At 40.7% G+C, this 72,089-nt stretch overlaps 1 protein-coding gene and 2 long non-coding RNA genes across 7 annotated transcripts; 2 read left to right on the plus strand and 1 right to left on the minus strand.

The window, feature by feature from the left end:
* Positions 1 to 15,360: 15,360 nt before the first annotated feature.
* LOC111863608 (E3 ubiquitin-protein ligase TRIM71) lies at positions 15,361 to 36,079 on the plus strand. The gene is made up of 2 exons (XM_023850079.2): positions 15,361 to 15,531; positions 27,091 to 36,079. The coding sequence occupies exon 2, from the start codon at positions 27,144 to 27,146 to the stop codon at positions 29,361 to 29,363; it is 2,220 nt and encodes a 739-aa protein (XP_023705847.1). The 5' UTR covers positions 15,361 to 15,531; positions 27,091 to 27,143; the 3' UTR covers positions 29,364 to 36,079.
* A 7,220-nt stretch (positions 36,080 to 43,299) lies between these two features.
* LOC111863601 lies at positions 43,300 to 47,849 on the plus strand. 2 transcript variants are annotated; one of them, XR_002842632.2, is made up of 3 exons: positions 43,300 to 43,356; positions 44,835 to 45,049; positions 47,607 to 47,849. It is a non-coding gene; the product is annotated as an uncharacterized LOC111863601 (long non-coding RNA). The 2 variants fall into 2 exon arrangements; XR_004512920.1 differs by lacking the exon at positions 43,300 to 43,356 and adding an exon at positions 43,372 to 43,587.
* Positions 47,850 to 62,494: 14,645 nt separating this feature from the next.
* Positions 62,495 to 69,025, minus strand: LOC111863607. 4 transcript variants are annotated; one of them, XR_002842635.2, is made up of 5 exons: positions 68,725 to 69,025; positions 67,258 to 68,384; positions 66,430 to 66,573; positions 65,251 to 65,332; positions 62,495 to 63,169 (listed from the first exon to the last, which is right to left on the minus strand). It is a non-coding gene; the product is annotated as an uncharacterized LOC111863607 (long non-coding RNA). The 4 variants fall into 4 exon arrangements; XR_004512921.1 differs by having other exon boundaries at positions 68,539 to 69,025; XR_002842634.2 differs by having other exon boundaries at positions 67,258 to 67,336; positions 68,251 to 69,008.
* Positions 69,026 to 72,089: the final 3,064 nt, after the last annotated feature.

Here is a 72,089-nt window from a genome sequence, read left to right on the forward strand (position 1 = left end):
CATTAAAGTCTGGATTCTAAATTTATTTTATAGTGATCTGCTTCCATCTTCAGAATGAAACTACAAACAAGGCTTCCACCTGAAACAGCATGGAAAGTGCAAGGCAATGGAAATTTATTTATTTTTAACCAGGGTGTAGTCTTAACAGCAAGAGTCCTAGGACTGTCTGGCATACAATTTTGGTTTAAATAAATCGGCATGAATATGAGGCTTCCCCCCCACCCACCCAAGGGCATCTTTATGTTTTTAAATGCAGAGTTGAATGTTAAGCAGCTCATGAAATGCTCACACTTCAGCTTTAGAGAGGTCAGGAATCATATAAGCTACAGTTGATTTATGTTTTACAATATTTTTTAAGTACCAAGGTGATGTTCTCTTGCTGGAAAGGCACTGGGGTACTGCTCTGGCTTGGTTACAGCCCTGCCTGCAGCCAAATTAGAAATCATTTTTGTTTTTCAAAGAAGAGATTGACTGAACATTTATACATATATATAACAGAAAAGAACAGATAAAGTGAGTAAAAACACCATTGCAAGAACATGCACAAAATATGTGGATATGATGTTCTCATGGTAGTAACTATGAATATTAACTCTTGTCTGGGATGTGATGCCTTTAATAAAAACCTGTCAATATGTAGACTGTATACTGTCAAATGGTAGAATTGTTGATGAATAGAAAATGATTGGGAAAGAAACAGTCATAGCCTAATTAAAGTGCTATCCCAGCATTAGCCTTGGAGGGACTGAGATAAACAGATAAACTTCACAGTAGCCAGTGTCAAAGTCAAGATTCTAACCAAAAACTCTGCAAATACTAGTCTACAGCATCATATGTAGCTATACCATACAGATTTGTGTGATGCTGCATAGTCTGACAGGTTGTTATGAAGTACTTAAAGGAAGCTACTGCCTCCATCTTCAAGGTAATAAGAGATTTAGGCAGCAGCGTCCTCCAGAACATTTTTAACAACCCACCAGACTATGAGATTAGATCTGTGCTCTGTCATTTGTCTTCACTGACTTCAGCAACATGTGTAATGTTGAATTAACAAATCACTCTGTGTTCAGAAGTCACACCTTCGGTTGATGGAGACAGATCACTGCCACAGCTTATCATATCACTCTACAATGAGCAGTGTTATCAATTATGAAGTCTTACAAAATGAAACAAAAAATTCAGAATGCAATGTAGTGCCAAAAAATCAATTGGAAGAAGAACATTTTGATATGTAAATGGAAAGGAGATGAGCTTAAGAGCTGTAAATGTTTTCATTGTTATTATTATTGTTTTGTACCTGATGCAGATGATTATGTAACATACCAACCTGTAATAATTGCAATATGTACATTTTTTGTATACTAATAATTTTACACAGTTTGATGCGAACATTAGACTCACTATGTCCTTTGTATATTGAGTGATAGAAAACAACACTGGCACCATCATAAATTATGGAGGGGAAGCGATTTTTTGACGCTATCATTTAACTGGTTAAAAAAGTGCAAATTTTTATCATGTGTTGATATTAGAAGATAAAATTTCCCTTACCCTTCAGTAAATATACAGGGAATTAATATGTTGTTATTCTGTGAAGGATTTAGGCTTGGAGGGAATCTCTGGGGTTAAGTTGGCAATAAACATGGGTATGTATGATGACATGCAAAGAAATTAAGAAAAGTTAACTAATGAAGTTCATCACTAAAACATTTTGAGACAATAACCGTTAAATGCCCTGAGACTGACTCGACTGAAAATATAAAACAATGTTCCAAGTGAAGAGAGAAAGAGTTGATATTCTATTTGTGCAGTGAGTAATATTATAAACAAGGTAATGTTTTCACTTAGCAACCATTAGTTTTATATACATATTACATACATTGGCTGCAAGTGGTTTCTCCATTCAAGGATACTTGAATGGTTGTTCATAGAACTGTTATTGCAGGTTGTTCTTATATAAAGGTATAATGAAATTTATTGAATTTTACTTGAAAGTTCTGAGAAGTAAAGCAGGAACAATACATAATGTACATTTGTTCGTAAGAAGTAGAATTTCAGTTCCTGTACAGTATATACCTCACAAATAGGTATGTCAAACAAAATGGGCGCAGAAATAATAATATTAATAGATACTTTGTGTTTTTGCTTTAATTTGAATGTTAAAATTCTGGATGCCTGTTCCATATGAAATGAATGTTTTAAAACAAGAAAATTGTTCAGTCATAAAATTTTTACACCACAATCGTGTTTTTTGTTTCATTAGTGTGAAAACTAAATGTAAATATTGATATATATATAATATATGTGTGAATGTGTTTATAATCAACTATTATCTTGGCTTCCGGGTAAAGTGTACCTCAGAAATATGCATTACCAAAGAATTATTTGTAGAAAATTCTTTGAAGGGGACATTGTAATACTCTTCTGCTTGCAGCACATGAATTAATTTCAGATTACAGAAAAGGCAACTACAAACCGTTTTTAAGAGTTTCATTGAAGGCTTCATGGAACTCCAGGCCTATGTTATAAGGTTTCCACTGTTCTGTGGCAGCTCATGTGGTGCTTCAGTGTGTTTTGTTGAGTGTGATCTGCTACGAATTTGTTCAGAAATTCTAAAAATGTGGTGAGGATAGTGCAAAGATTGCCAAGCATAGAATATGATCAGAAGGAAAGCAACTCAAAAACTTGTTAAATGTACTTATTTTCAACTTGATGAACAATCAATGGTGTGTGTGTTTTTCTTTTTCCAGAACATTTCACCTTTCTGATATGCAGTGTGATTATACGACATACGTAAAGAAGCAGACGATTGCATTAGTGGAAATTATAATTTATGTTGGCAACAAAATATGTATGGTGTTAATGTGGATTTGTCTAAAACCTGAAGAAACAAAAAATGGTAAGAAATTTATTGAGCAGAATGTTTAATGCCTTAAATTGAAGAATGTTTGGGTCAAATTCAAAGTCTGTTTGAATGTTTGCCACAGTCTGCAAACATTATATGTCTTCCATTTAAGAATAATTACCAAGGATATGAACTAGACTAAACATGTAGTTGCCAGCCATAGACAGAGGAGTTAACAAGAACAAAATATCTAGGCATTATGGATGGCACAGTTATGATTAAATAATATTTATTTTTTGGTATTATTATACTACGATATTAATAACAAAGCTTTGTTAATGCCAACTTTGTCTTTACCAAGTTCTCAAAGTTGACATTACTGTAGTACTAGACAAAAAAAAAGGACAACCTTTTTTTTTAAACTTATTCGAGTGTATCTAATTAAAAAGGAATTTATTGCAGTCTTTTGCATCACATGTTAGAAGCTGTTAGACTTGTATGTAATGTTACATAGAGTATCCAGTACTTATACTAGCATTATTGTTAATTGGGACCCACAAACCACCATTCCAGTCCTGAAACAAAACAAACGTTTTGTGTAAAACAATAAAGGAAATAAAAAATAAAGCTTCAACAATCCATCGCTCTCTTGATCTAAAGCAGACCCTGTTCTCTCTGTCTTGTAACCCTCAAATTCTATGTCTCTTGATGAGTTGTTGACATTCCTGTTTCAGGAGATCCTGTTTTTTAATCTCTACTCAGTCTGGCTAATTTGGCTGGAATTTATCATGATTTGTCTCAGTCCTATACAAATGGTAGGCCACTACTGGGAAGTTCCTGAACACTCTAATGTCACCGTGAATTTTGGAACAGAAAAAAACTAATACCACCAAAAGCGTTCATTTCATAATCCCTACATCAGTAAACATGTCTCTACTCATATAGTATGTTGTTTTTGTTGGGGCATGCCATAGCATAGTTTGTTTAGGTACTATCCTACAAGTCAGAATGTCGTGGGTTGGATTCCCGATGAGGTCACTGAATTTTTCAGTTAACCTAATCCTTCCAGCCGCACTGTGGCCCTGGGGTCGACTCAGCCTCTAACAGAAATGAGTAACAGGAATTTTCCTGGGGGTAAAGGGCGGCCAGCGCATGAGGTTGATCACCTCATCGCCATTAGTCAGCCGATTGTCTAGAAAATGTGGGAACCTCGACGTCTCAGAACCCTATGGCCTCCACGACCTCTTACAGGGACAATTTATTATTATTATTGTTATTATTTAAGATGCATGGTTTGGTAGAAGCTATTGCTATCAGATTTCCACAACCCCCCCCCCCAATTATCTCGGCGCCTATGCCTCTCATGTGATTTTCCAAAATGGGGATTGTTAAGTTTGTACCAGTTCTACTGCGTATTTGAAAATTAATGGAAAAACGTTGCTGTCTAATGACGCAAAGATTAAAATGTTCAGAGCTATAATTTTGACTGTTGATTTGAATCGGTTTTAAACTTGGTCTGCCACACTAAGGGAGGAACTTAGACTGAAGGTGTTTGGGAAGGGGGTGCTGAAGAGGATATTTGGACCTGGGAATGAAATAATAAGACTTTGAAGAAGAATGCATAAAGGGGAGCTTGGTAGTTTCCACAAATCCCAAGTCTTATGATAACTATCAAATAAAGGAGGATGAGGTGGGCTGTGCATGTAGCATTGAGACCTAGACAGATTGAAGGGTAATACAGAAATTAATTTTAAAGATACAGGATTGGAGGGTGCGGACTGGAGCCATCTGGCTCAGGATGGGAATCAGTCGCGAACTTTTGTGAATAATGTAATGAGTCTTTGAATTCTATAAAATGCTGGAAATTTCTTGAATAGCTGGACAACTATAGCTTCTCAAGAAATATTCTGCTTTGTGGAGTTAGATACTTAACGGTTAAGCTCTCCTGTGCTTATTTAAGCCGCACGTCATGAAGGCGTATGGGGGAACAGAGTCATAGGGCCTCGCATTCTTAACCTCGAAACTACAAGTGGTGAATAGTCAGCGACACGTTCCGGCCGCTATTTCTTCCAGGGAAATAAGCCCCGTTACCCGCTGCATGGGTGAATAATTGGGCCCCAGAACCGGTCTGGAGAAGAGAATATTTCTTTTAAAAGTCCTTTCATCTGGGATGTCAAGCTGTGTAGTCCGTTGAAAATCAACGGACTTTTCGGAAGAACATACCACTTCCATCTTCAGGAATGAAGAATCATCCGAACAAGTAGCAAGCAAGCTCTGATTGCTGCCTACTTCATGTAATTCTCTTGTCTTACTCTTCGACCCTGAAGATGTACACAATAATTTCCACCGGAAAGTCAGTGCACTTCTACCAGACTAGACGGCATGACATTCTATAAAATTGTTCGTTCCACAGTCACCGCTGTGAGGACTCCAAATCCCAGATTATAATAAAATTTAGATTGCATAAAAAGATGGTAATTTGTAGACAACATGAGCACTATTGGCTTTAGGAAACAGTTCTTGCTCCTTGGAGTTAGTTGTTACAAATTGCTCCCCCATCTGGAATGAGACAATGTAATCCCGTCAAAAATTCACAAGCCAAGAGAGGAGATTTCCTATCCTGAAGATGGAAGCAGTATTTTCTTCCTAAAAGCAGTGAAATTTTACCAGAATACAGGGCGTCACATCCAAGAAGAATCCCACTCAAGCACGCACCCTAAACACAACATCACATACACACAAAAGCGAACACGACAAATACGTACATGTGACATAAATCCAGCGGGCGACAAGAGAACACACGTACCGCAGAGGAACCGGGTTCTGGCCTGCTCATCAAGGAAAACCGTCATTACACTGGGCTACACGTCAAAATAAAATAATAAAAATTATGATAATAACAAGCCGAGCGGTCTAAGGCATGTACTGTCTCCGCTCGCTTGGAAACCGGGATCGTGGGTTCGAATCCCACTCAAGGCATGGATGTTTAGTTTGTGTGTGTGTGCGTGTGTTTTTCTGTGTTTGTGTACAGGTAGAGGCCTTGCGACGAGCTGATCACCCGCCCAAGGAGTCCTACCGAATGTGTAAGATCTAGAAAAACCGAAGTGAACGGAGTTCATGGAGGTAGGCCTAGGCCCACTGGGGCTGTAGTGCCAAGGAAAAAATAATAATAATAATAACAAGGATAATAATTAATCCACACTGGTCCAATTCTAACTAATTCAAGTTATCCTATTCTATTATCTATTTTAACTTAATTAAACCCAAGGCAGCTACAAACAATTTCAAGACGGATGCAAAATAAAAAGACGTTTGTATTGCGAATGGCGCATGCGCTTCGAACACTAGGGCAAAGGTTTATATAATTTGCTTAAGTCTGTAACTAGAAACCTGCACTGTAAACAACAACATGGCCTTCCCGAATTGTAAACAACAGCCAATGGAAGGGGCAATAGCAGAGAGAGTTGACACTGACGGTATAAATACCACCTGATGATGGCCAGAAATAGTGGCCGAAACATGTCGAAACGTAGAAACTGTATAATTATCAGAGAATTATGCATATCTTGTGAGACTGAAACTGAACAAAATATCACAGAAAGTATCATGGCGACTGTCCACGGTAATTAAACATGCATTTCCATAAATCGATGGGAATTTCTTGACTATCTTCTCAAAAATTTTTATTCTCTGTGGAAAGTTAATTTCAGGATAATGAATGTGTCAGCAGATATCGGAACATTAACCAGAAACCACCCACCCGAAGTCTTCAAGGGGCGGTGTTTAATTAGTTATGCACAGAGATAACTTTGCTTTTGAACACAATTCTTCAACTTCACAAGAATGGCTTAAGCCACTTTCACGTGCCGCAATTTAAAATTTGACCGTTATGTGTTTATTACTTTGTTTTTCCAGGAAAAACAGGTGGACAACCTTTCCAGCTAGCTCCATCATTTGTACTCCCGTGCCCAACGGATTTACAGCCACAAATGCCAATATAACGCGGTCCTATTGTGTTCAGAACAGGTCGAAAGGGGCCAAGGGGAGAGCAGCAGAAAATATTCTACTGGGAGCCCGACAGTCCCGATCACACGGAAACCATAAGAAATTCTTCGTCACTTAAATACACGACATTTTCTGTCATCTTCATCAACACATTCCACCTAGAGACCAGGCCACAAATGGTGGAGCTATACCTCCAGCCCCCCATACGTCTTCATGGCGTGGTGCTTAATTAACAAGAGACACAACTTTACCTTTTTTTTCCCCTTTGTCAACACAACACTGTTTACATTTGTTTTCTAAGAAGACATGTCTTGGCATATGTGTGCCAACTTCCGGTCGTGTTTATAAGTACAGTTAATGTACCATGCAAGTAAAATTCTCCGGGATAGCTCAGTGGGTATAGGAACTAGATTATGGGCCGGATTACCGAGGAATCAGGGTTCGATTCCCGGTAACGATAATATATTAATCTTTTTTCCATATAGTTTACTGCTTATCCAACCTCGGGGTTAAAGCGGCCGGGACGTGAAGCTGACCATTCACCTTGATCTAGTGCCGAGGGTAAAAACGGTGTAGATATATCTCCACTGCGGCTTCCGTAGTCTAGAGGTAACGTTCCCACCTCATGACTCGTAGTACGCGGGTTCAAATACCCGGCGGAGGTCGTCGAATTTTTAAGGGCGGAAAAATTCAGGGAACAAGTCCTCCGGGAGGGACTTTAAGCCGTGGGTCCCGTGTCGTAGCTTTACGGCACGTAAAAGAACCTCTTACCTCCAAAGGAGGTCACTGAGCAAAATTGCGGACGTTTGCCGCCCAGCAGCAGTCTCTAATACCTCCGGTAGATGGGGGGAAGCATTATAGATACCTCTCAGCTAGTAGAGCCGGTCTCGCTGGCTGGGCGGGACTGATGGTAAGCACCAGTACCGGTAGGATATAGAGACTGGTAGAAAACATAGAGGAAAGCACAATGGACCAATACAGGTCTAAGTGCACGGGGAAACCCACCCTCTCCAATAGCTAACTAACTAACTAACTAACTATATCTCCACTCCTTCTCAAGTCTCTATGACGTGATGCTTAAATAATTAAGCCCGGGGATTGCTTTATCTCTACTTTTACACTTGGCGTAAATGTAAATGTAAGCCGAGTGGATCCACTGGCGTGTTATATAAAATATATATTATAATTCTTCCTATGATTTTGGATTGGTGTGAAACTTGCTCTCTGACATTAGGGGAGGAAGACAGAGAACAGGGTGCTGAGGAGAATATATGGACCGAAGAGGGATGAAATTATTTTCAGGCTGGAGAAAATTTCCTAATAAGGAGCTTCCTAACATATACTCTTCGCCAGATATAATTAGAATGATTAAGTCAAGGAGGAAGACATGGACCGGGCATGTAGCACGGATGCAAGCTGCATATAGGATTTTGGTGGGAAAGCCAGAACGAAAGAGACCTCTAGGAAGATCTAGACATAGGTGGGAAATATTAAAATGGCTGTTAGAGAGATAGGTTGAGATGGTATGGACTGGATTGATCTGGCTCGGGAAAGGGACCAGTGGAAGGCTTTTGTGAGTAAGGTAATGAAACTTTGGGTTCCATAAAATGCTGGGGAAGTCTTGAGTAGCTGAGCGACTGATGGCATCTCAGAAGCGGTCAGCTCCACTGAGTTTTTGCAATTTCCCATTATGAACCTGTCAAACACCTGACCAGCCAGGTTAAAGATATTTAAAGGCACCTGTTAGAAACATCGGAGGACGCAGTAAAACTTCAGAATTTTACATTCACAATAGATACAACCTTCTTGTACCCCTCCAACTATCACTGGAATAGACATTTCTAACCTTCCGTTAAGCTGAGTGTGTACTTGTCCTATGCCCACACAACTACCAGGGCAAACAGCGCTATCTGCGGCGAATAACAAAAGAAAGGACCACGTGAAAGAATACCCCGAGGACAAGAACCATTTTATGGCCGCCATAAAGTGTCCTGGGCCACAAGATGTTCCTTAGCAAGACATGAGACATGTCACACACTTGTGAGTTATGTGGTTCTGGAATGTAACGCCGTGAAGTTTGGTAGGTAGCAGTTTCGTAGGATCTTGCTCTTTCTATCTTTACTCTTGTACCTTCAGGATCGCGGCAACATCTTTCTATAAAAATTTCGCACCAGACTTCATGGTGTCACATTTCAGAAAACAGTAATACTACCGAGCAACTTTGTAGAGGGTTCTCGAAGTTTTCCTCAGTTCCTCTAGGCAATTGCTGGTATAGTACTTCCATTAGGGGACTATAGTTTCCTTACCTATCCATCATTCTTTTCGACGCTACTTGGTCTGGATACTGGCGCGTCGAAAGTTCCCCATCCCAAGATTTCTGTCTTCTGCGATATAACCCAGTGTAGTCCGTTGAAAGTCAACAGAGGTTTCGGGGGAACATTTCGCCTACATCTTCAGGGCGAAGTGTAAACCAAACAAGAGGCCAGCGTGAAATCACGTGTCGCCCTCAGGTTCTTGTCCAACTTGCAAAGTTTTTGAATGTATCCAAAGAAATTAAGATTAGTTTCAATTTGTGGACTACTGACCCCCACTCATTTCAGAAGCTCGCGCCTTCTCTCTTGGCGTCTGAAAGCGTCAAGACTGGCTTTGCAAAGGTGTGGGACTTCATCTTGCACTGGCCAGAATTTCTATTAAATACTTGTTCTATTGCTATACCAGTGCGTCAAAACCCTCAGCGTAGAAGTGTTTCGACTGTTGTCTCAGCAACTACCGCACCTCCGTTCCAATTTCTACGTCATCAGAGATATTTCAGAAGAATTTGTAATCTGAAGAAAGGAGCACTGCATTCCTTCGAAATTTTAACCCTGTAGCATGTAGACCCGTTGTTAAGTAAAGACTCCATATAATATGTCCGCTGCTAGGCATCGGATTACTGACAAGCAACAGTTAAACTACAACAATGAGAAGCTGTGCTTTCTAAGCGGGCCATAAATTGTGGGATATTCACCAGCCAGTAAGGACGTTAACAGAGGACATTGTTCAGACCTGTTACCAGGAAACGACTACTGAAAGCAGACTAAGAAATCTCTAATGATTTATAAAGTGTGGAGATTATGGTTGGTGTTATAATTACTTCTAGTTACGATTTGCAAGTGGTCAGTAAATCCATTCACTAATCAAAACCCCGTCTATAGTCACTCACAAGGGACCATATGTACCAAACTACATGGCGTCACGTTGCAACTCATGGACTGTTTTCAACGTAAGTTTACTGTAGAAACAGATTCTTCCCCTTTGGTTTCTGAACAATACCGTTATCTGTAACGGGAAATTAAAAATAGCACCGAGTTTGGCAGTAACCTCTTCTGTGTACCTTTTACAGTTCAACTCGGATTTACAGTTTGAATCTTCCTCTTCGACTAGTTACGACCTTGAATACTCCTTGGCATATGTCTGTTATCCTAGTAGCTACAGCGGTGGGCTACGGGCTGAGCGGCCGTGGTTCGATCCCCGGCAGGGGCAAGATTTTTCTCTTCTGCACGGCGTCAAGACTATTTTTGTGGCCCATTCAGCCTCCTATCCAATAGGTGTCGGGGGTAAAGCGACAAGGGTGTGAAGCTGACCACCCATCTCCACCTAATGCCGAGGTCTGAAGAGGTGGAGGTATACCTCCACTCCCCCAGATGTCCTAATGGCGTAGTGCTTAACTAATAAAGCGTAGGGACAACTTCTTTATGACGATATACATCGATTGTGTTTTTGGACATTATCCATCGACCTGTTTTAATTTAAAACGTTTCGGAGGCTGGATTCTGTCTCCGAAACACAATAGATGTACAACTACTTTTTAAAGCGACATTTGCAAGAAATAATCAATAATTATTTTCGTTGATGTTTCAGAATGAACCACCTACGTGGTTGTCTTTCTTTCTTCGGACAAGCTGCCAGTCTGTTATTCACTTCTTAACGTGTCGACACAAAAACCATTTTTGCATTTCGACGTTTGTTCTGTTGTTCGGTTGGAAGCTTTCTAACCGTCTGTACATTTTGCATTGTGTATTTGTAATTACTGGAGCCTTTGTACAGGTCAGGGGTGCAGGTCCATTAGTCTGGAATAGCGGTACTCGAGGCAAATCCATGCTCAGGTAGAAGGAGAAGAAGACATTTACAGGAAATTAACAAGAAATTATTGTTATCTGACTGTCTACGGCGCCATGAAAATTCCATTTCCTCACATTAATCATGTCCTGTCTGGAAACGTGTGGAGGTCTGAGTTGTAACTACACGGAGCCAAGCCCTTCTTGAGAAGCCGCCAGTTGCGCAGCTACTCCAACACCTTCCCAGGATTTTATGGTACCCGAAGGTTCATTTTTGTGTTCACAAGAGCCCTCCACTGGTCCCTATCCTCAGCCAGATCAATCCAGTCCATACCATCCTGTCCTATTTCTCAAAGATCCATTTTAATATTATCAATCCACCTACGTCTTGATCTTCCTAGTGATTTCTTTTCTTCTGGCTTTCCCATCTATATCCTATATGCATTCCTCTTCTTCCCCATTTGTGCTACATGCCCTGCCCACCTCATCCTCCTTGACTTGTGCGTTCTAATTATACTTGGCAGGAGTACAAGTTATGAAGCTCCTCGTTATGCAGTTTTCTTGTACCTCAGTTGAAAGGCTTTCTGTAAAGTACACTGACGTTTCGGAGGAACGTGTCGTTTCCATATTCACTGACGAAAAACAAGCGAAGAAGAATGCAGCCTCTGCTTGCAGCTTGCTAATTCTGGGTTCTTTGATTTATGCTTCCATAATGAGGAAGGACCTCATATGTCCTTTTGAAAAGGACTACACGGCGTTAGAACTGAGATGTAGTAAGAACCTCATATGCATATCCTTGTCTCGTCAGGTTCATGGGTTTTCTGCGCTGGGCTTAATGCGTCGCTTTCGGGCCCTAAAAATTTCGGCTGGTTCGGCATCCCACCCCTCTGTTCACCCAAACATGGCTTCACATCCAACATATTGCCTAATGCGAAATCTACACAAGGGCTCTATAATCCTCTCTCAAAAGTCATTATCCGTGAAGATGGCAACTGAAATTTTTGCCGAAACGTTGGAAGAACCTCAACAGCCTACGCGGTCTAGCCCCAAGACGATAAGCCCTTCACAAAGAAACTGCGGTTTGCTAGTCGCTGTAAGTTTCATTGTTCTGATAGCATCAAATATGAAATCTTCATTATATGTGACGCCGTGTAGTCTGGCATGACGTTACTAGCATTTCGTACGAAACTGCTGATCCAGTCTTCAATGTGAAACATGGAGGCGGCAGATTTCTCCAAAATTTTGTTAACGTTCTGCCAGACTACACGGCGTCACATATCAGAAGACCTTAATCTTCATTGGCAAAACTGTTGCGCATTTGCTCAAAGCAAGAACTGTGGAGCCAGAGAAACAGTCGCAGCTAACGTACGGGCCTGAAATAACATTCGTTTCTAGGCAACGGCCACGAAACTAATTACTGAACGACGTCCGTTGCTAGGCGACTTATTCTTAATGAGCAAATATAGACAGCCGCTGCTAGGGAACGGCTCAGTAAACACGGTTCCGCTGCAAGGAAAACTTTGACTGTCTATAAGCTGGACAGCCGAGGTGTAGGAGTTGGAATCCCTGTAGAAGCAAGATTTTTCTACCCTCCACCTCGTCCAGACCGACGTTGGGGCTCACCCAGTCTCCTATCCAAGGGATACCGGGGGCTCGGGAGGTAATGCGGCCGGGGAGCGAAGCTGACAATTTACCTCCGACTAGTGCCGAGTTCAAGAATAGGTGGATCTATACATCCGCTCCCCTATACTTCTTCATGGCGTAGTGCTTAATACAGCTGCACCTTAGAAGGTATCTGGCAGTCGAGACCGTCGAGGCTTTGAACAGTAGATTATATCTTATTTCGAGTAGCTCGTGCTACGCCGACAATCCAACCATTTGAAGAGACCCAAGCTTGACCGTCGCCTAGTTCAAGGCTCTTTGTGTAGGTTCAGAAATAGTCTTCCTTATATAGGGAAGATACAAGTGGGGAGGTTATGAGGCCCAAGTCGAGGGGGTTAAGAAGTGAAATACAATCGAAACGTCGGCATCCTAACCGAGCTGAGTGGTTAGCTCAGCGATAAAATACAATATATTTGCCAAACATCCTCATAAAACTCAAAGCTTTTCCCCCAAATCCCTCAGGGAAACAGGATCTCAAGTTCAACAAGGCAGGATTTCAAGTTCTCACACCGGTAGTTACGAAGATATAACGCCGCGTGATCCGTTGAACGTCAACAGACGTTTCGGTGGAATATATCGCTTCCATCTTCAGGGTCGAAGATTAATCCGTGAAAGAAACCAGCTTGAAACCAGGCGGGAAGCAGAGAATTTCTGGCTTCTTACTCAGTTTATCCTTCCTGCTTGAAAGAGGAGGTGACACCTTCATCCGAAACATCGGGCTCTCTCAGAATTACTCTTCGAATGATGAAGTTTCTCAGTGGGTATTTGTCTCCATTATCCATACGCTTCTACTCCCTTCGGTTCAAAAATTTCCCCCGCGCCCTGTTCTAGAAACCTCCATCTAATTTGTCCTTCAGTGTGAGAGATCGAATATCACAGGCATACAAAACAACAGTTAAAATTATAAAGAGTAGGGGTCGGGGTAACGGCGAGCTACGAGCTAGGTGGTTGGGTTTCAACTTCCGGGAGAGGCAATATTTTTCTGTTCTTCACGTCGTCCTCACCGGCTGTGGGGCCGACGAAGCCTCCTATCCAATGGGTACCGGGAGCTCTTTCCCCGGAAGTAAACCGGCCAGGCCGTGGAGCTCTATTTAGTGCCGAGGTCAATAATGGATTTATACCTCCACTTCCCATACGTCATCATGACATAATGCTTAATTACTTAAGCACAGGGACAAATTTACTCCCCGATCACACTGACAGTGCGGTCTAATACATGAACTACCTTCGTCCGCTTGAACACTGTGATCGTGGGTTCGAATCCCACGCGAGGCATAGATGTCTGAGAGTTTATTCTGTTTGTGTAGGTAGAGGCCCTGCGACTGGTTGATCCCCGTCCAAGAAGTCCTACTGACTGTATATATGATTATGAAACTGAAAAAACTGGCCAAGCCCAAAAAAGGGCTGCAGAGCCCTTGGTGAATGAATGTACTTTCTTTCTTGTTCTTTATGGGTTTTGACACCGCGTTATACTGTACAAGCTCACTTCTACACGGGGACGCGAGGCCCACAAATTTAATTCTAAATTTATAATTTTGTAAAAGTCCCTTATAATTAGAATGATCAAGTCAAGGAAGATGAGGTAGCAGGGCATGTAGCACGAATGGGGGAGAAAATGAATGCATATAGGATATTGGTGGGAAAGCCAGAAGGAAAGAGACCACTGGGAAGACCAAGGCGTAGGTGGGTGGACAATATTAAAACGGAGAGGTAGGATGGGATGATATGGATTGGATTGATTTGGCTCAGGATAGGGACCAGTGGAGGGCTCTTGTGAGCACGGTAATGAACCTTCGGGTTTCATAAAATGCTGGGAAATTCTTGAGTAGCTGCAGATTTGGCGGGTTCCTCAAGAAGGGCTCAGCTCCATAAGTAAGTAAGTAAGACACCCCTTGTCGAGGGTGACATCTATGAGTCAGGACTTGCGTCAAGTTGAGTGCCACGGTTGAAGACTATTTTCTATCAACAATTTTACTTTTGCCAAAGCGTTTAATGTTGAAGTTGATTTTCACTCCTATGTCTCTCTCCGTGTGGGTGTTGGCTGTTCTATTGTGGCCTATGTTAACGAAGCTTTTGGTACACAGAGTATATTATAATTGAGTGTGTTTTTTGTATTTCGTGGGGTGGAATGAGACTGGGTTCACTTCGTACCTTGGTCACTAATTGACGTACTGTACTCTCCCCCGATGCTAGGTCAGTATGGAGCATTCGATGGAATGAGAATTGGCAGGGAAAACCGAAGCAGTCGAAGAAAACCTAGCCCAGTGCCACTTTGTCCACCAAAAATCCCACATGACCTGACCTGGGATTGAACCTGGGCCGCCGCGGTGGGAAGCAGGCGACTAACCGCCTGAGCTAGTCACGGCCCACCCTTGACTGTCAGGACAAGAGATGAATCCTGATCTGAATCACGAGAGAGTGGACCTAGATTCGAACCCAGCACTTCCCAAATACCGGCACGCCAACCTGCTCTTTAGGGCAGTTCGCGACTTTACTTCGGTATAAGCTTCTCGAAGTGAGAGGGAAATATGGAAGGGACTAATAACTTCGAAACGTCGGCAGGCCTGCCCGCATTGGAACTGTACAAAACTGAAATATAGTATCAGCAATAAACTATCAGGAAAGTCCGAGATCAGCGGAAACGTTTCAAGTTGGCAATGCTGGGGGTGTGGAGGGGGTAATGGTTGTATTTGGGGTGGGTTAGGGATGTTGTCGAGAGGGGATGCAGAGGTTTTTATGTTCTACCGTGGCACGGCCTGGAGACAGTTGCCAGATGAATAGCGGTGTGTAATGTTGCAGGCAAATAGCCCTCGGAAAAGCGAACATAGTTCCAAATATTGAGGTGTGTTGTGTGGTGTACACGACCCGTGACAGCCGCCAGTACTCGAACTCCTGGACTACCCGTGCTTCGACTTAAAGCAGGTGGGTTCAGTTCTCTTCAATAAAACAGATCCACATCTGTCAGATTCAAATTCTGGTCTATACAAATAAAAAAATATTGTGATTTTGAAAAAGGAACACTAGTAACACCAGTAAATATATTTGTTATTTTAATACAATTTTTATTTTTTCTCTTTATATTTGGCCATATCTAAAATATGTATTAATTTTTCAACATGTTTTCCAATTATATTTAAAATCAGATGCTTGAGTTTTTTTTTTCAATTTTCGATTGTATTAAAATGACATTTTTTTTTAAACAAGAAAATTAGCATATTGAAATGACAATATTAATATATTGCTAATTTTATTTCAATAGAATATCGTAAATGAGCTGAAATATAAAGCAAGGAATATTGTATTTCAAATTATTTTTTAATATACTGATACTTCAATAAATTTGCCAGATATAATTTTAATTATCAGAAATTCTATAATATATTTAAAGTAATTTTAACAATTTATATATAATTTCCATATCTATAATGTTTTTATACGAAGCGTAAAGTAAGACGGTCTATATTTCAGGTCATGTACGAACCGACTATCATGTTGGATATTATCAGAAAGTAGATATGTTTTGAAAACTATATAATTTTACAAGTTGTGAATATTTCCATAGCGTAGCACTATTCATTCTTCATATATGAACGTCTTGAAGGCTCGATAAAATGAAACAAATGTAGGGATATCCCACAAAGGAGCAGATATTGAACCTTGACAGTACTCGGACTTCAGTCCTGGGTTACTGCAAGCTGTGGCCAAGCCATGCTCATGACTGTAAGCGTTACGGTGGTTCTTACTTTCATGTAACCACTTTGAAAATGTGGGAGTCAGGATAGGGTAGTCCGTATGGCCCGCTACGGGGCTGGAAGGCCCGGATTCGATTCTCGTTATGAGCAAGAGATATTTCTGTTATCCACAGCGACAAAATATCTCCTGTCAAATAGGCTGGGGCTTTCCCTGGGGGTAAAACGGCCTGAGCCTGAAGCTGACCATATCTCCGAATAATGCGGAGGTAGAGGACGGTGAAGTTATACCTCAACCCCCCCCCATACATCATGGCATGGTGCTTAATTAGGCACAGGGACAAATTTTCCCTTAGCCGTGACACTCACTTTCCCTTGGCATTATGAAAGTTCTCACTCGAACATGTGTAGAGCGGTATCGAACGTAATGCGCCAATAGAATGCGAGTTTATGGACGCTGTTAGGTAATAATGCAGTAATATGATTCTATGGAAATTAAAAGCTTTGAGGAAAGGTACCATTCAATCCAGAATTTTCGTCTTCTCGTCTGCAGTCTAAACACGTAAAAATTAGAATATACAAAACGATAATTTTGCCTATGGTACTGTGTGGGTGTGAAACTTGGTCTCTCACATGAAGGGAGGAACATAGGCTGAGAGCGCTTAGGAGAATATTTGGACCGAAGAGGGATGAAGTGAACAAGAGGCAAGAAAAACTTACATAATGAGGAGCTTCATAGCTTTTGCTCTTCGGTAAGTATAATTACAATGACCGAGTTAAGGGGGGTGAAATGGGCAGGGCATGTAGCACGAAAGGAGGAGAATATGGAAGTATATAGGATTTTGGTGGGAAAGCCAGAAGTAAAGAGACCACTCAGAAGACCAAGTTGTCGGTGGGTGGACAATATTAAAATGGATCTTAGTGAAATATGACAGGGTGGTATGGGCTGGATTGTTGTGGCTCAGGATAGGGACAGCGGAGGGCTCTTGTGAACACGGTGGTTCCAAAAAGTTTTGTGAAAGCTGCGTAACTGGCAGCTTCTCAAGGGTTTGATCCCATGTTCATTGGCCCATTTGTCTCGCGTGTTGGTCCGATTTGTACGAAAACAGAAAATAACCCAATGTGGGCACGCCACGCCAATAATGTTCATATAGTCAAATGGGACAGTTTGTAACTGATCTTCTTTACGACTTTATTACACGCTCCTTCAGTAAGAGTTTAATTTTGCTTTCAGTACAGGGTTTTAATTGCCGAATAATTGCTTGAATTTCATTTGATTTGCTGAATTTGATCATGAAATTATAGAATATAGGTACTGTGAATTTGAAGCGAATAGTAATTAGCAACTGACCTGCGACCCGGGATGGCTCAGTCGGTATAGCGACTGGCTACGGGCTGGACGACCGAGGGGTCGGAGTTCAAGTTCCAGTAGGAACAAAACTTTTCTCTAATCGTCCAGACCGGCACTGGGCTCCACCAACTTATAAAATGGATACCGGGGGCTCTTTCCCGTGGGCAAAGCGGCCGGACCGTGAAGCTGACCACTCACCTCCAACTAGTACCGAGGTCAAGAAAATATGCCTATACATCCACTCCCCAATACGTCTTCATGTTGTAGTGATAATATGTCTGGACGTTTTGGAGAAGAGAAATTTCTTGACCCAACCGGTACTCGAACTCCGACCCCTCAGTCGTCCAGCCCGTGGTCAGTCGCTATACCGACCACGCTACCCCGGCTCCTTTAATTTGTATAATGTTTCTAAAACTTTGGAATAACTCTTTGCGTTTTTAATATGGACTGAGCGAACGCCGTGTGCATTGGGCATGGTACTTTGTGCTTTAAAGCAATAATTCGCAGCCTCGCTTCTTGCGAGACATCCATATTGTAAAGATCCACATTCCAACAATAGCGAAGCTAGGTTTTCTTACACAGTAATACTCTCTAGGACGTGCCACCGCGTAGTCTGGTATAAGTTCACGTTACGCGTTATGCATCCATTTTCAGGCAATCAACCAGCGAAAAACAAGCACGTTATTGAATGCTTAGCTTATAGTTTGGCCCCTGAGGTGAGGCACCCCGTTCCTCCGAAACGTCCGTAAACTCCTACCCAGCCACACGCCATCACAGGACGGCACTCTTTCCGTAATATATCTTCATACAAATTATGTTGTTCTGAGGATAGAGGCGCCGTTTTTTGCGAAACCATCTGCAACCATCCATCACTACACTGACAACCTAATGTACCATAATCTGTATTCTTATATTTTCCACAAGTAAAAATATATCTGTTCTGATCCAATGAAGTCGGTATAGCTACAAGCTTTCGTGTAGATGGCCGGGGTTTCGATTCCCAGCAGAGGGAAGACATTTTTCACATTTCCACAGCAGCTTAGCCCATTCAACATCCTCCAGAATGCTTCTTGACGGGGGGGCAAAGCGGCCAGATTGTGAAGCTGGCAACTGATATCTCATTTAGTGAAGAGGTCAATAATAGCAGAACTGTACCTCCACTCCCCCATACGTCACGGCGGTTGCTTAAATAAGCACAGGGCAACTGTACCTTTTACCTGTAAGATCTGAAGGTTCGTGAGACCTGTGAGGTTGAACAGGTTGTCCCGTTGGTCAGGCGGGCGCCAGTGTTGTCCTCTTCTCGATGCCAATTTCAGTTTCAACAACAACGCCTTAAGGCGCCCCTCCCCCTGTCCTTCGGAGCCAAGCGAACAATACCAGGCGAAACATCTTGCGAGACAGGCAAATATCTATATATGTAGATTAATAAATGGAATTAGTTTCAAAACGCAGTTCCTAATTTTCATGAATTATCAGCAATCACTTAATATTCTCCTGCATACATTGCATAAGACGTAAACTTATTCCCCATGAAGATGCAAAGCAAGCCGTCATGAAGGCATTCTAATCTTACCCTCCTCAAAATCAGCCCTCTGGATATGTTTCAAGACTCCATGGAGCGGAGCCCTTCTTCAGAAGCCGCCGGTCGCTCAGCTACTCAAGAATTTCCCAATATTTCATGGAACCCGAAGGTTCATTACCGAGTTCACAAGAGCCCTCCAGTGATTCCATATCCTGAGCCAAATCAATCCAATCCATATCATCCCATCGTACCTCATCATTTTAATATTATCCACCCACCTACGCCTTGGTCTTCCCAGTGGTCTCTTTCCTTCTAGCTTTCCCACCAATATCCTATACACATTCCTCGTCTTCCCCATTCTTGCTACATGCCCTGCCCACCTCATCCTCCTTGACTTGATCATTCTAATTATACATGGAGAAGAGTACAAGTTATGAAGCTCCTCATTATGCAGTTTTCTCCATTATTCACTTCATCTCTCTTCGGTCCAAATATTCTCTTCAGCACCCTGTTCTAAAACATTCGCAGTCTGTATTCATAAATGTTAGAGACCAAGTTTCAGAACCATACAGAACCACAGGCAATACTATAGTTTTTTTATTCCAAGTTTTCTGTTTTTAGACTGCAGACTACACGACAAAAAGTTCTGGACAGAATTGAAAACTTTACTCGAATTCAATCTCCTTAATTTCTTTCTGAATCAAATTTTGATTTGTAGCTGTTATTGCCAGATATTTGAACTGCTGCATTTGTACCTTGCAGAATCCTCTGTTCTGAGAACAGCGTAGAGTTTACCGCTTTCAACTTAATGTCACAGCATTTATTCGGACACTGATAGTCGTCAAGTGACTCCGATAAATCCTTCTTTGATGTAACTATTTTCTTCATTTGATGGGTACCACCGTACCGGATCACTTGCTGTGTAGATCTTTAGGGTAATGCGGTATCCTAGCCTAGAAGTGGCAGTTGCTCTTAAATTCTTGTACCTGCCTGCCTAGCTACACGATGTCACGTGAGCATCGTTATTTATTAATAGTCCATTTATGCTACTATCTATCAAGAGATGAGTCGAGATTCTGTACTCCCCCCCCCCCAAAAAAAAATGTTTCATATCCCGTTGTTGTTTTTGAGTACTCAGAATGTTTTATGAAGAGGGCGTACCGATCAGGAAACCAACAGTTATCTATTCTGCAGCTAAGTACATGTGTACTTCTGCAAGCTTTCAAGTACTTGTCCGGTTTGAGGTTCTCACAGCGGTGTTCTTGAAGAATACTATCTTCTGGGATATAAAGTTGTTGAAAGTCAACTGACGTTTCGGAGGAACATATCGCCTACATTTTCAGAGCAGAAAATAAGTTGTGCATGAAACCAGAGAGAATGCAGGCGGTAAGCAGTGACTTTCATCGGACTATACGGTGCCATACCCCAGAAGTTAAGTCTTTATTTCAACCTAAGTGAAATTCTTGACATAATGAGTCATGCGTCATTTGTTCTTATCACTTACTGGCAATTCCAATCTATTTGAAAGAAAATATTTACAAATGTAGCTCGTTCACAAGTCCAACCGAAGTTTATCTAAATATGTACCTTGTACTTGAAACAAGGCGTGATGGACATGTTTGGAATCCAGTGGGCTTTACATTGGCCTGTACTTAACGGCACTGGAGAGTTGGCTACATTTAGAATTCCAGGAATTCCTGTCATTGTCACAGCGACTAACATTTTCGGACAAGTGGCAATAGTGTCAGCCCGAACAACATTCCCGAGGAGACCATTGCATTTTACAATTGACCTAATCCTTCCAGCCGCACTAAGGCTCTGGGGTCGACGCAGCCTCTAGAAATGAATACCGGGAATCTTCTTGGGGGGTAAAGGGCGCCAGGCGCGTAAGGCTGGCAACCTCGCCGCTATCTGTGTTCCGATTTTTTAGAAAATGTTGGAGCCTCGACGTCTCAAAGCAATGGGACTCCGCGGCTTGTTACAAGGATGACTTATCTTTAGTAATTTAGGGACTTTTATTCCGCAAGGTTACTTATACGGGTTTTGACGTACCATAGGTCATAGAGTAAATTGGCTGTATCAGTAGCGGCTTATTATCGTAATGTAACGGTGAACGGTGGCCGAGTGACAAGAAGGCACTGGGCATGCTGGAGGAAACTGTTTCTACTGGCATGCATCAAGTCTGAGCGCAGAAAAGAGCGCTACGCTATGTTCGCTACGTACGCTGTGTACACTGCGACGCAGCTAACATAGGGAACATAGCGTACGTAGCGTACGGAAGTCTGTGTGGCCAGTCACATTGGCAATAAAGAGATATTTTTCTGTTCGTATAGCGAACATAGCGTACGTAGCGCTCTGTGTGGCCGAACCTCAACTACTTTAATTTTAGTAGATTCATTTCAGATATTTTGCGACTAACCCTTCTAATCAATGAGACTATATTCCAGACAATATTTACATGACATTTTATGTTTCCCTCGTAGCGAAAAACTTTAAAATGTTAATTTTATGTAGCCAAAGATTTTTTCAATATCGTGACTAGCCCGCAAGACAAGAGAAACATGGTTCGATTCCCGGTAGAAGTAAAGCTGTATAAAACGCCAAAATGGGCTGTGAGCCCGCCCAGCTCCCTCTAGTTGGTAAATGCGCTATAGAAAGAAGCTGACTACATTCGAGAGAAATTCCCCCTGTGCTTAATTAAGCACTACGCCATCAGGACACGGAAGTGGAGGTATAACCGCACCTTGAGATGGTCTCAGTGCCGGAGGTTAAGAAAGAATGGAGCTATACCTACATTCCTCCATACGTATTCAGGAGGTGGTGCTTAAATCAACATAACTTTTCCTTACCTCCTTAATTTACGTAATGTAATATTAGGTTAATCGGATCATGGAAAGTAGTAAACAGTTGGTTAAACATGTGGCATGCATGAAAGGTAAACTTTTAATGCTGATAAGTATAACGCGGTTCATTCCAAGTTTGAGGCGGACATGAGTACGATATTAAAATGAATCATGATGCACACGTAACCTGAGCCTTGTCTAGGATTGTTTTTGGCATCAGTCGTGCCGAATATTTGAGTTGTGTGGCCGGAATTGCCAGGATGTGACGTCTCCGACTAAAATTTACAAAGAAAACTTGAAACACTGCGCCACAACTCGTTTCATGATGGCCAGAAAAAAAAATCCGGCCCAAAACTTAAAAACTTGTTAAGCACTTTAACACTATTTTCTATGGCTCGCCTTGCAGCATCACTACAGAACATTTTTTTTAGAAATATTCTTAGTTGTTGGCGTTAATATTCGTTTTATATCCTTAACGTATTTTTTTCCTTTTCTATACCCCCACGTCGGGGGGGGGGGAAGCAGTTGTCTACTTATTTCACTTTTACACTTTCCTCCCTTATCCCTTTTCTCTTTATCATTTTAGCATAACATTTCCACTTTCCTTTTCTCTTTTCTTCGTTGTCCCCCCACTTTTCTCCGTTTTTTTCCTTGTTCCCTGTCCCCTTTTTCTGTTTATATGCCGCTTTAAATGCCCGTGCTGCAACAATTATCTGCAATGATATATTTGTGTAATTTCCTCCAAGTTTGAACCCGGATCTCTCGCCATTTCGCTTTAATTTGGACCAAATTTATGGAGCTGAAGGGTTGACTTGTCACTGCCGCTGCAAGGAACTCTTCTAGAAATAGCTTCTGTGGTGTTGGAGAGGGAGTGGTCGGCCGTGACCTACGTCAAGTTAGTTGCTTGGGAGGAAGGGCAGGTCTTTGGGACGTCACAGGCGGCCATGATGGAGCAATCGATAAACTTTCCTTTCTCAACAACGCAGCGAGAGGAAAGGAAAAGTACTGGCGCTAACACTGAGAGCAGGGAACTCGTTGCCTTGTTTTCTGTAAGAGGGGTGTTCTGGCAATCAGGAAGGTACGCTAACAAATGTATGCTACAGTTCCCAATAATGCCTTTTCAAATTCGCTTTTTCGATTGTATATATGTATCTGGTACTCCTAAACATTTATTGCAGAATTATTCTTCACTGGCTCTACAGTGGACTGATATTTCAGTTTCATGACCTTTTTACAGATGGTAGGACTCCTTGGAGGAGTGATCAGCTAGTCACAAGGCCTCTACCTAAACACATGACAAATACATAACACATACCAAACATTCATGCTTTGTGGGATTCGAGCCCACGAACCCGGCTTCCGAGCGAGCGAAGACACTGCATGCCTTAGACCGCTCGGCTACCGTGATCGGCTTATTGCAGAATACTGGAAGGAATTACGTGATGAAATTCATGATTTACGTTGCGTGATATTAGGTAAATCAGGACAATGTGATCAAGAAGCAGTCTTCTGGGATTTGGCACCGTGTATATGTGGTGTTANGACATGCTTAAATCATAGGACAAATAAACGCCAACAAAACATTTATAGGAAAACATGTAGAGGGAACATCAGCTTGGAAGCCCCAGACTCAGATATGAAGATTATACTGAAATGGATTTCAAAGCAGAAATTGTTTGGGTGTGGCCTGGATTAGTATGGTATAGAATAGTGTCTAGTGGCGGTCTCTTGCGAACACATAATGAACTTCCGAGTTCCGTAAAACGCTGGGAGGTCTTTGACTAGATTAGTGACTAATGGCGTCTCATGAGGACTGCAGGGACATTACGTTTTCCTCGGCATGAAACGGCACACTTTCTATCTTCAGGTCCCCAGTTATCTGAAGATAGGCGTGCAGTTGATATCAAAGTTTAAGCATATGTTCAGCAAAAAGACGACCTGAAGACGGCAGATATGCGCCGAAACGTGGCACTCACTTCATAAATACTGGCGAAAAATACCCATTACACCCAACATGATGCAACGTCGTTCCATCTGTCGAAGAGTTGGCCGCAGATCTGCTTTATCATTGCTATAATAGCTCCGTATATATATCGACGAGATGGACGACCGAGGTTCGATTCCCGACGGGAGCAAGAGATTCATATCCAGTATTCACCCAGCCTCCGAACCAATGGGTACCGGTGGTAAAGTGGCCGGGTCGTGAAGTTAACGATGTCTCTAGTGCAGGTCAGTGATAGTGGAGCTACACTTCCACTTCCTCCATACGTCTTAACCAGCACGGCGATTAAATAATTAAGCACGGAGACAATTTTGCCTTTTATTGACATTAGCAGTTTCATGCCATGTTGAACAAAAGTTTACAGTTAGGATGTATAGGAGGAGTTGTGGCACTGACAGCGGCATTCGCGCTGGGCGACTGGTGAACATCTGGTCGGATGTTTATGAATTGAGATATCGCGAAGTTTGTCGACCCATCCCAATTTTGGTTAAAATCGGACTATAATTACGGGACACTTCAGAAAGAGCTACGTGTGTTTTCGGAGATCGCCTGTCGCGTTAATACAGAGCTGAGTGCTTGCTCAGATGCGCAAAATGTATGGGACACGAAGGTGCATTGGCAAAGAGTCCGTCACTGGTCCCTATCCTGAGCCAGATGAAGCCAGCCCATCCTGTCTAATTAGGATCCACTTTCATAACCTTCAAATTACGTCTAGATCTTTTATTATTTTTGTGCGAAAAGGGTATGGGTTGCACAGCTAACAGTACTGGGTTCGATTACCGAGACAGCTTTACCATTACGGATAGGAACGGTGGAGGGGATTGCGAAGATATGTTTAATATTAATGTAAATGTTACTTTCAGAAGACTAAAACCGCGATAGATTAGTCGGTAGAGTGCTGGGCTCGATTCCCAGCGAGGGCAAACTTTCTCTTCTCCAGCGCCCGACCAGTTTCCTTTCCAATGTGCACTGGGGTAAAGCGGCCGAGGCGTGAAGATGACCTCACCTCCATCTATCGCCGAGGTCAAGAATGATGGAGCTATACCACCACTCCCCCTTATACCGTGGCGTACTGCTTCATTAAGCACTTTACGCATTATACTTAAATTCAGAACACGAAGATGAGTGAGAGCCCGAAGTCGTGTGGCAGAAGTTTATGCAGACGTTTTGCAGGAACAAGCTGTCTCCCTCCTTATTCGACTTTAGGACAAGTAAATTGCTCGGTAGTCCGTTTATTCTTGGACCTTCGTAGATGGAAGATGTCTTTCTGCAAAATGTCCGCACACTACAGACTCACATCGCCTTCATATCACATTCTGTACATCCCTGGACGCTGAACAGGTTGGTTCTTGCTGCGTCCTAGAGGCCTTGCCAGCTAGCTTTCCCATGCACAAAAGCACCTCCTTTCAACAATATAACTGGCCCCGGGCTGTAGGGTTGTTATTTTGGAACTGAAGCAAGCGCTTGGGACAACGAAAACACCCTCACGTGTCATTGACCCAGTACGCACCTACCCCACTAGAAAGCAGTTTGGGGAGGGTCCCGTATCGAGGGAGTGGCCCTGTTTATGTTTCGGGGGGGGGTTGTTCTCAAGGTCACAGTGTTCAGTGGATGCTGGTGGCCTCTGCTGGGAGAGACAGCAACTTACACGGGGAAACTGACGTACTTTTTCTTCCGTAGAATTTTTGCCGCTCTGGTTTAAAAAAAAAATTAATTTAAGACAAGGACATACCATGGCCTGCTGTCCGGAATATCATGGAAATCAAATTCGTTTTGTTTGTAAAAACAGTTCATTAACAGCTGGACAATTTTAGCCAGAGGCTGGAGTCCATATCTGCAGCGTTTTGAATTAGATATTTCAGTGTAGAGATGAATGATCTATGAAGATTGGCTTATGAATTCAGCCACTTGCAGAAATATTTGTAGAATGGTTTAGTTAAAATATACTCCCAGTTATGTGGCATGTATATTGCATGCTGTTACATTAGTCTACCAGTTGCACAAGAACAACTTTAAACAAGAAAACAACAAAATCAGAACATGTTTCCATTTTATTTTTTGAAACAAAGTGTTCCTGGAAGATATATTAGATTCACTGGTGAGAGATTTAGTATATATTGTATCATTAAATTCATTTAGCCTCTCCTGTAATAACAAGAGAAACAATCATATTGACAAATACTCTTATGCCTTAAAGCATGTTTGGTCTTGGGTTTTCCCTTCATCTCTTCAACTTCCCCTCCTATTGATCTTTTTTTTTCAACAAGGGCATAAATAACTTACTTACTCATGGAGCTGAGCCCTTCTGGAGGAGCCGCCAATTCTGCAGCTACTAAAGAACTTCCCAGCATTTTATGGAACCTGAAGGTTCATTACTGTGTTCACAAGAGCCCTCCACTGGTCCCTATCCTGAGCCAAATCTATGCAATCCATACCATCCCATCCTATCTCTCTCAGATCCATTCTAATATTGTCCACCCACCTATGCATTGGTCTTCCCTGTGGTCTCTTTCCTTCTGGCTTTCCCACCAATATCCTATAACCATTTCTCGTCTCCATTCCTGCTACGTGACCTGCCCACCTCATCCTCCTTGACTTGGAGAAGAGGACAAGTTATGAAGCTCCTCATTATTCAGTTTTCTCCAACCTCGTGTCACTTCCTCTCATGGTAATGGTGGTGATAGTACAAAAACACCTTGAAGAAGGATAACAGGCAGTGCTGCTAACAGCAGCCGGGTTGGCTGCTGCATGGTGGGTGAACACTAACAGTGTCTTTGAGGTAACTGCATGAAAATTGTAAATTGTCTTGAACTTTGCTGGTTGCACGAGAATTCTGGATGCTTGGATGTCAGATAACCTGTTTACTGCAGCTGCACAATTATTTGTCAGCAATGTCTGCATCTTCTGAATTTATGAAAAAAAAAATTGTTATTGCCAATAGATATTTCATCCCTGCTTGGAACTAAAACCCAGCTGTACACTGTTTCACAGGCGTAAGGTGACGATGAGTACTCGTCATGAAAACACTTCCAATTGTATTACTCTTATTTCTTATGCAGTATTTTTTTTTTCAGAACTGCAGTACTTTGAGGGCTCCGAGTGAAGATAACAGCAGGCAACTCAAGACATGGCATCATGTAATGGTGCTCATCCATCTATCTCATCCATGAATAACTCTTCCTTCAATTTGGGCATACCTGCAGAACAAGATGAGAGATTTCGCTTACGTCCAGTCGACTCTATCTCTGTGAGACAAGACAGAGCAGGCCGAAGTGGCTTGGACAGCATTAATGAACTCTTGCACGCCATGAATCATAGCACCGAGGATGGTGCTCGTGGTCCAGTGCTAGTACCACCTGGTTGTGACAAATGTCCTGCATCGAGCATCTCTCAATGTTGGCAGTGTGGTCTCAATCTCTGTATCACCTGCACTTCTGACCACACCAGGTTGTTCCTTACTGAAAGTCACTCCATAGTGAGGTTCAGAGACACTCCAGGTCATTGTCCGCAGGCCTATATATCGCCTGATTTAACTCTCGGCAGAGTCTCCAATGGGCACAGCTCATCAAAAGTATGTGTAAAACACAGACGACAACCAGCACAGTACCAGTGCAACACTTGTCAGGTTCCTATCTGTAGACAATGCTCACTGTTTGAGCATGCTGCGCACTCTGTGGTGTTACGGTCAGAATGGGTACGGGATAAGAGGCAGTCATTACTGGATAACATGAGTGCACGAATGGAGGCTGTGCAGAGGTCACTGGATAGTATTGATAATGTACAAAGATGTCTGTTGATAAAGAAACAAGAAACGGCCAATGCTGTGGAATGTGAGATACAAAAGGTTATGAAAATGCTGGAAGAAAGAAGAGAGGAACTAATGTCTCAGGCGAATGATGTCTATACACTGAAGATCAGTTCCCTGGAGGATCAAAAGGATAAGATACTAAGCCTAAAACAGTCATTAATAAGAATGTATGACTTCCTGTTTCAATTTGATAATTCGGATCATATTTTTGATGTCATCAGTGCAATGTATAACGTGGCTGATGAGCTGAAGAACATGAAGGACGTTCCACTCGTGCCATGCGAGGATGAGATACTCAAGTTTGCTCGTCCGGACCCAGAATTCTATCGTTCTGTAGCGCAACTGGGGTCTGTGCGCAGTTCGGTAGATCTCAAGAGGACGGTAGCTGTCGGAAGATGCAAGGTTCGTGCTCGATATAGTCGTTTCAACAACCTGTGTGTAAGATTGTATGATCATCTGGGGAATCCTTGCCAAATATCCCCTGCGCGTGAGACCCTCTCGGTACAGCTGCTCTATTCAAATGACATGCGGGGTGGACCAGTCACTGTAGAGTGGTCACCTGGTATGTATATTATACGCTACAAGCCAATTAGTAAAAGTATCCACTACCTTCACATAAAGCTACGTGGACAGCATATTACAGACAGTCCTTTCATTATAAAAATCACAACTCCCAGGGAGTACCGCAACATTCACGAACCGTTGGTGGTGTTTGGAAGTGAAGGTGGAGCAAATGGACAACTGTGCCGGCCATGGGGTGTGTGCTGTGACCTTGATGGCAACATAATTGTTGCAGATCGCAGCAACAATAGGATCCAGATTTTTCAACCTGATGGCACATTCTTTCATCAGTTTGGTAAACAAGGATCAGAACCCGGCCAATTTGACCGTCCTGCTGGTGTTGCCTCTGATTTGAAACGCCGTATTGTGGTGGCAGACAAGGATAATCATCGAATCCAGGTCTTCAGGTTGAATGGCGAGTTTCTCTTTACCTTTGGTGAGAGGGGAAATAATGATGGACAATTTAACTACCCATGGGATGTAGATGTGAATACTGAGGGGCGTATAATTGTGTCAGACACGCGCAATCATCGTGTCCAACTCTTCTCTGCAACTGGGCAATTTCTCTGCAAATTTGGTTATGAGGATCTGGCTGGAGTGTTGAAACACTTTGACTCCCCCCGTGGTGTTTGCTTCAGTCATGTTGGAATGGTTCTTGTCACAGACTTCAATAACCACTGCCTTATAACACTGAGTCCACAGCTTACTGAACCACGCTACCTTGGGAAGGAAGGCTCTGGTCCAAAAGATTTCGCTCGTCCACAGGGGGTATGTGTGGATGATGATGGGCGTATAATTGTTGCAGATTCAAGAAACAACCGCATTCAGATATTTGAGCCTAATGGGTTGTGCATACACCAGTTTGGTACTATTGGCAATGCTCCTGGTCAATTTGACCGTCCAAGTGGCATCTGCCTGAGTCCTGATGGAAAGATTGTTGTTGTAGACTTCACAAACAATCGCGTCCAGGTGTTCTGAAGAAGCTGTCCTATGAATATAAAGGACCTGTTATCAAAAGCTTCAAATGGTGAGATCTCAGGTATATGGAATATATTCCCTACTTTCATATTGATTTTTTAATAGATTTGATTGACTGCACCACATTTTTAAAGATGTGCATTCAGATTTTTAGCAGAATTAAATCTGAGCATGTTTTTAATTGAGTTACAATGTTATATATATTTACATTATATGTGTACCTAACAGGAAAAAATGTATAAATAATTGCTATGGATGCTGCTGAGGTGTGTATGGAAAGGTTTAACATCTCTAAGTTGACTTGATGAGTCTGCAGTTTTTCAAGTGAATCTCTATACCAAAGGAATGAGCAGCATCCATTTGTTGTCATAAACTCAGGGATATTTAGCACAATTTACACAACTCATATCTGCCTTATTGGCTATCAAAGCAGAGTATAAAGGCATTTCTAAAATGTTTGAGAGATTTTAGATACCTGGGTTTGACAAACTTTGGAAGGAACTTTTCTTACAAGGGTGATCAGATTGGTTTTTGATACTGATTTTAAACAGTTGATTCTAATATATACCTGTTACCAGTATTCAAAGTTATGGAACATCCACACTGTTGAAGACAGTGTGGTGGATACCTCAGAATTTTAAGTAATGTAAGTAACAGCTGGAAAGCAACTGCTGATTTTATGATTACTGTCTTCTGGAATGTGACACTATGGTTTGGTAGAAACCCAGTGATTTTATTTACCTACTGCTTCCATCTTCAGGGTAAAAGAATTCTACCCTGAATATACAGGAAATGGAAAAACGCGAGTCTTAAATTGCACTTGTTAATTTTACATCCATGAATTTTGTATTTTTTTTTCTCTCCATGCATCAGAAAAGCTGATTGCTTGTATAAGTGGAGTCAAATTTCCCAGCAGAAAAGGCCATGAACAGCAATATATTAGATTTCAGTTTCAAACTGGTGCTGTCAAAATACAGTGGAAAACCACTTTAATATTTCTTAATTTAAAGCTGTTCTTTTAATATTTCAATTCCAGTGACCCCCAAGTCATTAATCTCAGTTTTGAATGTTCCACTCATTTAAAATGTTCTCATTTCCTGCTTCTCTGGCATAGAAGGGGTAGGTGTTTCAATAGTTTTTGATTACTGAAGTTGAAGTTAACAAGCATTCGTCCATTACAGCCACATTGAAATTCAATTTTCTTGATGTTTTGATAATACATGTATTTACAGATCACCTATGATGTGAACATAAAAGTGCTGGTCTCCTGAACCACATCTAGTTATCATAAGAAAAAAAATCACTTATCACCTTATAAATGTTTTGAAAATCATGCCTAGAGCAGTATGTAAAGAACTGCATTTGTGGACAAAGTTTCATATAATTCTCTTCAGTTGAAGAAGGAAAGTTTTCTTAAGAAGAAAATAATAATAGGCAATAGATTTATATATATTATACATATACATATATATATATATCCACTTTTATGTCTCGTACAGCTTTTCAAGCCTCTAATACATCGCCATGTCCTTCTGATTTGATATACACAGGTTTGAGTCTTTTTGCCTCCATGTTCATGGTAAAAAAAAGTGAACTAAGCATGGAAAATAGTGGCTGGGATATAGAAAACTGCTCTGATTGAATCAATGGAAACTTGTAACTTTAACAATATGAATAATATTTGATCCCTTAAAGCTAATTTTCCTAGGGCAAAGTAATTGGAAGAAATAATGGCTGTGAGTGAAATATATGAGTCTTTTCTCTGCCTCAGGAAAAGTGGCAAAGGAGGAGACCCCCTTGAAATAGCCTTTTCAGGGGGGGCAGAATAAATTGAAGAAAAAGCACTGATAGAAACTAATGCTCACAAGGGAGTGAATGAGGAAGGGGAACTGTAATGTATAAAATAATTATTAATAGTACATTCAAGAAGACAGTAATCACTGGAGTGTTCCTATTGTGCAGAAATTTGCTGTACAAAAGTATTTGTATTGTTATGTAGAATATTTTACAGGTATTGCTGGAAGCAATTTGGTTTTAAATGTTATAAAATTCCTTTGAATGTCTTACCATGTTTACTGAACCTGAAATATTTTGCCAAAGTGTTCACAAAAGACTTTTGAGTACAAACAAAATATCTTATGAATGTCGAGGCATTTTCTTGGTGTTCAAGCTGCTGTACATGATTTGATAGTAGATGCAGGGGAAAAAAGTGCCATTCTTTAAGCTCAAAGACATTAAATTATTTCAGTGTCATCTTCTGCCCAGTAATGTTTTTAATACATTCATTTCCTGGCAGGGTAAGAGGTGTTTTCAGCACAAAGACTATCCCTTTGCCACTTACCTTCCTATTTAATCAGCAAGGGAGGTTTAACAGACAGGGTACAGCAGCTAGGGCTTGTAGGTAACTCACCTTTTGACCCTTACACATCTAGTGGAAGGTTTAAGACTGAATTGAACAACCCACTCCATATGTCTTCATGGAGTGCACCTTTACCTTTAACTTTACACACTTCCTGCAAATTCTTTTGCAAGAAATGTTTCTCATCAGTATGTCACAGTGTCAGAAAAATTATTCTAATTGGCATGCATTACGTCAGACTGTCAAATCCTCTTAAAAGTTTAAACCAAGTTTTATCCACAGTTCATTAACAATTTTAAAATTTTAGACTGCTTATTCTGCCCTGGAGAGAAGCATGTGTCCCAGGGCACTGATGGTTGTGTTCTGGCGTTTGTACAGGTGCGTAATCTCAGTAATGTATCTAATTTGTATGCATATCTCTTGGAGTGTCCCAGTACTTGAAGCTCACTATACTGAATTAGATCCTCCTGTCCTGACGTAGAAGGTCGTCTCTGGAGGCTACAGAGTCGTTTGAAAAATAGAGTAAATGTGTTAAAGATGCAGCATTTTCAAGGCTGTTGCATGAAACTGGAAGCACACAACCCAAATGATTGGAAGGATCCTTGATAACTTTTTATCACTTATCTGTCCTAGAAGTGAGTTTTATGCATAAGCCATAAAACGTCAATTCTATTGTCTCCATGGTTATAAAGGTGTTTAATGTTGATACCCTACATAACTTGAGTTTGAATTTACACTGCATTATGGTGTTCTCATTTTCATATAGAGTAAAACCTGCTTCTGACAGTCCAAATATACTTGATTTTTAGATTTCTCAGCAGGGGCTGTTCTGTGATACAAGCCCCATGCATTTATGTCCTAGGTCTCAGTCTATCAAGTAAAATTTATCAGTTCACACAAAACTTTCTTAATTTGTCATTCATATAAAATAGACATGTTCAGCATTTGTCATAACAGCAAAATTGAATTCAAATTTGCTGTCAGGCCTTGAACAGCCCAAAATTGCTAGCATTCTTTTCATATCATCCTTATGTAAATTTCATTCACATACTAAAATTTGAAGCAGTGAGTACTGTACCCATGCAAAAGAAAATAGCTACCTAATATCTGACCCAATTTACAATTTGGGGAACAACTTCTAGCTTCTACTTTAAATGAGACTGCCTTTCTTCAAATAGGGAAACAGGACTTGTTTCCATCCTCAGGCAAGATGGTAGTGGGGTGGCCACACAGTTGGGTCTGGCCCCAACTGGTGCTCCATAATTACTAAGGATAAAAACATCCGGTTTCCTAAACGTGTTCTTTCAAAAAGTATTCTATGGACAAAATCCAGGAAGTTACTTCATTTCACAAAATTCACTCTGCATAGTGTGAATACACAATGCATCTTTAAATTAAGGTTAATGGATCCAGAGCTGATTCTACAGCATCTTCCTGTTAAGGCATGCATTTTCAGTTTTCTTTCCTTTTCTTTATTCAGTAGGCCATTAACATGATTATCTGCAAACAATGGATTTTATATCTGCAATGGCTAATAAATCTGCACATATCTTACATGACTCAAATCTCATTTGATTGGATAAATTGTAGGAAGTGCAATTGCAAACACTGCTATGTGAGAAGAAAGCAATAATCTACTTTTGCTGAATTTGTTGCAACCAATAGTTTCTGACAATTTGCTGTAACTTGGCAATTAGTTTTCCTTATATTTTAGGGATGAGGGACACATCCCAAGTTTTTAAGATATATTTTTGTTTAGTTCAGATTTGGTTCTAAAAATATTTTACTGCATTGTTATTTGAAGTGGACTTCTTGCAAGAGTTGTATCATGTTTAATCCTAAGGAGACTGTGATATATGTATATCTAATGGAAGCATTACAGGGGCTGGTACATTTTGTGCACATATCAAAATTCTTAAACATAAAATGTTTCATCATTATTTGCTTGTTTTCATAAAAAATAGAATAAAGTATAATCTTTTGTGTTTACTTGAAGTATATGTTTGTATATTTAATTCAGTTAAATATTTCATTTGCAGCAGGATGAAATATCATTGTTTATGTTCCTAGAAGTAATTTAGTTATTTAATAATAAAGATTTTCGATGTCTACAGCAGTTGCAGTTGCCTTTGGTAATGGTTAATACTTTTGGCAGTTGATTGGGCCCATTTAGTATGTACTGCAGAGAATTGCTTGAACCCATGTGGGTTGCTTGGCCTAGTTTTGATATTCTCTTGTGAGTCCCTTGAACCAAATTTGGGAGATATTGCAGGGAGTTACTTGCACCCATTTGGGAAATACTGCATGGGGATCCTTGAACCTCTCTGGAAGATACTGTAGGAGATAGTGCAGTGAGATTCTTGAACCCATTTCAAAGATATTGCAGGGAGTTGCTCCAGTATTTGGTGCACCCCTCGTTTCTTATCACCTACAACAGAATTGAAGGTTTGCCTTTGGGCACAGACTCTTCCTATTCCTACATAACCTACCTGCACCCTAGCATCTTGAAAATAGAATACAGCTGGTTCTATGCAGAAGTAAGGTGTGTTGCAACCCAGGAACACCTAAAATTTCACTGCCATGAATGCATCATATATAGTATTAATAGTCTAGAAATCTAGTTGTAACTGTAAAGTTTTGAGGTTGTCACAGGCATTTATATTTACTGCTTAAGGACCTCAAATCCTACATAGTATTTCTCTATGGGGAGACTATTCATCCATTCACTGAATATACTTTGATTTATATAGTTTCTTTTTGTCCCTTTAATTTATTTATTATATGTTTGGTTTTTGGTTTTATTTCCACTTTTATTTGTGATGGGATTTTTATTTTATAAAATTGCCTTGTGTTTTTTGCCTTTTACCACTCACCTTTTCTAAAAGCTTAACCATTTTTTATTGTAGTTAAGGGAGTCCTATTAGGTTCACTTGGCCTCCATTGGATTTCCCTTCCTGCCTGTCTACTGCAGCCCTTTTCACAGCCAAGGCAATACATTCAATATACCCACACCTATCAGTTTGACTTGAGCCCCAGACAATGCTCTCTCCCCCTTGTATCACTGTCTATTCCTTTCCACATTGCCTACTCTTGTACCCAGAACATGAATGCAGCCGCTTTCCCAAATGTTAAATACCAGACTACAAGTTGTCACAGAGGACAGCCCATTACAATCATGATGTATTTCTAGTCTTCATTCACTGAAAGTCATGTTGGTAAATATAAACAATTGTTTTTTAATCTGGGCCCTGGTAGCAAATGGTCAGCTAACCCTCCCATAGGCATTGAAATGATGGATTCAATGCAGTATGTACTAAGTGCCTAAAGTAATGGAAGCAAACGCAGGCCAAAGATAGGCTGAGTTTTACATTTTAAAAAGGAACAAAGCACTGCTTCTGCCTGCATTATCTGCTGTTACAAAGATATTAAGATCTTTTGTCTTGGTTATTACAGAACTATAGGAACTTAGCTTAGGTGCATTGTTTTTCCATTTTTCATAGTGATGTGAATTCTTGATGTATTTGTCAATGATCAGTGGTGATTTTTGAGAAGTTAATTATTACTTTGTTTACTTGCATAAATGCATATATTAAATCTCAAGAAACCACAGTATGTTGCCCCTAAATCGTATATTTTCACTAAATTCCAGTTCACAATAGTTCTGGTCACTGGCCCAGTTACTAACAAAATCACTACTGGTTATATTGCATTTAATATGACTGGAATAAGTTGTGACAATTATTGTACACAAGTGTATTTCCTCTGAACTTGTTGATATTCATCCCTATTTTATAAGGACACTTATGTGGTTTTGTCCCTTAAGTGATTTTTTCATTCATAATATATCCTACTGATAATGGAAGTTGCATGTTTTAAAAATTCCATAGCTATCTTAAAACCTCAAATATTACATAATACTGGAAACACAGTTATATTATTCCTAACAATGAAGTGAGGGATGAATTTGTAATTAATATGATTTGAAGAAATGACATTTTTTATTTAAAAAATTAAAAATTCATATTTTCATATTCACGACTACATTCAAATGAAATTCCTATGTGGAATTTGTTACTGCATGACTAGAATATTTCAATGTGAAGACCCCCACTCTTGTCAAGAACATTGTAATCTTTCCCAATCTTGACTGGGACAGCATTTATTATAATTTTTAAATCAGGAGCACACCAAGGGTCTTGGATGATATAAAGCTCCACCCCTGGTGTGATACTGGAGTGCAGGGTCTTCCCCAGGAAACTTATTCTGTTTCAACATACGTATAAATCATTATTTTTAAAGTGAAATATAGAGACCTAAAATTTTGTGACAATGTTACAGTAATATACACATTATGTTTCTGGGCACTGTCCATCATCTTGTATTTGTCTGGAACACTGTCCTGTTTTCATTTAAAATACAACATTTCAGAGATTGGATTCTGCTTCCATCCATATCATCACCCACATTCAGAATTATCACTTTGTTGTAAGCAGCCTCTTCAGGTGATAAATGCAAGTTATTTAACAACTCAGTATGTCCAATACTAATCTATTTAAACCGCATAAATCACATTTATCTAAGAATCATTTACTTTTTTAGTATTTTGTTGCCTGCATGAAGAAATACAAGAGATGCAGTGCTACACACAAAGCTGTGAGAAACAAATCTTCAACCCTATTCCATAAAGTTTTCATCAACCGGTGCTCATGACAGCCATGGTGTGCTGAGGAACACTGGTGTGCCACAAGAACACCAGAAGTGTCCACATTATTAGTGTCTTATTACTATGCCTTCTACTGCCAAATTCAACATTAATATACCTTTGGCCATCGTCTTGTGTCTGTCTAAAACACCGTCCTGTATTTATTTAAAATACAACATTTCAGAGACTGATTCTGCCTCCTTCTTCAGGTAAAACCTCAGAGCCAGTACCTATCTATAGACGCCTGTACCAACATCAGATAGGGTTACATGCCATGCACAGCACAAACCATCTGCAACAACCAAGACAAGATATTAATATTTTAATATTTTGTTTTAACTCTTGCAGATGGTTTGTGCTGTGCTTGGCTTGTATAATCTATCTTGTGTTGGTACAGGTGTCCAGAGATAGGGACTAGCACTATCAAGTGGGCCCAACTGAGGTTTTACCTGAAGATGGAGCCAAAACCCAGTCTCTGATAAACTGTTGTGTTTTAAATAAATACAGGACACAAGATGATGGACAAAGGTATATTAAGGTTGAATTCGGCAATAGAAGGCATTGTAATAAGACAATAAAAATGTGGACACTTAACTTTAGGGAATAGGGATGAAGATTTGTTTCTCACAGCTTTGTGTGCACAGAGGATCTATTTAAATTAGAACACACTCTTGAACAATGTCATAAGTCTACAGATGCATAAATGCCAACTGAAGAGCAGACATCTTCCCCAGTGAACTTCACAAATATATTATGTGGTGTCCTCATGAAATCCACAATGTTGAGTCTTAACTGTAGCAACAAGAAACAGCTGTCCTTGTTGCAATTCATGCAGGGTTCCTGTACACTTCAGGTGACGGTGGAGGCTAGGTAATGGATTATGCTTAAGTAGTCCACACATACTGGGGAAGGTTTCTGTAATGCTCATGTTCCATGGACACCTGTATTTCCTGACCTGTTCACTTTGCACCTGTACGGAGACTGATGTGCAAGCATTGAGAATCATGTAGGCTCTATCCAAAATGATCCTCCAGTTGTAATTTTATTAATCTGTTTTAGTGCATACCTGGTATATTATCTAGTGAGCACATTTTCTATATGTGTACTATCTTCATAAAGAACCAAAACTCTAAAAATTTTGTACTAATCCAGCCAGAATATGTTCAATTGTTTGCTTAATAACTGAGTTGTGGATTGTTTCTGTAAACAACCTGTAAAAAACCAAAAAATCTTTTGGGTTCAGATGTGGATAATGCTTAACAGGAACAGTAATATCCAAATTCAGATGGAAACTGACTTGAGCAAAAACTTGCTCTTGTAACATCTACTGTACCTGTACAATGAATGTCCCCCAGAAAGAATGTTCTTCAAGGTGAAGTAGGGAAGTTGACATATGCAATATATGACAAATTAATCTTGTTTGATGTACCCTCTAAAATTAAGGCATGAGCCCCCTCAAAAAAATTCTCCAGACAAAAGGTCACAGCATTCTGCTGCAATTAAAATATCCATGAACTTCACAGCTGATGTGTGCTTTTATAGAGAGCTTTCCCACAAAGATGTTTGATTTTTTAAGGAATTTGTTGAATGTGGTATACTGTATGAATGACAATATACACAACTGTGTCATACCTGACTACTTGGATGAGCTGTTCAAGTGTGCCAACTGTTTGAAGTTACTGCCATGAACCAGTTCTCAAGATGAAACTGGATTGTCTGGCTGTGAGATTACAAGGATTACTGTGATGCCATGCAATCTTAGAAAGGTACTAATATTTTGGAAAATACTATATCCATCATGGTGGGGAGTAAGCTGACTGGAAAGAAAGGGAGAAGGTTCTGAAATGTTGGTACTAATATACTAGACTACTTAGCATTACATCTTAGAAGACATAATCTTCAAATTGAGACAATTCTTTCATTAACATTTCCTGGAAAGAATTAGATTTGGCACAATGTGTCCTGGCAGGGAGTCTCCAAATATTGGGCTTATAATTCATGTGGCTTATAAGCAGTTTGTAAAGAAGAAATTAAGTATTATCTACTTCTTGTAAAGGTACACATTCTGTGACCAGAGATGGCCTTTAACTTTCATTAAAGGATAAATCGGTGAGAACTTGAAAGTTAGAAATGAATGGGGCCCAAATATAATTGCATCACACCTAATTCTGTGGTGTTAATAGAGACTCTCTGACTAAAAAAATAAAATATCATGTTTTATGTAATATAACTGCTTGTAACAACATAAAACTTTGCTTCCTGTTGAATATATGTGACTTGCACATGATAATGGAAGTTAAAATTTTCATTTCAAGACCATGAAATTCTGGAGATGTGGCTTGTATTGGGAGAAATATGTGTGTGTGTGTGTGTGTGTGTGCATATGCATGTGTACTTGTGTGATGTTTACTGACCTGAGCAAGAGCAGGTGAGACTTGCTGAATAAATCAAAGATTTTTCCACTTGTCATGTTTGAGCAGACAAGTTTTCTTGAACCCTGCCAATATAGTGGAAACTCCATTCCATGTTCCTAAAAATGTTTTTTCTTGCAGAATTTCAATGAACCACACCAATATGTGTTCAGTTTCCTCCATTTAAGATTTTTTAGTTGAGTGTTCAAATCAACTCTTAAAGAAACCTTGAATGGGTAATTTTACCAGTAACTTTATGAAGCGAATTGGTCATCATGAATGTCTCTTAGGCTTTGATATATTCAGTTGCTCAATTTGATGTAGTAATAACTGATATTTCTGTAATGTTATTCATACAACCAGTTTATAATGATATGGGAGCAATTATGTCGGCATGTTCTCAGTACAACTAAGTCTTCCTCAGGTTCCTATGAAGCCACTGTTTATGTGCAGCAGGCTTCATTATGTCTCACAAGACTGATCTTTTGGTAACACAAGTTTCAGTAAAATTATCAGTTTTGCCAATGAATTCAACCCAAAATCAGTTCAGTCCAGCCAATATTTCATCTTTTCCTCACAAATAATTCTTTAATATCTTTATACCATTTTAGATTATAAGAGTGGTGAGAATTCATACTGTACCATCTGCTTGTTTACTACATCCATGTTCCATTTCCTTCCTGCATCATTTCCTAACCTACCATACAATGGCTTGCTATTATGTGCCTATAATATTTAGATTTTCAGTTTCTCAGGTAACAAGTGTTTGTTAAGGAACAGGTCTATTAGCATCTGGGATGAGAATATGTTTGGAGAATAATTTCTGTGGGTGTGATGGATTGAGAAGAATAATTTGTGCCTTGTAAAATACTGCTGGAGCCTGAACTGATTGAGAGGCCTGGACTGTGGGCCTGTTACTGGTTACCTCTATCCTGCACTGTGTAATAAAAGGTAAAACCTCAATATGTGAAGTTTTGGTGCAGGAATAAAATTGTGTTCCTTTCTTGAAATGTTCTTGTGATAAGTTGTGCAAAGCTATAAAACAACTGAACTTGCCAAATGCAAGATAATAACTACCTCTTTTGTTATCTGCATTGAAAATGTCCTGTAAAGAAATATATATCATGTGTATGGACTTTGCAGTTTCATTACACCCTTGAACAGTGAACCATGCTTCATATCTTGGCAGTAAATTATAATTCTGAGATTTCAGTTAAGTTTAAAATTTGTTCCACTTCATTAGAGCATAACAGTATGGAAACTGTAGGATTTGTTGTCCACGAATGAATGTATGAGGGGCAGACCTCGGCCCTTGCACCATGACCTACAGTGGTCTGGAAGAATGGGTCACCATCTTCAGAGTAACAGCTGAAATCAGGTGATAAGGTGGCTCTTTGTCATCTACTTTCGCACCAGTTTCTTGGCCTATTCTTTTACCCTGAAGATGTGACATCGTTCCTCCAAAATGTTGGTTGACTTTGAAGGCACTACACCCAGAAGACAGAACTCTTCCACATGAGAGGTGTTTCACTGTACAAGAGTGTCACAGATGACCCGTTTATCCCATTTCATGTTTCCTCTGGGTTCTTTACTTTTACAGCTGCCAGTGGTCAGTGTCCATCTCTGACACATCATCACATAACAAAATAAACGGTTAAATAAAGTTTCACATAACCACATCACTAGAGAACGAAAATACAGGTTTGTGTTTTGAATACAACCAGCAGTAGAGGATAACTGCCTTGGATTAGAGCTACAGCAGTGGCTGAAGAGTTATATTTACTCTTGGATGTGATGCTCTTCATCAGAAGTTCACTGGAATTCAGATTAATGTACTGTTTCCATCTCCAGGATTGAAGAGTCAGCCAAAAATCATCTGGCAGGTAGGGCTCTGAAGATAGAAGCACATTCCTCTGAAACTGTTGAATTTCTGTGGGACTGCAGCATCAGATCCTAGGAGATGACTTCTATAGTAAAAGTGAATAAAATGTAATAACAATGTGCATTCAATGAATTAAGGCATTCAGTGTATTAAATTATATGTGGAAAGCTTTCAGTTTAATGTTTCATGCTAGTAGAAATCACATTTGGCAGGAGATGTCACTAGTGCATAATTTATCAAAGGCATTTTCTCAGGAACAGTATTCAGAATGACTCATCATATCAAATCCAGGGTATCTTTTTAACACCACCTACAACCTGGTGGATGCACTTCCATCAGCCTCCCCTTTGACAACACTAAACTTTCCACTTGCATTTTTCATTAGGTCCATAGATCCTTGCAGAGGAAATCCCTGGGGCTTTTTTTTTTTTACATTTTATATTCTCCAGAACTGCAGAAAGCAGCCAAAATTGCTTTGGATATAGACAATTGAACAGTCCGCTTTTGGATCGCTCAATGTACTCTAGGATTCACACACCAAAACTGCCAACTTAGATGGGAACTCGGCTGCATTTCATTTCAGTTTCAAAGTGTTCACGGTGGAAGGGAAAATGATGGTGAATGAGGGGAGGAGGTACTGGAGTTGGTAGGAATTAAAAGCTGGGGATTGTATTGATAAGGTGGCACTGGGGAGCTGGAGAGGATGAGATGATGGGAACATTAAGGTGTTGGTATTAAAGAGGTGGAAGTTATGGTCATAAGGGTAAGTAGGTGATCAAGAGGGATTGAGAAATGGCGAGAGTGCGCTTGGGATAAGGAAAGGGGTCAGAAGATGGTTGTAATTTCAGTGCTTGATTATGTCAACATTCGTTACTAATGCTGTTTAATAAATAAAGAACAGGAGGCTAGGGACAATTGTAAAATGAGTTTAATAATTTGGTTCCTATACCAGACATTACAATGGAAATATAAGAACTCAACGAAACTCCATTTCCAAGGAGTAAGTGTGAATTCAAGCTTTTTGTGAAGAACTATGGAGAATGTTTTCAGCATATTCGGCAATCTGGATTAGTTTTATATGCAATGTGTTTAGGTTATAGTTGCATCAATTCTAGTATTTCAAATCTTGTTGGCCCAACATAACAGGAGCAGCCACCGACTCCACCATGTGTAGGACAATACAGTTTTCTGGAGTCTAACTCCACATAGTTTAGAGAGTGAATATGGAGGCTATGTACTCCTCAGGAACATCATATGTATATGAAGCACACAGCATTTATGAGCCAGAAGACAATATTCTTTATAGTTACCTTTCTGAGAACCTCAAATTCAACATTTGCAGGCCACCTGAATGGAATGTTCCTGCACAATAAAAGAGACATTAAATGGCCAGCAGTGCAATGTGTCATATTTGTTGATATGTAAACTTTGAAATAAGTGTTTGGAATAATTGCTAAATGTATAAAAAAATGAAATTTATTTGCTTTTTCTCAGGCCACATAATTAGTGTATGCTTGTTGTACATGCATAAAATTGTCTTGGACTGCCTTCATCCTATCCACCATATTCAACCCTCTACCCTGTGCCGTACGTCCAAGGTTTTATCGGTGAATTACTGGAGAGACGAGTCCCCAGATTCACTTGTACAAAAATATTTTTAGGAAGAGCACTGAAAGCAATAGGACTTCATTATTGAAGCGTCATTTTTATACCTCAGCAACAAATCGTGCAGGAGTAACCCGGAATGAAAGAACAGCACATCATTTTTAATCTTGGCTTTAGATTGGGGGGGTGGTGAATGGTCATATCACACACCTGTTGATTTTCCATTGGGGAAGCAATCGTCGGTACCAATTGTATAGGAGTCTTTAGTAAATGTACATTTGGACGTATGTTTAAATTAAATAAGGCCGTTTAACATTTGTGTAGGTGTGAAACTTGGTCTTTGACATTAAGGGAGGAACATAGACTGAGGGTGTTTGAGAACAAGGTGTTGAGAATATTTGGACCGAAGAGAAATGAAGTGACTGGAGGTTGGAGAAAACTGCATAATGAGGAGTCAAGGAGGATGATGTGGGCAGGGCATGTAGCACGAATGGTGGAGACGAAAGCATATAGGATACTGGTGGGAAACCAGAAGAAAATAGACCACTGGGAAGACCAAGGCGTACGTGGGTGAACAATATTAAAATGGATCATCGAGAGATGGGATGGTATGGATTGGATTGATCTGGCTCAGGATATGGACCGGTGGAGGGCTCTTGTGAATACGGTAATGAACCTTCGGGTTCCATAAAATGCTGGGAAATTCTTGAGTAGCTGCAGAATTTGCAGCTCCTTCAGAAGGGTTCAGCTCCATGAGTAAGTAAGTAAGTAAGTAAGTAATTTTAACGTTTCCCCCAACGAGATAATGTATGAATAAGGGGTGGGCCTTCTTGGCCTTTGCACCGCGACAATAGTAATCTATTGTGCCTCCTGCCAAAGAGATATGTACGACAGATGGTTACTTAGTGTCACAACCATTCTGAGGAGCACTGAATCATACGGTTTGACCATTATGATCATTATGATCCCCTGGTATGCGTTAAGCAACGCGTGGTTCACGTGGCTCGGGGATGGGTAATCGGAGACATAGTAAGGTTAGTAAGCGTAGATTATTGCGTTTGGTGTGTGATCGAAGCTCCTGAAATTAAGGAATATGCTGTGCGTGTCTCATCACATCACGTTTCGAGGCAGATTTTGTTCCGTCACCTGCATACCGTAGGGTTCATTTTACTACCTTAGACTGTGTAAAGTTAATGAAGCGTAGGGCTTGGGACATACAAATTTGTAGCATACACAACTAAGTATGTTTTATGTTAAGTATCAAGGTCAGTTCAGAGACTGCCATGTGGTTTTGGTCTTGTACTATAAAAATATTTTAATCGAGATAATAACCAAAGAATGATGCCTGATTTTTCGTACATATTTTGTTTCTTTAGGGTTAAGGACAAAATTATATATGCTGGTGTGTATATATAGGTATACTGGTAACTTAATGCACATCATAAATATAGTGAATGCTTTATGAAACTTAAACATATATAAAATGTTTTATACTGATAAACTCTTTGTTACCTGTGTGCTCTAATGGGGACTGCTGGGTAGGAAACCTGTAGACCACAGAGAATTCTGGCTTGAGAGAGGTTCAAGGCATGTGGGTGTTGGGGGGGGGGTGCATGTTGAGCTTGGGTACCTTCGTTAGAAATAGAATGAAGGTAGATGGGATATGAAGAAACATAAGGCTCAGGATGGTTCTCAAACTTGAATGTTGTGGTTCCACGATCTCCTAAAATAATACAGTAATTTATGCACTCCTCTCATGATGTATGGTGACAGCAGAAACATAAATGACTACACTCGCTGTGTAACTACAGTAATCAACAAAATATTGATATACAGTGATGAACAATGTCAGAATTTTTTATCAATTGCAGCTACATTTCGCAACTTATATTGCAGTGGAGCATGTGGTAGTATAGTTGGTTGAGGCACTATGCTACAAACCGGAACGTCAGGAGTTTGATTCCCAGTCAGATCATTGGATTTTTCAGTTGACTTAATACTTCCAGCCACACTATGGCCCTGGGGTCTACTCAGCCTCTAACAGAAATGAGTACCAGGCATCTTCCTGGGGAGTAAAGCGCGGACGGCGCATAAGGCTGACAACCTCACAGCCATCTGTGAGCTGATTGTCTAGAAAATGTGGGAGCCTTGACGTCCCACAACCCTATGGGCCTCCACGGCCTGTTACAGGGATACCTTTACTTACTTTGACCTATATTAAAGGTTCTTGGCTTTCTGACTTGGCAGACCTGTTTGTCAGTACAGTTATGGATTATTTTAAATAATTCATGAGAACTCAGTAATCCCAGCTATTTATAACTCATAGTTTGAGAAACCCTGGCAGAAGGAACCCCATGTTCCTCTACTGAAAGTTTTGGGAAGCACTTTAATATATACCATATCATTGAGTGTTCCAGTTGCACTGCGTGGGGCTGTCACCATGAATAGGATAATTTATTGTTAGTGAAGCAGTTTACAATCCTCTTTTGTGGTTGATGCCCTTTGTTGACAGAAGCTTGCTAGTATCTGTAAAGATACTACTGTGCCTGATGATAAAGATTCTCAACTGTGGCCGGAGTGAGGAATGTTCCAGAAATCGTACCCTCTGCACACACACACACACACACACACACATCATGAGGAGATGTGAGGTTTTCACAGCAGCAGCTGTAAGGATTACAGCCTCCAGCTGACATTTCAGAGATCTCCCATGTGTCCATCATCAGGGTCAGTATCAATGCAAGGGGCAAGGGGCGAGTTTGGTTATGTTAGCTTGAGTGGACGTTACAAGATTTTAATTAATTACTAATATTCGGTAATATTTACATACTTTGAGGTAGTGTGATATGTTTGTAATTTAAAAGCTTAATGTGTATACTGTGATGATTTTTTTTTATATGAATTTGTTCAGTAAGCAGGAGATGAGGGTACTTGACAAATATTGCTCATCATACATCTTCGGGAATATATAAATTTGAATCATATAGACTCTTATTAGAAGTGCAGAGGCTGCAGTTCTGCAGTTGGGGTATGGTTGAATGTGTCTGTGCTTGAGCTCCAAGGTGGTTGTAAACATAAGCCTGTCACTGTGACCAAAAGAATTAACAGATTCACAGTTAGTATGCTGTGGGGCCGCGCCATAGCTCAAGCGGTTACTTGCTGGCTTTCCACTGCGGTGGCCTGGGTTCGATCCTGAGTCTGGTCAAGTGGGATTTGTGGTGGACAAAGTGGCGCTGGGGCAGCTTTTCTCCAAGTACTTTGGTTTCCCCTGCCAATCTTCATTCAACCAATTGCTCCACAATCACCCTCACCTATCATCTGAGGCTGCTAGAATAGGCCAGAAGTGGCCGCAGTGCAAGGGACTTAGTCCCACCCCAGTAGCAATAAAAAAATAGTATGCTGTGGATTGAAACAGATATATCATGTGATGACAGAGATATAGTTGTTGATTTTATGTGTAAAATAATCAGTACTCTCAATATTTCCATGATTTATTCTGACCATCTTACAGTGCATACATATGCACTGTATAACACATGCAGTCACAGGAGCAAGACACAACACAAAGCACAATACACACATGAAAGTAGGAAGAATACTCCAATAGAAGAAGATAGGTGTGACTCGCGTATTGAGATACGACATAAGGATGACAAATCCTGAACAGTTTTAATATTTTTAATATTTAAAATTTATCAATATATATGATGAATATATATTTTAGTTATTTTAGTACAAAGACAACACGNTTAAATGATTCGTTATTTGTTAGAAGAAAAGATTAATACTATTACAGGTATTTATGAAACAACACTTCACAGTATAGATTAGTTTGTATTTGGTTCATGAAATTTGGTGTTGTAGGAGAGTTTAAAGTAGGTATAAATTTTGTGTTGAACACTTCTCTGTATTGGTAAGTATGAGCTTGGTTACAGTGAACTGTAAGTAATGAAGCTTCACTGTTTGAATTCAGTGCCAAGTATTATCATGCAGGAATGTTATGTAACCATAATTTTTTGTGTCAATGCAAGCCACACAGAAGTCTTACATTTTGTTGAAATTAAAAGTGGATCAAGTTTGATTGATTGATTGATTGATTTATTTCGTCACTGTAGATCATTGTACATTATATATGACAAGTCAAGTTAATTCTGAATATTAACAATTTGATATATAAGTAGATTAAAATTACAATAGTTACAATTTTACTGCTGATTACAATTTAGAATTACTTAGATTTTCTTATTTGTGGAGAATTTGATGGAATGAACATTGGCAGGGGAAACCGAAGTACTCGGAGGAAACCTGCCCCAGCGCCATTTTGTCCATCACAAATCCCACTTGCTCAGATCACAGTGGTGGGAAGCCAGCGACTAATCGCTTAAGCTATGGCGTGGCCTTAGAATAATGATATTGATAGCTAATGTGATGTTCTCAGCAGATTGGTGCCCTTCTTGATGGCCTGGTATTCTCTATCTCTCTCTAAGCGGCCTACGTAGACGTCCCTCCATCTCATGATGTCCTTTCTATCACATCCAACATGGTGTCTTGATTCCTTTAAGCAGAAGAGAACTGCGCAGTATACATTCATAGCATGCTGGTATAAGCTCAACAAGTCACTTATTCTTGAATTATCTGGTAATATTGATGTTAACTAGGATTTATCCCCAAACAAGAAGAATTCATCTATACTATAAAAACAATGTTCAAGTAGAAATGTTTTCAAAGTCTTTTTAAATTTGTATAGTGCTGGTATGTCCTTTATATATTGCGGCAAGTGGTTTAAAAGACGAAGTCCAATATTATTGAAGTTGTTTTTACACAGACTCGTCCTACATGGAACTATGAATAAGTTGTCTTTTTTTCTTGTATTGTGTGAGTGTACTGCTGAATTAGTGATGAAAACATTCAAGTTGGATTTCATGTAAACTAATATTTCATATATATACAGACTTGGTAGAGGTAATATATGTAACAATTTAAAATATTGTTTGCAGCTGGTTGTTTTTTGTATTTGCATTATAGTTCTAATAGCTCTCTTTTGTATCATAAAGATCAATTTTGCATTCGCTGCATTGCCCCAGAATATCAATCCATATGATAGCAGGGATTGAAAATACGCATAGTATAAAGCAAGAACAGTCTCTAATCCTGATACTTTTTTGACTATTCGCAAGCCAAAACATATTTTACATAACTTACTTGCTAGTGTTTGAAACCGTACATACAGATTCACATGCAAATCAGAACCTGTTTTTTAATGCTATTCATGTAATTGTTTCAGGCCTGTGACTCACCAGCAGGAGACCTCAAGTGACTCATCTGCCATAAGAACAAGGAGCTGTTGCTGTGCAGTTGTAGCAAGCAAGTTACAGCATTTCTCTGACATCCATTTTTCTGCCCTGTCATCCATGCTTGGCTCTTTCAGATAGTCTTTTCTCTTGAGCTTATGCCACAAAAATCTGGTCATGTCAAGACTGAAGTGAAAATCTGTGCCTGTCAAGACTGAAGTGAAAATCTGGTCATGTCAAGACTGAAGTGAAAATCTGTGTATGTCAGGACTGAAGTGAAAATCTGTGCATGTCAAGACTGAAGTGAAAATCTGCATGTCAGGACTGAAGTGAAAATCTGGGCATGTCAAGACTGAAGTGAAAATCTGCACGTGTGAAGACTGAAGTGATAATCTATGCATGTCAAGACCGAAACATGACGGGAAGATAATATTACAGTATTACAGGAAGAAATGTCAGTTTGATGTGTGTGGCCATGTCAGGCTAATACTCATTTATCCAACAAACTGCCTCTCTTGCTTTACTATGTTTGCATGTAGGAGGGTAATGCATATGCATGATATCATCTGACTTTGTGGCTTGCTTTGATGCTGTCTGTGTGCAGCATCGGTTACTATTCAGTTGCTGTTGTTTGTTGCCACTACATGTTTCGACCTAACTGATGGTCATCAGGTGTACAGGCTGTTGTGAGCACAGAACCTGCTGCTCACTGTGATGCTGTTCTGTTTCTGTAAATGTAGAGGCCTCGGATTGCATCTGGTTATGTGGGTTAGTCATCTGTTTTTGGTTTAGGTGTCCTTGAGCTGCTGGTGTTTGCCATATGGTTTTGTTGGCTCTGGTTGTGTTGAATGTTCTTGCTGGGGCAGGAATTTGTTCTGTTGATGGCCAACTAGTGCACAACAGACATGGGCAGCTCAAGGACACCTAAATAAACAACAGATGGTTAACCTAGATGCAATCCAAGGCCTCCACATAACAGAAACAGAACAGCATTACAGTAAGCAGCAGGTTCCTTCATCACAACAGCCTGTACACCTGAAGATGGCTGTCAGTTAGGCTGAAACATGTAGTGATGACAAAGAGAAAACTATGAGAGAATAGTAACCGATGTTGCACACAGATGGCATCACAGCAAAACGCAAAGTCAGATCTAAGCAGTGTAACAGGATGCTGCAATACAACATTATGCTTGATATCAGTTTATGTGAAGTTCATTCATGGACTTCTGGCTTATGGCATGGTTACCAAAGGTTTCTGCTGGTCTGTTGAAGCCAGGGGCAGTATGCTCTCTGGTAACCATCTACCAGGCAACACAGTGTCATAACTTAGGAGACCAGAATAAGGCTTTCCACCATTGCAAAAGATTCAAATCTCATACTCTGTAAAATTGTTTGTATTTTCAAATCTGGTGGATACTGTAAGGAAGTAATCACTAAACCATAGCAGTTCTGTGTTTCCTTACGTGACATGAGGTTGGAGAAAACTGCATAATGAGGAGCTTCTTAACTTGTACTCTTCACCAAATATAATTAGAATGGTCAAGTCAAGGAGAATGAGGTGGACAGGGCATGTAGCACGGATGTGGTGGAAGAGGAATGCATATGGGATATTGGTGGGAAAGCCAGAAGGAAAGAGACCACTGGGAGACCAAGGTGTAGGTGGCTGAACAAAAATGGATCTTAGAGAGATAGGATAGGATGGTATGGATTGAATTGATCTGGCTCAGGGTATGGACCAGTGGATGGCTCTTGTGAACACAGTAATGAACCTTCGGGTTCCAAAAAATTCTGGGAAATTGTTGAGTAGCTGCAGGGGGGGAGGGTGCTGACTCATCCGCCACGTCACTGTGGTCTGAGTTGCCACGTTGCTGCTGGGTAGGGAGGGGTTCTCCTTTGTGCAACATGTCACACTGCTCCCTCCTTAAGGCTGTTCGTCCCAAATAGCCTAATGGTGCACCCCGTTCATTTTCTTTGGAGGCTGTTCTTGCAGCATCTTTTTGTTCTGCTACTCTTTCTCTTCTCCCCTTTGCTCTGCTTTCCAACCGCTACATCTTCCCCCTTTTTATGGTTGCTCGTCTCGAGCAGCTCCATGATAAGGCGCTAGCCGGTCGAGGTGTACTACCAACATCCTCGACCTAGGGGTCATCTGAATTCGGTGTACCACATCGTTTATCCGGGTCACTACTTTGTAAGGACCTTCCCAGGATGCTTGTAGTTTCGGCGATTTCCCTTTCTTGCGCGTTGGGCGATAGAGCCAAACTATGTCGCCATCGTCATAACCTGCGGAGTTGGCCAGTTTATCGTACCAAGTTTTCATTCGGTCGCTGGCGAGCTTCAGGTGCCGTCGGGCATAATCGTGGATGTCGTGCAGATGATCCACCAAGTCTGCTGCATAATCGGTTGTGGGAAGTTCTTTGTCTGGGGGTACGCCAAACAGCAGGTCGCAGGGTAGTCGTAGTTCTCGTCCGAACACTAGGCCAGCAGGGGTCAGGCCCGTTGTGTCGTGAGTGGATGCCCTGTAAGCTAGGAGAAAGAGGGGTAACTTCCCATCCCAGTCCCTTTGGTGGGATGCGAGGACCTTCCGCAAGTGCTCCTCGATCGTCTTGACGTAGCGTTCCACCATACCATCCGACTGTGGGTGCAGGGGTGTGGTGCGCGTCTTGCTTACTCCCAGGCCTTGCAAAACTTCTTGCAGTAGATGAGACTCGAAGCTACGGCCTTGGTCACTGTGCAACTCCCGAGGTATGCCGAAGCGGCAGAAGAAGTTGGCTACCAGAAATTCCACTATTGTCGAAGCCTCCTGATTCAGGATGGTGTACGCTTCCAGCCACTTGGTGAAGTAGTCCATAGCGATCAGTAAGTATCGGTTCCCTTGGTTGCTTCGTGGGAAGGGCCCTGCGATATCAATGGCTACTCTCTCGAAGGGAGCCCCGACATTATACTGGTGCATTTGCCCACGATTCCTTGTCCGTGGTCCCTGACTGGCTGCACATGTGTCACACTGTCGACACCATTTCTCAATATTGGTTCTTGCTTGGAGCCAGTAGAATCTCTGCCGAACCTTATTCAGAGTTTTGTTGACACCGAAGTGACCTCCTGACGGTCCACCATGCAGTTCGCTCAGAATGTCCTTCACCCTGCTCCGAGGAATAATTATCTGGGCTACTTGACATCTTCTGTTGGCGGATTCCCAGTTGCGCTCTAGTACGCCGTTTCTCACAGCGAGCGATTTCCACTGGGCCCAGTAGCTCTTGTACGTGGGACTCCGATCCACGATATCCTGCCATTTCGGTCGTTGGCCGTTTTCTACTTCCCGTAGAATAGGCCCTATGTCTGGGTCTTTTAGCTGTTCTTCTCTTAGGGTAACCGGGTCCCAGCCGGCTGCCGGTAGGGTTCCAATAGTGCGTATTTGCTTTACCTCTTCCCGCATCTCAACTTTGGCAATGCACACATTGCTCTTGGCATAGTCCCAGAAAGCTTCTAACTTCATGTTTATCCTTCGGGGTCGGCCATTCCCGCACGGCTTGCAACTTCTCCGGGTCGGTGGATATCCCTTCTGGTGGATACAATATGCCCGAGGTACCTGACCTCTTCCTGCAAAAGTTGGCACTTTTCCGGGTTAAGTTTCAGATGTGCTTCCCGGAACCTCTGAAACACTTTCCATAGGTTAAGCATGTGCTCTTGGAATGTGCGGCCTATTACGATCATGTCATCCAAATACACAAGGCATGAATCGTACGTGAGCCCTCGTAGGACTGTCTCCATTAGCTTCTCGAAGGTTGCCGGCGCATTGCAGAGGCCAAAGGGCATGACTGTGAACTGCCATAGCCCTTGACCTGTCGAAAACGCTGTTTTCTCTTTGTCGTCTGGGTGTACATCGACTTGCCAATAGCCACTCTTTAAATCGAGAGTTGAAAACCATTTGGCTCCGGCCAGCATGTTCAGGGTGTCGTCAGTGCGGGGTAGTGGAAAGCAATCCATCTTGGTGACGTCGTTCAGCTTTCTGTAGTCCACACAGAAACGGAGCTCCCTATTCTTTTTCCTGACCAAAACGACCGGGGACCAAGGGCTGTCCGATTCTTCTATAACCCCCTGTCCTCGCATGTTGTCGAGCATTTCCTTTACTTCTGCTTGTTTTGCCAGGGGTACCCTCCTCGGTGGCTGTCGAATTGGTCGGGCTTCTCCCGTGTCTATGTGGTGATATACTTTGTTTGTCCTTCCATAATCTTCGTTGTCTTGTGCGAAGATATCCGCGTACTCGGACACGAGATCCTCTAACTGTTGAAATTTTCCGGGGCTTAGGTGTGGCTTGGCCGCTGTGGTCACATCCGCTAATTTCGGTGTTAGACCTGGTGCTGGTGGCTGCCCCACCTCGGGCAAAGCCACGAGTGTTGCTGGCTCACAGTGCGCCAGAGGAGATCCTCTCCTGAGCTTTTGGTCCTTGTGGGTAACATTCATGACCCTCACTGGTACTTCTTGACAGTCCTGAACTAGGGTCGTGGCTACGTAGATTCCTTCAGGTGGGTGGTCCTGAGGGCTTGGTTCTTTTTATTTTCATTTATCAGTAATCTGTCGGACGACAGGTCCACAGTCTCTCCCAAAACAGTTTCTCCACTTAATGCGATCTAGAGATTTCTCCTTCAAATGAGAATATCCTCTCTGTCACCAAGGTCATCCAGCATCTTCTTACGTCTTCTGGTTCGCATACATGGTGTCTCTGTGCTTGGTTCTACTAGACCATTTTCTACTCCCAGATGATTCTCCATTCTAGCCATCACTATTCCCTCGCTCTGTGCGGGTATCACATGGTCCTTTGCCGCTACTAAGCTGGAAGGACGGGGTCCTGCCCCAGGACTCCATAACGATACTTCTTCTTCTCAGACGTAGAGTTTGGCAGCCTATATCCACTGACGCATCATAGGTGCGCAGTATGTCCAGTCCCAGGATGAGCTCATCGGTGATATTCGCGACAAAAACCCACATTGTTATCGGTTGGCGCCCCAGTGTATGGGTCAACAGAACTTCTTTCAGGATGGGTAGGGTTCCTCCAGACATGGTCTGCAGCATGAAATCTGGATTTGGCTGTCTTTCAGGCCATCCAGCAGCGATATCCGGTCTTACTACCGTGACGTATGCTCCAGTGTCCACTGTCACCTGGCACAGCTTATCACCGACCCATCCCGGGTGACCAGACTGGTGTTGGCCTTTTCTGTGATGTCGGTGAGTGCGTAGTATGGGGGCTTTAATGCACATGCCAGCGTTCGCCCTTCTCCGCTGGCCGTCGCTCGTTTCCCGACGGTCGTTTCTCTAGCTTCACCAACCTGTCGTACACGAGATGACCATCGGATGCCACCACAGTCACTCTGATTAGTTCAGCGCCACATGCTGTGTAACACATTTCACAGTCTACTGCATAGATACCAAAATTCCCATCAGGGGGAAATGTCTTACGAACACAAGTTTGAACATAACCATCAAGTGAGTCGTTCACTCCAGGGCCGAAGCCATTCCACACATGTAGTTCTCCCACACTACACCCATCTGAACTTGGATTACCTCCACAGCAACTGTAACGTCTTATAGTTCTCACAGGACTGACGACACCGACCTTGTGGGGCTGGGGCAGCTGGGGTGCCACTGCCTTCTCTATCTTGCCCCAGCGATGAATACACTTTTCTTGAGTCGCATATTTCCCCTCCATTGTTAAATAGAGACCACGATCACAGCGGGCACACTTCTCTCTAGTATCACTCAACTGCTGATCTTCGCCCTCGCTGTTCAGGGTTAACCGAAGTCCTGGATCATTTGATTTTGAATCCACACCCGTTTCTTCTAGTATACTTCCTTTAGAAGAAATACTGCATGATGCTGGTACTTCTTCTGCTTCCACTGCACTTGCAGCAAACAATTGCCCAACATCATCCAACATCTCCTCTAAGTTCAGAAAAATCTTCATGACATCCTCTGGTACTGCTGACCAGCTTTCTTCCTGATTCCACGACATGTTTTTCACTCAAGTATAATTGACACTCGATTTATAGACCACCTCTAAATTCACACTCGATTTACACACCACCTATAACTGTACCGCAGAGCTAAAAAAAAGTCTCGAAAGCACACAATAAGTCTTCCACTCGCTAACTTCTTAGTTATCGCACACTGTCACATAAAATCTTGTAACCATGCGTTCAGGTCTTCTTATCGCGACTGCTGCTATATTTCAACTCTCCTCACAGGCAGTGCAGCACTCTTATATAGTGGCTGTGTTTGCCTGTTACGTAGCAACGCTGTTGGAAGTTGGTTATGGGTACGTATCAATTGCGGCATTGCACGTTACATCACCGCGGAGGGGGGGGGGGAGCGCTGACTCATCCGCGACGTCACTGTGGCCTGAGTTGTCACGTTGCTGCTGTGTAGGGAGGGGTTCTCCTTTGCGCAACATGTCACGATATGTAACATGAATTGTTCATTTATGGAATGTGTTCACTTGTATTCATGAGTTTATAAGGCAGAATACCAGTTGGGTCTTTTCCTTTCTCTTTTATGCATATTTAGCATTTTCTGAGGCTGAACTGTGTCTGTATTCCCGTTGTGTGTTGCAGTTCTTGCAGGCAGTGCGCATTTTAATGGAGTGTGATATGGGAATTCCCTAATGAAACCTGTCTAAAGCATTATATCAGCTTCCACTTCCGTTGGTCTAAATCACTTTCATGTATGTCTTACAGAAGTACAGGGTGAATCGTATAGAACCGGCCCGGTGAATTTGCTAATAATCCCGCAGGTGATGCATATAACTGCTCACAATTATGACATAATTTGTGGGCCGTGCTGAGTCAAATGGTGTGCACATGATCGGCAAGTGGCAGCCCATATGTCACAAGGTCAAGGACAATCCTGAAACATGTCTGCAGTGCGCAGGCGACAGTCATGGAGTACACTGTTGAACAGCGAGTGTTTCTCGTGGGCACGTACTGGGTGACAGGCTCGATTGCGAACACAATTGGAATTCAGGAGGAAGTTTGGAGTTCGCAAGAAGCCAGCGAAATCGACTATACAGTTCTTGGCTCAGAAATTGGAAAGGACAGGGACACTTTTAAGTGAATGTGGTAAAAACCATCCAGAAATGCCAGAAGAAACGATTGCAATGGTGCGGGACACGTTACTGCAGTCTCCCAAGAAATCATTACAATGTCTAAGCCAGGAAACCGGGTATTCTTATTCAACGTGTCAGTGGGCTGCAAAGAAAGCGAATCTTCGTCCCTACAAGATCACCAGTGTTCAGGAATTGGGTGATGTTGATAAAGATAAACAGGTAAGGTACTGTTCATGGTTTCAGGAATCCGTGCACGATAACCACAGAATTTTGGATATCACTTGGTTTAGTGATGAAGCATGGTCCACCTATCAGGATATGTAAATGCACAAAATTACAGGATCTGGGCATCTGAAAACCCACATGAGATTGCTGAATCACCACTACACCCACAAAAAGTGGGTGTGTGGTGCGCCATTTCTGGTTTACGAATCATTGGACCGATCTTCTTCGACACAACCATGGACAGCACCTTACACTGCCGTATGTTTTACGATTTCATGCAGCAGCTGGATGATGTGGAACTTACACAGGGGTATTTTCAGCAGGATTCAGCGACGTGCCACACGTCCAGCATGTCCTTGGAACTGATTGAGAGCTTCTTCCTCGATCGCGTCATCTCTAAAAAGATTTGGCCCCCAAAATCCCCCGACCTTACCAGCCCGGATTTTTTTCTCTTGGGTTTACTGAAGGACAGGGTGTATGCAAACAAACCACGTATGTTACAGCATTTAAAGGACAACATTTCAGCTGAAATCAGGAATATCACTGAAGAAACACTGCAGCAAGTCTTGGCGAATATGCAAACGCGGGTGGAGGCGTGCCTGCTTGAAAACAGCAGACACTTTCAACACCTGCTCTGATCACGGCACACAATCCAAGATAAGATATGTGTAAATTACTTCAATATCTGTATGGTATATTTTATATTACAGCTCATTTCGTCGGGCCAGTTCTATATGAATCGCCCTGTATTCGAAGTTACAAATATTTAGTAAAGTTTTTGTTTATGTGTGAAATGGAGTCTGTATGCTTGCACCTTAGCTCTCTTTTGCTTCACCTTATTGAATAAAGTACAGCCAACGATGTCTCTTTCCCAAAACTCATCCTGTAAACCTTGGCTCTCATATCTGCATACACTATCAGCATGTGGCAGTTTGGATTAATTGACAGGCTTTTCTAAACACCTGGTAACTTGAAGGACTGTTATCGTCTTAGTTGTGAGGCCATGTAGACTGTTAGAATGTTACCACCACTTTAGAGAAACCTGTAAAGTGATAAGACCCTGAAGATGGAGGCCTCACATTCGTCAGAAATGTTGGTAAGATTCTACCAGACTACATGGTGTCACATCCCAAAAGACTGGAATTTTCATGGTTACTGCCATGGGAACATCAGATCTCAGCTTAGAGAGTACACATTGTAATTGCACATACAGGGACTACACAGTCATGAGTAGGTAACAGCTGGTTTGATTTGACATGGGAGTTAAGTGTAAGATAGCAACTCTTGATTGAGAACTGAGAGTTGCGTGTTCTGCATTTGATGATACTTCTGAATTGTACGGTGACAGTGAGGAGTCTAGGGCCGGTATATGGAATGAAGAGTGCAGCATTCTGAGTTGTAGCAGCCCGTAGTTCAGAGACAGCCTGGCGTTTTCGAAGTGACATATTCCCCCTAAACATTGGGCTGTCTCCAAACTACACATTGTTACAATGCAGAACCCTGAACTCCTTATAGATGTTGCCATGAGAACATCAAATCAAACACAATATTTGTGTAAGAAATGTAAGTTGTGGCCTGATTGCAGAGGTAATTGTAAGTGTAAATTGGATAGGAATTGCTGCAGCTTTGGGGGTTGGTGAGGAGATGTTAAGGCGTTTTTCTAATTGGTACAGTTAGAAATTTCTTGGCAGCTAATTCCTCAATACTCTGACAAGTCATAGTGGACAGTTCAGGAATCATACTGAAGTAGAATTCATATGTAAGTGTATGGAAGTATGACTGCCATAACTTGGCTAAGGGAAAGACAGATGGGTTGCAGCATAGTGAAAGCAATATCAATCACTTTGTTGGATTGTAACATAATCCATGCAGTGGTACTTGAAAATTCTGTTAGGGTTTACAATATTTGACAATATTTTACATTCACTGTATCCAAAAATTATATAGACTGAAGCAAATATAAACATTCTGATGTATGTGAGGCTATTTGGAGCCTTCTGGGTCGGATATTTGTAATTTATTTTAATAAATACTCTTCAGAGCTGATTATGTCTTTGCTGCTTCATGTTTTAGGAAAACCTGTAATGTGTACACCCTAAGGATGCCTGTACAGATGGAGATGACACGTGTAAGGGGGAAATAAGAATTTTACACATTGTCAAGAGTTTTATTTGATAGATCCATACAGGTTAGCTGACTCCTCTGATGCAGGAGAGATTTAACTGCTATAAGCCTTGCGTTGTCACAGGAAAATGCAGATCAATATAAGCAGAACATTAATGTCCCGAACAGAGTTTGAGGCCAACTGTAGGTTGCCTGAGACTCTATGCATCTATGCAATGCAGCCAGCTAGTTCAGCCCTCATCCTCGCCGATATATATTTCTGCTTTACAGTGTGCTGTCAGGAAGGAATGGAATTGAATGACCCCAGCTGTGTGCTGATGGCTTTAATACAACCCATAAAGAAATAAAAACAAGTAACCTCCCTGTGCTCAGTGCAGCACTGCACTCAGAATATGTACAGGGTGTAAATAAAATGAAGTATATGAGAACATATAAAACAGCATCTGCAGAAGAGTCACATTGTAAATTCAGTTAACAAATAATTTGAAAATATTTCAGAATTTTAGTATGTGGGATGAAAAGCATGAAAAAAAATAATTGGATTGGGAGTAAATTCTGGAAAATTGTTGTCCTTTTTTAAAAAACCTATCTTAAATATTTCAGAACACCAAAAAAATAAAATTTAATAGCATGTTGAAAGAATACACGTTGGTTGTGTTTATGGAGGTAAGTAAAAATGCTTTCACTTTGATGCATAAAAAGCTGCAGTTGCGTTCCCTGTGGACATGGAACCTTCAGAAGGTAAGTTTGCTGCCCCATCCCTGAGACGCACGCATCTAGTGGTTGAATTTGCATATAAAATTATATGTGCAGTGAATTTACAATTATCCTCAGAGCCTGAGGATAAATAAATAAATCCTTACAAGACCAGTCATGTTACACGACACTATATGAATAGTATGTACAAAGTTTAAGACTGGCTGTACCAAACTGTTTATCCTGTACTGAATACAGCAGTCATGACAAACATTGGCTCAGTGGTAAAGCGGTTGGCTTATATGTATGAGAACATGTGTTCAAGTCCATGTGGAATGGGAATAGAATGAAGTAACGACTAAGCATGAAGGGGTGGGTCCAAGTTAATATACGTGAGGTCTGTGCTTAATGTACAATTTACAGATACAATAGGAAATGCAAAAACAAAACCCTGTACTTTTTGTTCCAGTAATCTTCAACAGCCTTCAAGAGCACAGACTGCCGCAGCCCCAAGCTTTTAAACTTGGATTTGATAGTTTGGCTGCAGATGTAGCTGTATTTCCGAAGAAGGGGATGCAGTAGCCAATCAGCATCAACGGTCAGAGTCAAGTTAATATACATGAATCTAGTGCTAATCGCATGACTCAAAGGTGTTGCAAGAAATGTAAACAAACCGTCTAAACTTATAACCTCCAAAAAGTCTTCAAGAGCTCATTTATAGCCACAGTTTCAAACTTCTGGATGAGGGTTACAGAGCAATGTTGCAGATGAACGTTCATGTGTTAGACAGGATATGAGGATAAACTTTGTTTTCTTGATTCACCATCTGTTCAAGCCAAGTGGTCAATCCTAATTCAGTCAAGTCTTTTAATTTATGCCAAAATGACTGGTCTGAGGGAGATCATTTATTCTGTATGTCTCCTGTGAGGCATCAGCTGACTGGTTGACCACAACCACCTTAATCTCAGGGGTAAAGCACCATTTCCATGTGCAGCAGCCCCCAGGTTCAGTCAAGAGGTTTCATGAAGATACATTTCTTCCATTACTCTACTTGGTATTGGGTCCAAAGCTTGCTTTCAGTGTAAAGCAGATGAGCCAAGTGGATGAGAACTGACCAGTTGGCTTGCAAAAATGGCTAATTGAAGAAATGAAGTTCATCCTCATACCCTGTCTAAGAGATAAATGTTCAACTGTGGCAGTGATGTATAATCCTCATCAGAAAGTTCACAGCTTTGGCTTAAAATGTGCTCTTGAATGTTTTAGAGGTTAAAAGATCAAAACAATCAGGGTTATATATATATACATTTCTTGGACCTTCAACATATTTGCATTTAGCACTACCTTCATGTTGGCCCCTGACCATTGATGCTTATTGCCTACTGTAACTCATTTTTCGGAAATATGGCAACATTTGCAGCCAGACGCCCAGAGCTGCAACATGTCTTGTGTTCTTGAATGTCAAAAAATTGCGGGTTTTGTTTACATTTCCTGCTGTACCTATAAGTTGTGCAGTTGGCAAGGAATTCATGTGGACTTATATGCCCCCGCCCTTTAATGTTGGTTGGCTACACTGTCGCAGCCATTAAATGGCCGTTGGAAGGGGGGTGCGATGGTAAGTTCTTTTACCCACCCCCTGGAGGCGTGGTTTCATTTACTGTACCCATAATTGTGCAGTAAGCACTTATGCGGCCCCGCCCCTTAATGCTGATTGGCCACTCATTACTCATGGTCGTGTAACTGCCGCATGTTCGTGTTCCTGCCGCGGTGCATCGGAAAGTAACTGGTTTTTGTTTACATTTTGCCGCGGTGCANACTGTGAAATACTCATTCGTATGTTAGGTTTCCTTTCTACTGACTTACCTGTAGGAATATTTTAATGATACATCAGTCATGGATCAGTAGGTTCGGGGAGGGGATCATATACAGACAGCAATGTGACCTCATAGTGCTGTTTTAAAGGAAAAAAGCTGTGACACAAGCGGATAAAATATTCTTGGGCTATCAGCCATGTCTGATGATAGGGAGAGAGATGTCCGTGTGACATCGGTGATACTTAACCAATTGACACGGCTGAAAGCCAGAGCAGATTTCATCCACTGCAGCTGCCATAGAAGCTTCATATCTTGTGTTTAACGTGAGGTTTACACTGTACATAAAAGGTAAAGCAGGGTAATTTTATTTCAGATGTACACAGTATTTGTTACATGCCACAGGAAATTGAAAATGTGACTACCCATACATGAATAGACAGTATATAGCATTTTTTCTGAACAGGTATAAAAAACTGGCACTTTTGATATAATATCACTGTTAGAGACAGAAGTTATGGCTGCCATAGCTATTCTGTGTTCCACGTAGTGATGTGATACAATGGCAAGTGTGCTCTGTACAGAGGACACCACTGGAGGTTAAGCAACAAATATCTAAATATGGATTTCAATTAACATTATGGAATTTCCAATTTCACAATGTGGGATATTTCATTGGGAAGTGTATCTGTCTTCTCCTGGTGACAGAGCTTGTACAAGGGCATGCTGAAAGTAATGGCTCCTGATTTTTTTCCATAACAGCAATTTCATTCAAACAGAAATGGCTACCTTCCTTGAACTTTGTTCCTTATTCTATACAATTACTCCTCAAACAACCACTTCTGCAATCCAGACACTGCTGTACAGGTATTCATCAACTAATGCACTAGTTGTGTTCCCAAAAGGAGTGACAGGAGGTCCAATGACATAAATGACATCAGGTAGGCCGAACTTTCTCTTATCCCCTTGCATTCCTCCTCCACGCCTGCACAGCATCCCAATCCCCCCTTCTTCTGACCTCTTTTGATGGGCCAGCAAGCAGTTCATACTAAAGCAAGTGTTAATAGGTCTAAATTAATTGAATGCATTAAAATGAAACATGTTTTGAACTTGCATATACCAAGGAGTACCTGTACTTCTGTACGTGTGGCATGACAGAACCACATTTTCGCCACTGTCTTATGGAGGCATTACTTTTCAGCATACCCTTCCAGGATGAAAGCTGCTAATACCAGAGCCCACCAGTGGACACATCATGATCCACAGTCTTATAACCAATTTTGTCAAGATCTGGTTTAATTTCTTTCTTCCGCCACTTTTGATTTCCCAAGTGGATGCTTTCCAGCATCTTCCAACAAAAATATTGTACACATTTGTGTTCAATTCTTTATTGGAGTCAACACAACAACATAACAGACAAGGTTCAAATTACCTAGCTACATGTTTTGGCTTTTAAAGCCATCATCAGGCAAAACACATGATTATTATATTCACACATCATTAGTAATCACGTGCTTTGCCTGATGATGGCTTTAAAGAGACGAAACATGTAGCTAGGTAATTTTAACCTTGACTGTTATGTTGTTGTGTTATGATGGACTCCAGTAAGGAATTGTCTATAATAACACAACAGGATGCATGAAATGAAATGTACGAGTATTTGTGTTCCCCCCATCTGAGCTACAAGTCCTTGGGGTAACTTTCCTGACAAAACTGGAAAGCTGTATAATCATGAAGCTCCTTGGTGGGGACGCTGCGTGCTACAACACTGTGTTGTAGTCAGCAGGCGGATACCAGGGTTCTGGCGAAACACACCACGCTGCAGTCTGATAGGTGGATACTAACGTTCTGGTGGAATGTGTGCCTCCAGCTTTAGGATGACTCCAGATATCAGACATTCAGATTACGTATGTACAGATGTTTGACCTGTTCCCATTCATGAATAATACTCATTGAAGCATCATGTTGTGTTTGCAGTCACAATATGAAATCAGGTCCTCCACAAACAGCAGTTTCATTTGGCTGATGATATGGGCTATGATACTGTGTAGGTCGGTAGAGGTTTAATGACATTTGGTGACTTCAACTTCAATTTTCCATCCTGAAGATAGAGGAAGTATATTTGTCTGCAGTGTTGGTTAAAACAAATTGCGGAGTATTACATATCAGAAGACTTATCCTCAATAATACTGCTGAAAAGTCAGGATGTGACAGAATGTATGTAGCAGGTCTACCCTTATGAAGGTGGTAGTATGTTCCCCCAAAATGTTGGCACTCCTACCCACCTACACAGCGTCACTTCCAAAGTCCTCATGATCACTGCCCTGAATATCTCATATGTAACACTGGTGTTTGTAGATGACTGTACTTCCATTTATGAACAAGAAATACTGGCACACTACAACAGTACAGTAATTGTGTTGTACTGATTAAACTGAACTGTGATCAGTTCAGATGAATTACGTTACATAATGAAAGAAATTCTCAGAGCCTTCACGGCCTCTTACAGGGATAGCTTTACTTTCGTTTTTATAAGATTTTAAACCACCGTCCACTGTTTATGATAAAAGTTGTTTTTAATTTTTCATCCTTTACATGTCTCAGAAGGATATTAGCAACGCATATGGAAACTACTGTTACGTCATAGATATAAATGTTATGTCTTTTAACTAATACTAAGATGTACATTGATTTGTTAAAGATCTAAAATTATTACAGAAGTGTAACAACATCAACCAATTTGGTTCTAGATTAAAACAAATACTGAACATTATTTTGTAAAGAGACTAACTGTAATAATACATCTTAATATTAGTTAAGAGACACAAAATTCATATCTATGACATGTAACAGTAGCTGCCATATGTGCTGATAATATCCTTCTGAGACGGTCGTTTTGACTGAAACATGTAAAGGATGCAAATTAAAAACAGCTTTTATCAATCACACTGGACAATGGTTAAAAATCTTATATACAGTTGCGAGTGTGATGGGCCAGGATGAACCAAGTTACTTTTATAAATCCATTACAAATGTTTCAATAATATGTCAGTGGTGCTTTACAGTGATTTGCAGTAGACTGTACATCTGATTCTGTTCTGATTCTGTGGCTTGTATAATTTCACAGCTTTTCATACTGGCCTATCACTGAACAAGGGTTTCTTTCGTCTTTTGGAAGGATACATGTCACAATGTTCAGTGGCCAATTTGCCGGCCTGAATGCAGCATGGATGGGGGGTGTAGAAATATTGCTACTGCAATCAAGAAAGGCCAAATATACAATTAATTCATGTCCAATTTAGTTCAGAGGCAGTTCATCTGGCTCAGGTCCTATAAACAAGCAACTGCTCACTAGAAATTGTACTTCTCAGCTTACAAGTGCCAACAGCTGGCACAGGAGAACCTCTGTACTCATTTGAATGTGACATGAACTCTGTGGCCTTCCTTCCAGTACCTACAGGCACTATCGTCAGCTGCAAGCTGTGTCTTACTTAAAAATAGAGATGATATTGCAGACAGAAACAATAAAAATATAAGTCCATACTAAATTTCAGAGTTGGTGCCGGCGTATTTCACGAAGAATTTGCAGTTTTGTTTTCGAGATGGTTGCCCTGAAAAAGGAAGAAACAAAGAAAATGTAGTAATGCTCCTGTTAAACTAACAGATTTCACAAAAACCTCACAGCTGGTTTCTTTTTGAAAATTAAATTTCATATTCTGCATCAAAAACAGAAATTTTTAGTAAAACTTCAGCATACCAAGAAGGAAAGACTTATTGGTCAATCTATCATTAAAATGACACTTTAGTCTACAGTTGAGAAATTATAACAAGACAAGTGACATGCTCAGAGAAAAACAAATATTTACTTTGCGGCAGTATAATCACTAAATGACATTATCAACATTACTATATGGCAGCTTATCTACTTAGCCTTTAAGTTAAAGCTATGAATTACTGTTATTTATAATGTCAAGATGAGACAAATTTTGAATTGAGTTGACCGGTTTCATCTAGTAATCTGTGTTCTCGTGTCTAAGTCTGTCAGGTAATGAATAGAATTATTTTTCTTAGCTAGAACTGGCTGTTCTTTTGAATAAATTGAATCAGCGGTAGACAAAAAGCATACTCATGTTCGTTTACTGTCACTAAGAACCATGAATGGAGACTGCGTTTCTTTCTGTTGCTGCCGCAAGATGCTAAGCGTTCCAAATGGGGTGTCTGTTGAGCTCATCTGTTTCATCAACTTGAAACAAAATAAAAAATAATCTCATTGAGCCTGACACCTCAGCTGGGGCACGGTCTGTTTGCCACTAAACATGCTGAAGTGTTTGCAGCACCTGTCACAGATTATCCTAACAGCTGGCCAAATTTTAAGTTGGTCTGCTGCTTGAAGTCATCAATTTCCCCCAATTTTCAACCCACGGTCTCTGTCTATGTCTGCTAGCCTAATGACAACTGAACAAATATGCTGTGTGTTATATGAGCAGGCTCCATGTGACTTGCCGCAAAGTTCCCGTATTGGCTTCTGTCCCGAGACTGAAGCTACTGTGTATGTTTGTAGTCAGCAGAAAATGAACGCACAAAAAGTGTGGACGGATATCTATCTGCTATATAGAATCATGGACATGTAATCATAACTACAATTTACCTCCTTATGGAGCACCATTTAGAAATAGCATCAAATTGTTTCACAGTCTCGCGTGCAGCACGTCTTTCTATAAAACTTTCTGAAAGTTATTGATTACATGTTTCGACCTATAGGGTCATCATCAGGTGTTATCGTTTTTAAGAAAGTGCAACACCACACAAATGTTAGTAAGCATTGGTAATAGTAAAAGTGGTTGATGTTTTTGAAACGTGGTGTAGAAAGTTGCAGTACCGTCAAAATGTGTGGTATGCGACCTTGAGTGCGTCTTACTTGCAAAACAATGAGCGTAAGTGATAAGGGGATGCTGAGAGCCTTCCAGCTATGAAAACCTTCCTGTATGTTAGTGTGAATAGTATGAATCAATTCAGTTCGCGATTTTGCCTGGTTGAGTATACAGTCCATCGCGTGTTCGATCCTCGATGTGCTTCGTATCACTGTTAGCGTCATTATTAATCTGCTTGAAAAGGAAAGGTGCTACTGAACGAATGAAAATTAATGACTTTTTTAAAAAGTAGTAACGCAAATTGGACTTGACAGTGGAAATATTATCACTGGTTTACGTTTTTTGATTTAGTTAATACATATAGGCAAATGTGACCGTTTTCATTCTTTTTATATAGGCCCTGCATCTATCATTTTCCCGCAACCATCGTATTTTTCAGGACCCCCGACGAAAATGATGAATCAAGGTTTCACTGTATATATGAAGTTGTGGGTTGCTCTGCCAGCTGCGTTACACAGCATAACACAATAGGCAGAACAACCCGCCACTTCATACATTCATGCACATAGAAGGGACCACACAATAACTATAAACATCAACAATATGGAAGCACAGCAGTTTCCTCATTTATAATTTATAACTTTAAAACACCTAATGATGACCCTATCGTTCGAAACATGTAGTGAATAACTTTTAGTAAGTTATATAGAAGAACGTGCTGCACGTGAAACCATCTGCTAGTAAATGAATTGCAGCAGGGTGCTACAATATAGTACTAGTTACAAATGACAGCTCATGACCAGGTCTGGACTGATACTCACTCCTTCCTGTTCATTCTTCTTCATTCGTTTCTCTGCTTTATTTCTGCCAGGTCCGTTTCCATGAAATTTATGAGACAGGTATCTGAAATTAGAAAGAGGGACAACATTAAAGTCACTATATTTTAGGATCTTACATAATGTGATCATGTTCCCAAGTAACACGTAACCTCCTTACATCATGAAGTTCCAGTCAGAAATATGGGTACGATCCATATTTAGTTTAATCTGTTATTTTGTGAAATTGTGTTTTCCAACACAACTTACTCATACAGCCAACAACCAGAAATGAGCATGCTACAGCCCATTAAAGTCATAGGGATTGAAATGATTAACGACAAATATTTTAATAAAAGTACAATGGGACAGTAATAATTTTTTTTCATGTTTCTTCTTAATTCATGCAACCTATCTGCAAAATGAACCATTCTGCCACATTCTATGCCTACACAACAAACTGTATCACGTACAAAGTATTCACACACTCAAATGTCCCAATACGTTGGCTACTTAGAAACTGTGACATACAGAATGGGAGAAAAGGAAGTCAAAACAACACGTACATAACAAAATGTTCTACTGAAAGCATCTGAGGTGGAGACAATAATCTCACCCCCCCATGATAGGGTAATCATGATAGTGCTGGTCAGCAGAGGGACCCTACATTTTAACATGGGAGGGGGGTATCCTTTGTATTCCCAAAGCTCTACCTCTGGTAGATGTGAAGGCAACATCTGTGAGCAGAAAAATCTGTACACAGATGTGAGTGAGGATCGAACTCAGAACCTTCTGAATGGGTATAATAGCTTACCCTTGGACCTTTTTCTTAAGGACCTACTTTAAGTTGCTCTAGTGTTGCTCCCAGCTCAGTCGCCATGTTAATATGGCTGCTAGTAGACAAGTGAAAGAAAATGGGGAGTGGCACGATGACAATGCAGAGTTTCACATAAATCCATCAGTTGGCTCACACATTACAGTGAGGATAGCACACATGGATGATTAACATGGTGGTCCCATAATCTTGCCTGTTTCCACTGAAAAGCCACTTCCTCCTAGGAATTTTTTCTTAAAGTGGCAATTACTGTGAGAACTTTTTTCCCTACAGAATGTACTACCACTGGACAGGCTACCCTCCACAGTGCGACCTATCTTAAAAACAGATATGCTGTTAGCTGTGCTAACCTGAAAGCCTCCTTTGCATTAAGCACAGGTCCATTATCATCTGTGTAGTCGAGTTTAACATCCGGTTGGTAGCCCTCCTCCTCTTCTTTGAAGTCTAAGGTCGGACCACTGTACTGCTCGCGATGCCCAAACTTTTCATCATCTCTGAAACAATAAAGCAATTCTGTATATTAAATTCCTTAATTAGTCTTGCTTGCTTACTTCGTCCTGTCTGACCATCGTGTACACCTCCCTAATACTCAAGTGGGTCAATCCCAACAGATGAGACGAGACTTGCAATCCAGTTATAGAGGAGATGACAAAGTATTCAAAGCTCACATATTCTTTACCCTTCAAAAATTTCATACTCTACTCCATAATCAAAGCAAGTGGCCGATCGTTGTGCCCATGACAACTCTCTTCCCTAAGGCCTGCTGCGGAGAAGACTTTGACAGCTACAGAACAACTTAGGCGACTCAGTCTGCAGCCACCTGCTCACGCTGGTTCCTCACTTGTGGATTTTTATACCCTGAAGATGGAGGCGACACATTCCTCCAAAACATAGGTTTACACAACATCTACACAGTGCCACATCCGGGAAGACGGCATTCTTCATGAGTGACATTCATTACATACCAAAACTCTTCACGTACTAATAGTAAACAGTAGCGATTAATACGAGTATGTTTGTATTAAAACCCCTAACAAAACTGCAGTATACGATTAAATATGGTACAGCATTTCTGAAATCCTTAAAATATAAATGTACAATCAAAACTAATACAAGTGTCAGGGTCTCTTAATTTGGATCAGCCTATGTTGTACATAAAGAATCTGCTAGTGGCTCACCAATCTCAACTTCATTCCAAGCTCCACGTTTGCCTTCTTCCTGATGTTTCTTCTCTTCAATCATTTCCCTCTCAAAGCCCTGTAATGTAAATTTTGTACGAGATTAGCAAGATGCAAATGCGCAGCCCAAAAATTACCAATTCATTACCTTGAGATAGAACTGCTGACCCACCAACCACTGTATAAAACATTACTGCACTGTAAAGTACTGACTACACTGTGTAGGGTGTAAGCTTCTGACAGCAGTGGTTTTGAGAGTTCTGTCATCTGGGATATAACGCCGTGTAGTCTGTCAAAAGTCAACAGACATTTTGGAGACACACGTCACCTCCATCTTCAGGGCTGAAGAACAAACCAAGCAAAAAACCAGTACTGGCGGGAAACAAAGCCAAACTCACAGACAGCGGTGAGTTTGTCAACCTTACATTCCCATCCCCCCAGGACAATCCCTGGTACTCATTTCTGTTAGAGGCTGAATCCACCCCATAGTATGGCTGGAAGGATTGGGTCAATTTAAAAATCCAATTCCCTCACTGGGAATTGAACCCACAACCTTCTGGTTCATAGCATAGTACGAAAGGATGATGATATGACTTAAATGTAACGATATGCTTTACTGGTTTGAGGCCCACCACAACAGACTGTGAGAGAAACAATTTAATAGCCCTCAGGTTAAATCAGAACACAGTTTCTCCACAGTACAACGGTTTTGTATAGTAACCAAAGAGGAAAGATCACAGTGAATTTTACTACAAAGTTCTGGTCAACATTTTATAACTGGAACATATGGAGACACTGTGTAGGAACTAAACACAGCACAGGATTCTGTAGCTAGGTCCAATTTCATCACCTCCCACCACCTATCCTTAGGGCTGTTCCTCTATTGTCTCAGACAAGTGAGGGGAAGATGGCCTTGACTGATCAAAAGAAATGTCCCCTACTACAGCCAAACATTTGTGAGGATTAAAAAGGAAATCTGCCCATGTGATGTACCTTTTTTATACTGTTCTTTGATTTTGTAACAGCCTCCTGCAGCTTCAGTCTGCGTGCTTTCTTGAGGGCTACCTGTAGCTCCAGTGCGCTGTCATCTGGTTCAATCTTGATGTTGGACAGTACTTCTTCTGGCACTGAAAGTTATTTCAGATTATTAATAACATTCAAAACTGCTCCTGCACCACATTTATTTTCCTGATTTCACAACAAACTTCGTAGCGGAAACTATATAGTATCAAATGGCTGATGATCAAAAATTATGTATTCAAAAGTCTTGGTGGTCGTCACCTGATAAGAGATACAAAGTCCAGCCAGCATTTGCCTGGAGGTACTGTGAAACACCATGAAAAACCTACGTCAGGTTGGCCAGATGTTCCAGCTGAGATTCAAGAACACATGAACCCAGTTTCCTTTTTTGAATTCCAATAGTGATGAATTCTCGTTGTGATGCAAGTAAAATGCGTCCGTACTTACAGTCCGATTGGCCGTGTTTAAGTTCATCTCTTCTTGTAGTAGTTCAATAATTTTTTGTGCTGATCTGAGTTCTATTTTAAATTTATCACAACAAGTACTCGTTACTTCACTTGTTTCAGTACTATTATTGATGAAAACTGGAGTGTCATCAACATTATCCCACGAAGGAACCTCCATTTTCAATATCAATCACGGTGATCACGGTGATGACGGTGATCGATCTCTCGGGGACGTTATTGACGTATTGACTTCGAGGATGGTACGCCTTGACCGCGTAGTTCAATTTGAGGTGTCTACTAGGTATTCCTCCAAATACTGCAGCAAATAGGAGTCGGGATAGTTCAGTCGGTATCAGGGGTGTGGCAGCTGGTATAGCAGAAATTGAAACATTCGCATTTTTTTTTTCTATTCTTTGAAGAGAAATAAATTTGTATTAAAAATGCTCATGCCCATCCGACCACTACTGCCATCTAGTAAATTCACATGCAAAATTGGTCGCTCATTTGTACCAATCAGAATACACCTATCATATTTCTATGCACCAATCACGTAGCCCCAACAAATCAATTTGGCGGCACTTATGATCAATTTCGATAGGTTGGGCAGTAGTGATTGATAATGTATAATTTACTGCTTATTCTCTGATGAATAGTAAGTATGGATTTTGATTGTATGTCGTGAAACGGGAGTCAACGTTTACGCACGAAGTTACAGCTCCATGTTTGATATGTTATTTGTGTATATGAATGTTATGCCTGTTTCATTGAATGTAATTAGGAATATACATCAAGCCAAGAATTCTTGTGGTTGCGAAGGCATTTCATCCATAACATATTTGTGTTATGAGTCTTTCGGTTGAGCTCACAGAAGGTCTGTAGAATGTGCAGAATTTCCAAATGTACCGTGATTGTGTTATAGTTTTTGTATTTCTCCTTGCAGCATAAAATGGATTGAAGAATGCCCTGCCTCTCGATGGTCTTCATGCAATAAGCATGACGAATTAAAATTTAAAAATTTTCCATGGATCCAGCAAGGTATGTCTGTTTTAATTCATGATGTAACAGCTTTATTCTGTGTTGCTTAATCACTGTCCCTTCCACTGAAATTGCAATAATTTAAGTCATGTGGCAATGATCCCATTCAGTTTCCTGATTATAAGCAGCCGAGTGCAGCGGAGCATTATTAAATGTATCCAAAAACTTAAAAACTGTTTACAACCCATGAAAGCCACTTTCCTATTACATATTTCTAGTCCTAGAAATCTTTCCTTGTGAAAATCATAGTTATATATTGGTAACTTATAAACCAGTGAAGAAATTAAGTGAAGTCTATGTCTTTTAGCCATGAATTTGACATTAATGACAGAAAGGATGCAACCAGTGCCATAACAATTATTGGATTACACAAACTTCAGCTCATTGAACTGATAATACAAAACTAAAATTACTTTCAACAATTTCAGGAAAAGAAGGCATGTTGTTAGGAGTGGATGAGTATGTTTGGTGAGAGGGGAAGGGATTTTAACTGCAATACAAAGAACAGTATTCAAATTCTTAAAAAAATTCCCAATGCACAGATTACACTAATGAGCAGAATTACCTGGCGGTTGCAGTTTACTCTACTGTACAGATAAGATATTTCCTTCTGGATTTCCCTGTCAGTGCAGAAAAAGTCTTTTGGAAGGGTGGAGGGGACTGTTTAATGTTATTTAGCCAAAATACACACCAAAAAAATGTAGGCACTTTTTAGTTTAAAATGCAAGTAAAGAAAAATATCACAAAATATGTAGTTTTATGTAACACCTCAAGAAATATTGAGGGAATGCCAAACTATGTACAATAAGATTTAACTGTAGCAATTCTAATACTGCAAGTCATGGAAATTATTACTTTCTGAGCATCTGCATAATAAGAAATAAAATATGTATATACATAAAAATCCCAGCTCTAGTAATCAGCCTTTACATTTTCATTTATTTTCCCTTCAGGGATCCAATCATCACCCCATAGGGCTGGATATAAAACATGTCACATATTACAAATTCATGATGACTACACATCATTCGCCCTTTGTCCAATAAAATATATAATGAGGTCTCTCACAGATAGCTCAAGTTGTCAGGCCAACATACATGGGTCGTGGAAAAACCACAAATTCACGCCCTGCCATTCCACATACTCTGGCAAGCCATATCATTAAAACAGTTACATCATAAAATATTAAAATTCATAACAAAAAACAGACATCAGGCGTACACTGTACTACTGCACTTACAACGAACAAGTCTCAACAGTATGTAATTCATGCACACAGACCATTTATTAACTCTTAACTTTTGAGCAACTTACATGCTCAACAAACTCATCAATTGAGTAAAATGCATTACTTTGCAAATAATTTCATAAAATAAACCTAAATTGCTTTTTATATTTTTTTAAAACTGTGATATTTGACAGCAGAATATCATGTAGCTTGATGCCCGAATAATACACCCCTCTCCGATAGGATGATAAATGTGTTGAAGGTGGTCATTCCTTCTGGTACCAATGACATAAACAGAGTTATTGGTTTGAAATGTATCCAAATTATTAAGAACAAATATCATCAATGAGAGCAAATATACACATGGGATTGGTAGTATGTCAAGCTTTTTAAATAAACCTCTACATGTATGAGTTGGGCCCACTCCCATCATCATTCTTATTATTTTCTTTTGTATAACACAGACCTTATGACTGTCTGATGTATTTCCAATGAATGATAATATGCATAATATACAGCTTCAAGACTATTTATATTTAATATATATAGGATAATTTTTGCATTAGAAAACCAACTGTGCTCAACTTGTGAAGCAAAAAATTGATATGTCCCTTACAAGTCAGATGATTGTCCAGCTGCAAACCGAGATATTTTATCATTTCTACTTCTTTCAACTTTTTGTTAAAAAACAATGTATATAGAGGGTAGCTCGTAGCTGCTGTTGGGGTGAATTTTATCATTTTTGTTTTATCCAGATTTAACACTAATTGATTATTTTGAAACCACGTGAACATGTGATTAAAAACAACATCCAATTTTATTTTTAAATTATAGTAGTCTTTAGCTGTGCAAAGAATACTTGTATCATCTGCAAACATAACAGTATCAGTATGTAAACCTTCCCACTACATGCTCCTGTAGGGATTCTTCCAGTCTTTTGAGATCTCCTGACCTACTGTAGCCAGTGGGAAATGTATGCACATTCAAAATTTAAAGTCGTCTAAGCAACGAATATTAAAAATTATGGTCTTTTAGTATGTGGCACCATGATGACTGGTTACCAATGTTTCAGAGGAATACTTTGCATCTATCTTCAGGGCTGA

This window comes from Cryptotermes secundus, unplaced genomic scaffold (genome assembly GCF_002891405.2).
Source record: "Cryptotermes secundus unplaced genomic scaffold, Csec_1.0 scaffold57, whole genome shotgun sequence".
NCBI lineage: Eukaryota > Metazoa > Arthropoda > Insecta > Blattodea > Kalotermitidae > Cryptotermes > Cryptotermes secundus.

What these genes read in the sequence shown, in the direction of transcription:
- LOC111863608 (XM_023850079.2), top strand. Translation starts at nt 27,144, where the DNA reads ATGGCATCATGTAATGGTGCTCATCCATCTATCTCATCCATGAATAAC.